At 38.7% G+C, this 71580-nt stretch overlaps 1 protein-coding gene across 1 annotated transcript; it reads right to left on the bottom strand.

Moving 5' to 3' along the window:
• Positions 1–15703: 15703 nt before the first annotated feature.
• Polr1F (RNA polymerase I subunit F) lies at positions 15704–49420 on the bottom strand. Its single transcript, XM_090379576.1, has 2 exons — positions 48350–49420; positions 15704–15856 (listed from the first exon to the last, which is right to left on the bottom strand). Exons 1-2 carry the CDS (start codon positions 49257–49259, stop codon positions 15849–15851), a joined length of 918 nt encoding a protein of 305 aa, XP_090235702.1. The 5' UTR covers positions 49260–49420; the 3' UTR covers positions 15704–15848.
• Positions 49421–71580: the final 22160 nt, after the last annotated feature.

Genomic DNA, 71580 nt, shown 5'->3' with positions numbered 1-71580 from the left:
AACTTTGTGTTTAGTCATCACAAGAGTGAAGTAAAGTCTGGCCCGAAATCATAAGTTATCTAGTAACTATTTTTAATTATTTTAAAATAAATTATAAGAAAATATTAACATTAAAGCATTATTTCAGGCAAAGATTATTTTTAACACTTGTAAATTTTCTTCTGAAAGTTAAATTGGATATTTTCCACAGTGAAATAAAAATTCTATGCAAAACGCAAATTCTGCATTGCAGCCCAGCGTGAAATTCTGCATACCACGGATAATTGTGGACCTAATGATCATATTCCCCAAACAGGATATTAAAAAAAAATGCAGTTTATGGCAATAAATTACAAAATGGACTTATGGGAGGGAAAATCTACTGCAATGGTTTCAAAAATGTAGGCCACAGCTATTGTATTCTCTTCTGTGGAAGAGAATACAATAGCTGTGGCCTACATTTTTGTAGAAGTGGCAGTTTATGTGGAAGAGAATACAGTAGATCAGCGATGACTAGAGATGTTTAAATTATATGATTTAATTTAACTTACAGTTAGATTAAATTTTTATACACAAGAGTTACCCCAGATTAACTACTGTAGATGCTCAGTTTCTCCCCTGTTGCATCTCTCAATTAGAGATGAGATTAAAAAGTACATCCATGAAATGTTAATTGTACACAGGATAATTGCCAAACTAAATATTTTCTTAAGAGATGAGAATCAGCACCATATTTGTCAATTGCAATAAATTCAGTTATAAATTTTTGTAAATAACAGCAAGTAACATTCTTTTCAAGGATTATATTTCATTTAGAATGGCAAGAACTGTAAAGTGTGCATGAATTAGCATTAGTAGTGGCACATGTTGCAAGAACAAGCGTATACAGCATCAGCCAAAAAAAAAATGGGAGGGGAAAATTGATAAACAGTGTATATTTTTATAGTTTGCTACCACTGATCATATACGGGGTGATTCACTACCAGTGCGACAAACTTGCAGGAGGTGTAGGGGGCACAAAGACGAATCGGAATCACATAGCATTGCAGGGTCCGAAATGCCTTCGTCTTGCGGTAGAAGACATTGAACGGGAGGTCGTGTGAACAGTGATCCCGCTGAAAGTCAGCATTTGTGAACCGGTTCCCGAGGCAGTAGGATGGACGAGTATTCAAACGTTGAACTGGCCGACATGCATCTCGCATATGGAGCTGCGGACTGTAACGGGCGCACCCTCTGCACTTGTACCAGGAACATTTCCCGCACAGGCGTGCTCCTCATAGGATTTTCGCACGTGTGCACAGGTTATGTGAGACTGGTTGTTTCACGAGAGGTACCATGAATCAAGAGAGAACGACAAGGACGCCAGGCAATGAGGAGAATGTCCTACGTTTTGAAGAAGGCAATCCGAGTACGAATACTCGAGCAATAGGCCAACGATTGGGTATTTCCCAATCCACTATATGGAGGATACTGTCAACAGACCAAATGAGTTCGTACTATCTGCAACGCATCCAATCATTGGAGCCTGCGGATTATCCACTCCGGAGGACTTTTGCTACTTGGTTTCCTCAACAGAAACGGTTCACAAATGCTGACTTCCAGCGGGATCGCTGTTCACGTGACCTGGCGTTCAACGTCCTCTACCACATGACGAAGGCATTTCGGACCCTGCAATGCTATGTGATTCCGATTTGTCTTTGTGCCCCCTACACCTCCTGCAAGTTTGTCGCACTGGTAGTGAATCACCCTGTAGTGTTCTCTGTACATAATTCTGTAAAATTCACTTGTGTTGTGTTTATATTCTAGAGGTTCATTCCCTGATCCAGAATGCAATTTAGCTATATTACATATGGTCCTTGAGGTTGTCATAGACATTCTCTCAGATATGCCAGACAAGCTGTTCTTGCTACCTGGGAGTCTAAAACGCTGATGGAACTGATATTCGGTTGACACTCAAGTCAAAGTGGACCCAATTTCGGCGTCCACTTTGACTTGATCTAGCAGCCATGATGTTGAGCTCTCTGAGCAGCTCTTGGACACGGATACCAAAAGGCCGATTGGCAGTCTGACGAGTGTTATATAGGTTTTCCCATCGTGGCATGAAAACGGATGTCCACGTAGGGTTGTCTGGCAGGGATTTTAATTTAAGCGTATATTTTAAAGACAATTGCTTTCGTCGAAATGACAGTGACGGTCTATGACAGCCAAATCCTCTGCTTGCACCTTCACGATGGTGGGACTGTTAGTAATCCTGGGTATAACCTTCATGCACAAGTACATGGTGGGTGACCACCCAGGTGGGAACCAACGTAAGCAGGGGTCGAGGTGTGGCGCCCACACCACATGGAGGAACGCCGCCCCTCTATGTTACCAGGCAGTACTAGGTGGTAGATGACTCTCATCAACCGGTGAAATACCACCACTTTGCTTATTGGAGGCTTGAAGTGGTGGAACCCATGTTTAGTCACTAGAGCTAAGTTCCGGCCAACCCTTCCCCATCTCTTCCATCATGCAGTATGATTGATGATTTTTGAGGTTATGATGACTGTCGTGGCGAGATCCAATATTCCTTACATTTCGAGGGTACAGCTCTAAAACGGTGTTCGCAGGCCGGCCGCTAGTTAGTACACCGGACTGAACCTATTGGTAACTCTCTAGGAAGCTTCCGGATCAGCTAGTGTATAATCTTGCTACCTCTACTCTGCCAGATAGTGACTGGAGGGAGTCCGAGTAGTGTGTATGTGGGGAGCATTGTCGAGGCCACGTTATGTCAAGGATCTGGGTATATTCTTACCACATGTACGTCATATCCAAAAATTTCATTACTTCATACAGCATGTCCCACCCACTTTTTCTTACTATTGAATACACCATGAATTGTCAAAATAATAGAGCAAGCTTATCTGCGAAAAGATCTAAACCTCCCAAGCACTTCCTAATTCATTTCACAAATATACGTGGTCTCAATTCTAATCTCAACGATGTCCATTTCCACTTGCAGTCTTCCAAACCCCATATACGTTTTCTGACTGAATCTCAGTTATCAGTTGATTCAACTACTGCTCATCTCAGATGTCCAAATTATTTGCTGTATGATTCCTTTCGCCTCAAAGGTGGTACTTGTGCATATGTCCGTTCTGATATTCCCTGTCAGAGACTTGGCAACTTGGAATCTCCTCTCTTTGATCTTCTCTGGCTTAAAATCTCTCTACCTCATTGTGTAAAATTCATCTGTTGTCTCTACCGTTCTCCCAACTCCACTAATCACTTGGAGCTCTTTGACTTCCTCTCTTTGCAACTTGACTTTCTCCAGTCCAACTTTCCTAACAGTGAGGTAATTTTCCTTGGTGATTTTAATGTTCACAACTCCAGCTGGCTTCCGTTTTCTAGTCACACCGACCCAGCAGGTCGAGATGCTGAGGCTTTTGCAATTACTAATGACCTAGCACATATTGTTCATTTACCTACAAGAATACCGGACAATCCTAATCATACAGCCAATACGCTTGATCTTTTTCTCACAAACAACCCTTCTAAGTACAAGGTTGAAGTGAGAGGTCCTTTAGGCACTTCAGATCACAACTTGGTGATTGCCTCTTCTCCAATGGAACCTTTATCTCATGGCTATTCCCAACCTCGTATTGTTTGGCATTACAAGAATGCAAAATGGGATGACCTGCGAGACTTCATTTCTTCTTTTCCTTGGTCTGATTACTGTTTCAAAACTTCTGATGTCAACGTTTGCTCAGATCGTGTCAGTGAAATTATTCTTGCAGGAATGGAATCCTTTATCCCACACTCCACTTTAAAATCTCGTCCTTTACTAAACCTTGGTTTTCCAATAAATATGCTAAGGCTGTCCAAGAGAAGAACGTTCCATATCGTAATTGGCTTGTTTCTAATTCTTCAGTTTCATTTTCTGCCTACACCAAAGCTCGCAACAATTGTAAAGCAGTTATTAATCAGTCCAAACTAGAGTTTGAACAGGCTAAGAGTAGAAAACTTGCTTCTTGCCCTAATGGTAGCCGAGCATTCTGGTCTCTTGCCAAAGCTATTGGCCGCAACTTTTGCCCATCTCTGCTCCCACCTCTGTCCAAACCAGATGGTTCTGTTGTCACTTCAGCCAAGGATAAAGCTGACCTGCTAGCATCCCATTTTTCTTTGAGCTCATGTATTAATGATCTTGGTAAAACACCTCCCACCATTCCTAACACGCTCCATTCAATGCCTCCTGTGGTCTTCCGTCAAAAGGATATCAGAAGGATTTTGATGAATCTTGATGCTAAGAAAGCTCCAGGTCCTGATGGTATTTCTCCACTTGTTCTCAAAACCTGTGCTCCTGAACTTACTCCTATTCTTTGCCGCCTTTTTTCCCTTTCTTATTCCACAGGTGTTTTTCCTTCTGCTTGGAAATTTGCTCATATCCAGCCAGTTCCTAAAAAGGGTGACAAATCCCTCCCATCCAATTATCGTCCCATTGCAATTACTTCTACTCTTTCTAAAGTAATGGAGAAATCAATTAACCGCCAACTCTTAAACTACTTAGAAACCTTCCGTCTGATCAACGATCGCCAGTATGGATTCCGTCAGTGTCGATCCACTGGTGATATTCTGGCTTATGTTACCCATTTATGGACTAATTCAATGGAAAGGTTCGGTGAAACACAAAGTAGTTGCTCTTGACATCTCAAAGGCTTTTGATCGTGTTTGGCATAAAGGTCTTCTAAACAAGCTTCCATCTTAAGGTTTGGCAACTGTTTTTAGTAATTGGTTATCCGGTTTTCTCTCTGATCGCTCACTGAGGGTGATGGTAGATGGCTCTCTGTCTTCGAACTTCTCCACTAATGCCGGTGTCCTCCAAGGTTCAGTTCTTTCCCCCACTCTTTTCCTCTTGTATATCAATGACCTTCTTCCATTGACTGGAAATCCTATCCATAGTTTTGCCGATGATAGCACATTGCATTCAACTTTCCATTTTGAGAAACCTTGTCCAGCTCAATCAGCTTCAAGTTCTCGAAAATCTGCTGCCAATTCCTTAAATGCCGATGTTCAGGTAATTCTCCAGTGGGGCAAAGACAACTTAGTTGATTTCAACCCTTCTAAAACTCAATCTTGTCTTATATCTCGCAAAAAGGATTCTTCTGCTCCTATGCTTATCTTTAGTGACACTCCGATTTCCAGGCAAAATGATATATCTCTTTGGGGATTACCCTGACTTCTAATCTCTCATGGCACAAGCACATTACAAATATTGTTTCCTCTGCATCTAAAAAACTTGGTTTTCTCTTTCGCTCTCGGTGTTACTTTTCTCCCAAACAGCTGCTCACTCTGTATAAATCGCAAATCCGCCCTGCCATGGAATATTGTTCTCACATCTGGGGTGGTGCCCCCAAACCTCTCTCAGGCTTCTTGATTCAATTCAGAAGAGGGCAGTTAGGTTAATTAATGATTCATCTCTAACAGAGTCTCTCCACTCGCTTTCTCATAGACGCACTGTTTCTGCTGCATGCCTCTTCTACAGATACTTCCATGGGCACTGTTCTTCTGAATTGGCTTCTATAATTCCCTCTCTCTCTTTCAAAACAGTCCGAACACGTGCCGCCACCAGTCAACATCCATTTACTGTCCAACTTCAAACCCACAGAACCAACTTTTCATCTTCCTCATTTATTCATTCAACTGCCGTTTTCTGGAACAACCTTCCTTCATACGTATTTCCTGAAAATTACAATCTACAGAAGTTCAAGTCCAATATCAACAAATATCTTCTTTCGTGTTCTCAACCTCCAACCCAAGCACGGTACTAAGTACTATAGGTTATAACACCTCTCATGTTTGGGGTTCTCATAAAAAAACACTACAGGCACACGTAGGAATAATTGGAGGTATTGTGAAAATATCGCAGTGTGAACCCAATAACATTGTTTTTTAATTCATTCCAAGACCTTGGAAGTTGAAATTTTTGCCACATAACTAAGCTGTTTATCTCTCTGAAAGGTCATTTTTATAATGGAACGCTACCCTTTTTGGATTGGATTGGTTTGGAATTTATTGGCGCATCAGCAACTGAGGCTATAATGCGCCAAATACCGGTCATATATAAAAAGTGATAATATTCAGTGACCTAAGTAGTTAGGCCACCATGTCGAGATATAAAAGGAGTAAAAGTACAAAACATATGAACAAAGGAATGCCAGATGAATTTTAAATTCGATTAAAAAGGTTTACTGATTTTAAAAAGTTAAAAACAGCAGACACATTGTCATTGTCGGATAAAATCTGACTGAGTGTATAAGGCTCAGCCAGAGGACTAAAAGCGGTGAAATAAAAATCACGTTCGTGTCTAAAACGTGGACACTCGGTTAAAATGTGGCGTATGCTTAAATAGGTGTCACAATTCTCACACATAGGACAGTCATCTGCCCTCAGCAAAAAAGCATGTGTAAGATGACTGTGTCCTATGCGGAGCCGAGCTAAAACAACTTCCTCTCTGCTATTCCTGCGCAGACAAGACTGCCAATGTCGGATTACAGGCTTTAACTGATAGAGCTTGTTTGTGACTTGCTCATGCCAGGATTGTTGCCATTGGGACAGTAATTTATCGTGTATTAACTGCCTGTAGTCTGTATAGGGGACTAACAGGCAATAACTGTTGTGGGGTTCGGGTGACCTGGCCGCAGCATCTGCCAGTTCATTTCCCGCTATCCCAATGTGGCTTGGAATCCAGCAGAAACGAATGTCAAATGAACACCCAAACAAGGAATGCAACGTCTGCTGAATCCGGGTCACAAATGGATGAGGATTATACCTCCTACCCGATAAAGCCTGCAGTGTACTTAGAGAATCACTGTACACCATACACTTTTGATACCTATGGGTTTTAATGTGGTCCAAGGCTAACTCTATAGCATACAACTCAGCTGTATATATGCTGCATTGTTGGGGAATCTTTCCAGATATAGAAAGACCTGGGAAGATAGCAGCAGATCCAACAGACAACTCCGACTTCGAGCCATCAGTGAAGACAGGCAGGAAGTCGGAGTATTCGGCCCGGTGGGCAGCATAGAGTTGGTGGTAGATAGAAGATGGAGTTATGGACTTACCCCAATTTTTAAGGGAGAAGTCACACGATGGTAGGCGAGCATGCCAGGGTGGAAGTGGTTGCCTTGGTGACTGGGCAACATTGTCTACCATGATGTTGAGCTCTCTGAGCAGCTCTTGGACACGGATACCAAAAGGCCGATTGGCAGTCTGACGAGTGTTATATAGGTTTTCCCATCGTGGCATGAAAACGGATGTCCACGTAGGGTTGTCTGGCAGGGATTTTAATTTAAGCGTATATTTTAAAGACAATTGCTTTCGTCGAAATGACAGTGACGGTTCAGTTCCTTCAACATATAAACTCTGGACAGGGGATGTTCTAAATGCTCCAGTAGCGATACGAATGGCTTGGTGGTGAACTGGGTCCAGCCACCTAAGTACACTGTTCCTAGCCGATGCGTACTCTTGGGACCCATAGTCTAGTTTAGATCGGACAAGTGCACGGTAGAGGCTGAGTAAAGTGGAGCGGTCTGCTCCCCATTTATTCGAGGAAATAGAGCGTAGAAGATTCAACCCTCTTGTGCACTTTGTCCGCAGTTGACGAATATAAGGTAAAAATGTCAACTTCTTGTCGAAAATGAGCCCCAAGAATTTTGTCTCGGGTGCTACTGGAATGATGTTTTGGCCGAGTTTTAGTTCTGGTTCAGGGTGAAGGTTCCGTTTGCGACAAAAGTGCACGCAGACTGTCTTCTGTGGCGAGAACCTAAACCCATTAGTCACTGCCCAAGAGTTGACGTGGTCTATGGCATGCTGCAATTGCCTTTCAATGACCCTCATATTGCATGATTGCAAAAAGATGCTAAAGTCATCTACAAAGAGGGCACTGTTTACGGTTGGAGGAAGTTGTTCAGTTATAGAGTTAACTTTGATTGCAAAAAGCGTAACGCTTAAAACTGATCCTTGTGGAACTCCCTCTTCTTGGCAGAATGGCCGGGAGAGGGTGGATCCTACACGAACTTGGAAAGACCGGTCTGTAAGAAAGTTTTTGATAAAGAGGGCAATGTGTCCTCTAAGACCAAAGTTATGTATGTCTTTTAGAATTCCATATCTCCAAGCCGTGTCGACGCTACCCTTTCATCGTTATCGTATGTTCCATTATAAGAATCAATTTTGAATGTATTTGTTGATATTTTTCTAAAGAACATTTCTGGAGGTCACAACCATAAAACAATTTGCACTTTCAGGTTTATTTGGTTTTTGTTAGTGCAATCTATTATAATTGGCTACCCATTTATAATAGATTGCACTATTAGTTTCACCCATAAGCTTTTATTTTCACAAAAGTTTCACCCATAAACTCCATCTTATTGCATTTGCGATAATCCCAATAACTGGAATTGTGTGGGGTTTTTTTTGTTATTATGGTGATGAAATGTGTTCCCCTTCACTGAAATCTTCAATCATATAAAAAACAAAATTTTCAGAATCTTTTCTTCATTCCTATTTACTTATTACAATGACGAAGGGAAAGCAACCAATGGAAAGTGCAAGTGGTGGCATTGTGAAGATAAATTATTAAGAAATACTATGCAGGACAAAGTTTGTCATCTATTGCACGGCAATTAGGTTTCACTGTTTCAACAGTGAATACTATTTTAAAAGACAGTGTGTATATAAAAGAACATGATAAAGGATCAATGCATTTAAGATCAACAGTGATCACAAAACTTTCAGGTGCTATATCGAAGATGAAAAAGTTTTATTAATAATATGGACGGAGAATCAAATTCAGAAACAACTGATCCTGAGTCTAACGACCATTCAAGCAAAAGCAACAAGTAAGTATTTATAAAGCTATTAAGGATAAGTATGGCAAACCCCAAGTCAAGTTGTGGCAAGCAACAGGTGATTTAATAGATTCAAGCATCGCGCTGGTTTCTACAACGTTAAAGTATGCAGTCAAGTCGCCAGTGCCGATTCTGCAGCAGCAGAAGCATTTTGTGATGTGTTGGAAAAACCCTTTCTAAATGTACACAGCCCTCAACTTCTGCAGCAACGAACTTATCAGCTGGAGACGTTAATTCTGGCAACGATACTCAAAAGGTAAAACTTGCTGACGTCAGCAAGTTTTATCTTTTGAGTAAGGGTAAAGGGAGGGAACATGCCTGTCCCCTCCCTTTTTTGAAATTTTTGTAATTGCACACTTTTGTAATTTTTCCTATACATGAGATCAAAAAATTGAATAAATAATTCTATTTACATGTTCGTCAAACATTTCTTTTTTGCTTCAGTCAAATTCAGCAAGCATAGTTCCGAGTGGTTAGGCCTGCAGCAAGCATTTAGGGAAATTCCAACTTCCATAGTTCCACGGAACAAAACCTTTATGTAAGCTGTGGAGTGCCTGTATTATCAAAAGCTTTCCTGAAATCCTGAAATCCAAAATTAATTTTTGCATCCAGTTTCTTTGTGACCACATTGTGGTATCATCAAATTGGTCAGACAAGACTTTCCCTTAACAAACCCATGCTGTGGCTCAGCTATTACTGCTGTCTTGTCTAGGTGATCCTGTATCACCTCTTTAACCAGTGACTCCATTATTTTCCCCAGAACAGAAGTTAAACTAATAGGTCTATAATTATTTGTTTCACCCTTTGTGAATTGGGGATACATTTTCACATCTCCAGTCCATGGAGACCTCCCCTGACTAAGGATGTTTTCATAATTATGGCTAAAGGTTTGCTTTCTGCTGCTTAACTCCCCCCAGGGGCTCACATCTGGTGAGTATGGGTTTGGCACACCCGGGGTCCTGAGCTGGATATCATCATTCTTCTCTTTCTTGGTGATTTCCTTCTCTCTCTCTCTGGGTCCTAGGGTAAATTAATTTTTTTTTGGCTGGTGCAGTATAAGCCTCAGGCTTCCTTGCACCATATGGCTATTATTAATAATAATAATAATAACTTCAACAATTTCTCCTTCACTTTGCTCTCAGTTATTACAAAATCACTTAGCTCCCTGTTGTTCAATAAACTTCTGGCATTCTCCCTCCTTGAATAACCCATGTGTGAATGTAGATGTAAAATACTCACTCAGTTTATCAGCAGGATTGTCAATAGTCAAACTATCTATGTTAAGTGGACCAATCTGATTCATCCCCTTCCTTCTAGAGTTTACATAAGAACTCTTTGCATCCTTTGCAAAGGTTTCTCCTAATCTGTCTTTGCCTGCCTAACATCCTTTGTGACTTGAAAGTTGTTGCATCCACAGCACACCGAGGAAGGCCTCCCCTCTGTGGCACCAGGCAATACCATCACTTTGTTTGCTGGAGGCTTGAAGTGAGGAAACCAAAATAGTGCTACAATTGGTGTGATCATCAGAATGAATCTTCACCATTTGTAATGTACTGATAAATTGCATGTGTTAACTGGTTGATTTGCTTGTTTTGCTAGAAGAAAAACCCAAGTTTCTTGATGGGAAATAAATTATACCCACACACTTAACTCAGCTACGTAGTATATTTAGTTTACCCATTAGTGAAAAAAAAAAGCCCATAAAAGTTCCTAATGTCATTGATGGGATTCGAAACCAAGCCTTTTCCAGTCAGTGCAGGGAGGAAGGTGATTATAACCACTGTGCTACCCATGGTCAGTCTCCACAGCAACCTCCATCTCTTCCATCATGCAATATGAGTGATTTCATTTGAAGTTATGGTCATTATCACAGCAAGATCCAGTTTTTGGAAGCTAGCAGCCAGGTAGTCCACTGGTTCTAACCTATTGGTAAATCTAGCAGCGAGATTACATACTACCAGATCAAGTAGTATATAATCTTGCTGCCTCTACTGCTCTGCCAACTAGTGATTGGACAGTCTGAGTATGTATGCAAGCATTCTCAAGGCCACATTGTGTCAAGCTGTAGTCATATTTCTTGCAGTATCCTTCATTAATTCATCCAACAGTTTTCCCCCTTGACTTTTACTTTATCTGCTGAATGCATCATGTGCAGTCAAACTAATTGAATAATAAAATAGAACAGTTATCTTTGAAAAGATTTAATCCTCCCCAAAACTTCCCCATTCATTTCATGAATATATGTAATCTGTTCCAATCTCAGTGATGTCCATTTACATCTACAATCTGCTCCAATCTCAGTGATGTCCATTTAAACCTACAATCTGCCAAGTTCTACTTACTTTTCATGATAGAATACTAATTGTCAGTTGCCCCAACCATTGCACATTTCAGTTGTCCTAATTATTCACTCTGATTCCTTTCACATCAAAGGTGATACATGAGCATATGTCCACTCTGATTTTCCTTGGCAATTTTAACTTAACTGAGTTCAGGTTTCTAGTTATACAGACCCAGATAGTCGAGATGCTGAGGTGTTTGCTTAGTAGTGTAGATACTTTTTCAGGCCCGGAGGCAATTGCCTTGCCTGTCTACATGGTAGCTATGCCACTTGGGTATTTAGGCAGGTTTGCTCATTTACTTGCCTAAATACCAGACAATGCAAACCACACATCCTTGATCTTTTTCTCACCGGTAAACCTTCAAGATACAAGGCCAGTTGTTAGTGGTCCTCTATCTCAGGTCACTTGGCAATGGAGCTTCTCTCTCTCATGGCTGTTCTCAGCCTTGTAATTTGGCATTACAGGACTGTCAAATGGAATGATGTCATATTTCTATTGAATTAGTTTTAAGCTTTCTGATCCCAATGTCTGCTCAGTGAAATTATTCTTGTAGGAATGAAATCCTTTATTCCACCTTAAGATCTTATTCTTTATCTAAACCTTTGTTTTCCAATGGACTAAGGCTTTTCAATATAAGAATGAAGCATATAGCAATTGGCTTATTTCCAGCATCATTTTCTGCTTAAAGCTCACAATTGTAAAACATGTACTAATCAATCCACTTGATTTTGAATAAGAAAACCAGGTATAGAAAACTTGCTTCTTGTTTAAATAGTAGAGCTTGTCTCTTGTCAAAGTTACTGGCCACAACTTCTACTCATCTATACTTCCACCTTTGTTACATGATTCCATTGCAACCTCAGCTAACTTATGAGCATCCTACTTTTCTGCATACTCTTGTATTGGTAAACCACCTCCTATCAATACACTCCCACCCAGTGCCTCCCCTGGTTTTCTCACAGGATGTTAAAATTCTTAAGTCCTGATACCGAGAAAGCTTCAGGTCCTGATGGCATTTCTCCACTTGTTTTCAGAAGTTTCCTCATATCCAGCCAATTCCTAAAAGAGGTGACAAATCCCTTCCATTCATTTATCAACCCAATTACACCTACTTCTACTCTTTCTGTCAACTGCCAACACTTGAAGTATATCGAAACTTCTCACCTAATTGCTGATTGCCAATATCAATTTCATTAATGCAGATTCACCAGTGATATTCTGGCTTATATTACTCATTTTACACAAATTCAATGGTAAAGTTTCGAAACTCAGTTGTTCTTGACATTTCGATCACATGTCCCATAAAGACCTTTAAACAAGCTTCCATCTTATGGATTACAGACTATTTTTGGCAATTCAATATTCTGTTTTCTTCCTCCCTCTCTGAATGCTAACTAGTCAGATGATTTCTACAGGTGATGACAGATAGCACTTTCTTCTAACTTCTCCAATAGTGCTGTTCCCCAAGATTGTTTCTCTCCCACTCTTTTTCTCTTGGTATATGTGACTGCAAACCCTATCCACAGTTTTGCTGATGATAGCACTCCACATTCTAGTTTCAGACACTTGGCTTGGACACAACCAGCCCCAACTTCTCAAGTATCCACCACAAGGCCCCTTAAATGCTGATCTGCAGGTAATTCTCCAAGGGGTGAAAAAAACAGTTAACTTCACTGCTTCTAAAACTCAATCCTGTCTTATTTCATGGGGGGAAAAAGTTTACTTCACCTGTGTCCATCTTTGATGACAATTTCTAGACAAGATTACATATTTGTTGGGGATTATCTTGACATATCATTTATGACAGCACGAGCACATCACAAATATTGCTTCCTCTGCACAAAAAAAAAAAATTTTTTTTCTCACTCGATGTTATATTTCTTCTTAACTACTACTCAATCTCTACAAATCTGCCATAGCATGCAATATTGTTTCCACATCTGAGGTAATGCTCCCAAAACCTCTTTCAAACTTCTGGACTCCAAGAGAACAGTCAGGTTAACAACCCCCTCTCTTTGATGTTTTATTATTATTATTATTATTAATAGCCATATGGTGCAAGGAAGCCTGAGGCTTATGCTGCACCAGGAAAAAAAAAAAAGTTCCCGAGTTACCCTGAGAGAGAGAGAGAGAGAGAGAGAGAGAGAGAGAGAGAGAGAGAGAGAGTCAAAAGTAGAAGGGAATCACCAAGAAAGAGAAGAATGATGATATCCAGCTGAGGACCCTGGGTGTGCCAAGCCCATACTCACCAGATGTGAGCCCCCGGGGTTATCTCTTCACTCTGTCTCATAGCCATTCAGTTTCTGGCGTGTGCCTTTTCTACTGATACCTCTATGGACACCGTTCTGAATTTGTACCCATAATGTCCCTGCTCTCTTCCAAACCAGCTGAAACATGTGCTGCAGCCAGTTCCAAACTCACAGAACCAACTTTACATCATCTTCCTCCAAATGTATTTCTCAAAAATTATAATCTACAGAAATTCAAGTCTTCTCAGCCTTTAACCCATGCACTGTAGTAAGTACTATAGATTATAATACTTTGGGGTTTCATAAAAAAACTTTGATATACTGGATCTGTTTAATCTAATTCTTGACTTCCGTTTATGCAGTATGATTAAAATCCTGCTGCTGCAAAAAAAAAAAAAAAAAACCCCTACTGTTCAAAAGGTCATAATTCAGACTAATAATACTAATTTTGTAACAAATGAATGTATTGTTCTCATATCTCAAAACAAGTCAACACAAGGTATTGCATCTGCACTTCAAATAAAAATTGCTGTTCCTGGAGAAGTATGTGGCTCAATATTTTAATTTTTGCTATTACCTGGATGGCCACTTGATACTTAGTAGCACCTCATCAGTAAGTAAATAAGCAATCACAGTCAATGAGATCTCATAACCCACTGGTAGAATATTTCCATAATATGAGAGAGGCTAAATGATGTCAAAGTTTAAAACAAGTAAATTTAAAGAAACATAAAATTGAAAATTTGACTTATGTAAAAATCTGTAGATTAATAGAATTAGTTTTATTGTACAGATTTTCTAAAGGTGCAGCAAAGGTGGTAATGTAACCAAATAGTGCCAGGCTTCTGCTACATCAGCAAAAGAAAAAAAAAAAAAAAAAGACCAGTTATATTGTTTCATCCAGCTTGTCTTTGAATTTCCCCAAATCAACTGCTTTAATTATCCATAACTGTTTTGGAGGCAACTTATTCCAATGATTAACAGCCTGCTGGCTAAAGGTAAACTTACATTCCATCTATAATTGCTCCTTTTTAGTTCAAATTTATTGACAATTCTAGCATCAATGCTGTGAAAATTTCACCTATACTCAATGTTGCTATCTCCTTTCTGAACCTAATAGATAGCAGACTACCTATTACGTACCTGATTTCCAAACATACTCAAAGTCTCTCCTCAGAGGGACGTTTTTTTTTTTTAGATGTGGCAATTATGAGCCAGCACTTGGCATAACGTATACATATTCCTGGTGCTGTCTCATAATAATGGAATTATTAACTTCTATCTCTAAAAACAAGTGTTAGATAAATCACTGATGGGATTTGTGGGCCATCTGAGTTCATTGTCAGATGCTAATTGTGTTCTGATTATGAACATTATTTTTGTGTGTGGCTGGTTCACAGCTGCCAAATCCCTTTCTTCTCCTACCGTTTTTGATTCAACTGACCAATGTTTAATTTATTTTGGGGTGGTTATTTTGATTGTGTATGTAGTTTTCTATTCATTTACATTCAAAAATGTAATCATATTTGTTACTCAACTCTTGAGCACCAGTGTGTATTCAGAAACATTTGCCATTTAGCAGTTATATTTCTTAAAAATCCAGATGCTCCCAATGAATGAAATTAAAATGATGTCTAAGGCCAAAATAACCCCTTCCCACTATAAAATTTGAAAACCATCCCTTTGCCCTCACAAATGTAATTTCTTTTGGTATCTCCCATAACCAAATGTTATAATTACTGCTGAATAGAAGCTCCTTAAAACATTTTTAATCTCGTAGGAATGTTCAGTAAAAATCGAGGTGTCTAGGGCTTTGAACGGATTGAGGAAGCACTATGCCGATGTGTCATTCTTCCTCTAGCTCAGACCACACACACACACACACACACACACACACACACACACACACACACACACACACACACACACACGGGCAAAAATTCAAATGAGCAAGGATGGTTGCAGAATAGATGTGCAGGAACTACAATCAACCACCTGCTGGCTGAAGGCCAGCAAGTGGCTGATTGTTGCAACAAATTTCCATTTGTTGTGGAAGTTGGCAGTTGAAATAAATAAGAACTAGACAAATTATTGGAAAGGTTGGACAGGGGATGTGGGAGGGTTTTATTTTCTTTCTTTTTTTCTTTAATAAAATGTAGGCAGGCAATAAGTTTTACATTCAATATATTTTGTGGGGTAGAATATACAACATTGAAAAATTTTCAAAATTTGTGTTCTCCCATAAATAACATTTACAAAATAGTTTGAAAGCACCATCTTATGATACATTTATTAAATCTAAAATCAGCTTTAATTATTTTAAAAGTTCAGTCAGTCACACACTGTGTACATATTCTATTCATCTTTCCATGTCAGTCAAATTCCTCCATTCAAATATCTGTAATAAATAAAAAAATAAAATAAAAAAAAATGAATTTAAAATTATCAACAAAGTTAAAATAATTCTTATAATTTTAAATTACATTAAATAAATTACATGAAGATTGAAACTCAAATCTTTTATCATCTGGATATGGTTTCAGGTTTTTATCTTGTACCATATTCACACAATAATATTTTAGTTCTGTAAAGCAGGTTTGTGTACACCCTGTATTTTAGAAAAGATGAAGCTTAATAGCAATCCACATGGTTCCCCTTTAAAGTAAAGATCTCCTTGATGCTGTATATAATGAATCCAACACTTGTAGAATCATTCCTCATGGGCAACAACAGTTCCTGTGTTGCATTCCTCAGTTACTACAAATCTGTGACATTTCAAGGAGGCTTTAAGCTTTGGGGGGGGGGAGCAAATCCAGTGAGTATAGCAGATGGGGAACCACAGTGATCAACTACACTACAAGAAATTCACTAATGGAAAGCACTGAGTATGCAGAGGTGCTGTCATGGTACAAGTTTCCCAAAGCCCACTTTTTGGGCCATTTTTTTTTTTTTTTTCCCCTTTCATATAGCACAAGCAATCAGCACAGAACTGTTCTGTAGTATTACTGTTTCACTGCTTTATTATGGGCAAAATTCATAATGAACAAGTTAAAAAATATGATAAGCACAATCTTCATATTTAATTGAAATTGTCCTGCTTTTCTTGGCCTTTGTTTCAAGGTCAAAACCATACACCAATGATTTGTTGCAAGTTAACAATGGAAGAAAAGTGTGGGTCAGTAAAAGGACAATGATTCTGATATTAACTTCTCTAGCAACTTTACAGATAGTTATATATTGATCACTCTTAATTAGATCACAAACACAAGCAACTGAATCACTCATTTTTGAAGTTGAAGGGCAGTCATAGTGAGGCTCAGCTTTAATGGACAAGTGGACTTTGATGGCAAATCTTTAAACTTTGTGAACTGTTGAAAGTCTTTGAATGACAGTGTCTTCTCCAAAAGCTGTTTTTAATATTTCATGAGTTTCTGCTGCACCTTTTCCTAATTTGAAACAAAATTTATTTGCTACTCGGTAAAATCACTTGTTTTAAAGTGCAACAAAAAACATAAGACATATTCAACATTACTGTCAACATTACTGTGTCCAAATGAGTCATCTGAATACATCGACAACACCCTGGATACCATGACAACATTCCTGCAAGGCAATGTGACAAGTTGCAACTTTGCTATAACACTGTAATTTCAAGATACAAGACACACCTCCTATATGTTTCTGTTATCCAAATCCCAGTGTGTGTGGGGAGAAGGGGGATTTACTAAGATATTCCAAATTAATTATTTTAGAAATACAGTCAAAGATCTTTATCACAACTCCCCAAGAGAACAATAAAAACTTTTGTTACATCAAAAGGACATTATATTGATAGTTTGTAAAATTGGCAAAAAAAACAAAGAAAAGTGTTAAAGTTTTAAAATTTTATGTAATTCTAATACAATATAATAAGATCTAATTCGGAATATGTACTTCAGTATTAATTGAGAAAATGAAGATTGTACAGAGTAGCAAGATTAATCTGTAATTATGTATGTACAATATCTATTTATGTGTATATGTACACAGTTATAAATAGATACTGTACACACATGTATCAAGGCCTAACCATAACCAAGGGATTTGGCTATAGAATTTAAAATGTCAAAATGCACTGTTTCAGTGAGAGTATGTTTTAAAAGAGAATTATAAAGGCACATGATAGTGTTTAATTCACTTTCACAGTTAGATTGTACCTGAAAAAAAAAAAAAAAAAAAAGACAGACAATTATAAATGTCCAACAGAACCTGCCCAACTAGTTCTTATTCTTTCCCACTACAAATTTCATTATGTCTGCAAAGAGTTCCTCCTCATTAATACATATCCTAAAATATGTGATGTCTGCATCCACTTCAAAACATGTTTCCCTCTAAGTTTAGGCAATGACACATCCTCAAAAATTTATTCACTATTATCACTGTTCTTCATGATTGATACAGGAATAAGCAGGTGAAACTTCACTCACTTAAAAATCACTGCATCATTCAAAGCAACAAATTCACTATGTCTGTTGCAGTTAGTAATCATGCTTTCATCAACTCCATCCCATCCTGAAACATAAATACAGCAGCAAAATTTTGTCTAATAGCATTCATCAACAGTTTTTCTTAAAGTATGATTTACATCTTGATCTAGTGGCTGAAGACTAGTGTCATATTAGGTGGCAAGTGCTCACACATAAGCCATTCACTAGACAATGAAGGGGTGGGGTATCCACAAATAGCAAAATCTTTCTAATCTCTCTGTGCTCACCTTGTGATCTGTTTCTTGTCCATCCTCCATAAATTTTTGATGAAATCCAAGCCTTTTGGTTTACTTGAGAGAGAGAGAGAGAGAGAGAGAGAGAGAGAGAGAGAGAGAGAGAGAGAGAGAGAGAGAGAGAGAGAGAGAGAGAGAGAGAGAGAGAAAAAGAGTCGGAAGTAGAAGGGAATCACCAAGAAAAAGAAGAATGGTGATATCCAGCTCTGGACCCTGGGTGTGCCAAGCCCATACTCACCACATGTGGGCCCCTGTTATCATTAACCATTCCAAGAGTACCTTTTCAAGGTCTGGATACCTTGCCTTTTGTGCTCTTATCCTAACCAGCACAGCAGATTTTCTAAGTTTTCAATCTGTTTTCGATACTTCAGAATAGCGAACAACATACTGTTTGGAATGCCAAGCTGTTTAGCGATGTCAGACTTAGAATGCACATCATTGTTTACAGCTTGTAAAATCTTAAGTTTGTCTGTGATTGTCAAAGCCACTTTTTTTGTAGGAACCATATCAATAAATGTATAGTCTACACATACTGTATAAAGAAATGAACTTCTAGTCAAAGTTAATTTTATTACACCAATGGGCAGGAGAAACTGCCAACAAGTGATTTCTCAAGATCAGCCTGCAAGCTTGTTATTAGACTTTGCAATTCAAATATTGTAATAAAAATAGTAAGAGTGGTGGAAACTTTTGGGTCATTATAGAGAATTCATTCATCTTTCAAGGTCATTATATTGATTGTAAAATAGCATTAGTTCATCAGAAATCAAGTGAAACCTACCACAGAGGTCATTATAACATGCTGGGATGTTAAAAAAAGGTTTCTATAAAGATCTTCAACTGTGTTAAGTAATATTAAAGAATAACTAAAAGGCCAAACAGATATCACATTATTAATTTTAAATGAGGAAACTGCAGTTGGAAAAAACAAAACAATGGGTATACATCAGTTAAAATTAAGTACAACTTATATAGACCTCCATTCACTCAGCAATCAAATATATTTCAAGATGATTTTGAAATGGAATGAAATGTGATGCTAAACAAGTGAGCTACTTGTTCAGCACTCTGACATACAATTTTGCATCTCCTTTAAGTTTACCATTTGGGTTACTTATATGCAATAAAATATGCTACAAAAGTTGACAACACTTGAAGGCTGCACAATTTTGATTATGAAAATGGCCAAAATTGATGTGGAGGTTGATAAACAAATTTGTTGCAAAATAGGCCAAAATTCTGATCAAATTCAAAAAATTTTTAATAAAATTAATACTAGAAAATGCAAATAAAAATATAAATACTAATACCATTTAAAATTAAAATAAAAGGATTATTACATTATAAAATAAACATGGGTTGATAAAATCTTTCTACATCTTAATAATCCAGCATTGCTCAGTACAGTAACCTAAACACATATTTACAACCTCCCAATTAAGTGCAAGTCTACAATAATGTTTTATGAAATAAGCTTGTTATATAATTTATCTAGCATTATTTTGTTTAATTTTTATTATCCTCTACAATGTAAACTATATATAATTAATTAACAATTTCAGTTTCAACAGCATCTCTCTCTCTCTCTCTCTCACATATTATAATTTTAAATTAGGTGGATATAAAACAGTGAGACACCAGTTCATCCTTGCAAGGAACCAGTGGTAGAGATAGGGCATATTGAGGGCCAAATAGGGTATATCTAATGTAACATTTTATATTGCTATATTTTTGTATTATAAGCGGGAGTGTCAAAATCAGAAGTGATTAGGGGCCCATACAGGCAGTTCTCGAGGAGCTAGAAAGCTATACAAGTGGTTCTTGGGTGACTCACAGGATGCAAACAGTGCATCAGTGGCATTATTCGGCAAAATATATTAAATATTTTATCCTTGAACAAAAAAATATGCAATCTCATAACCATCAACATTTATGAGGGTTAACTAATAAACTTATGAATTTGATTCAAATTTTATATTAGTGCATCTCCTTTAAGTGTTACCATTTGGGTTACTTATATACAATAAAATATGCTACAAAAGTTGACAACACTTGAAGGCTGCACAATAAATGCTTGAAGGCTAGCAAAGAAACCAAGGATAAAAACAAATAAGTAGTTCCATTTGATCAATGATACTTATTGGGATAGGACTAATGTCATCATGCCATTTATTTACAAAACGCATGTGGCACTTTTTGAATCCCGTGGGTGTACTTCATACATAACTAATTTATTTCATAATTCTGATAATATACTGACCCTATGCTAAGTTTGCTGCTAATATCTATCATCTTCTGGGATTGTACTCTTATAACATTTTCAATAATTTTTTTATATTTTAGAATTCCAATTGGAGTTCTGGTAGTGTGGAGCCGATAGTGTTGAAACTTAAGCTATCCCTCTTACCATATCTTAATACATTCCCTGCTTCACTAATGAACTCTTTAAAGAGCTTGTTATGTACTAAACATTTTACAGACACATATATTGAATAATGACCGATCTCAGCAATGATAGCTCTGCTTCTCTACATTCGTGGCATTGCTATCATTGAATGTGAGATGCTTAACAAAAAATCAATGCGGCAGAGAGAGAGAGAGGGGGGGGGGGGGAGTGAAACAGCAGATTTTAAACAGATTTTAAGGTAAGATAAGAATAAGTTTTCCCTATAACAGTGCACCAAATTCAGATAATACACTGAATTTGTGTATCACTAAAATTTCTACAATATCTTGGACATTGACAACTAGAAGCATAACTAAAGTTTTGCTAACCATAGTCAAATGTCAGAAATTCACCTCTGTTTTCATAAAAATAATTAAATTATAAATTCAGTTATTGGAAGTGTTTAGCTCTGTTTGGTGCCTAATGAAGAAGCAGTGCCTATTGCTGGAGCCACATTTCCTAAACAGTTGTGCCTCAGATCACAACTTACCTTATCTTATCTTATCCTGTTATAGGAAATGTGGTTCCAGCAATAGGCACTGCTTCTTCATTAGGCACCAAACAGAGCTCAAGACTTACAATAACTGAATTTATAATATAATTATTTATGAAAACAGAGGTGAATTTCTGACATTTGACTATGTTAATTATACTTCTGTTGTGTCAGTGTCCAAGATATTGTTCTGAATTTTGTGCACTGTTATAGGGAGAACTTATTCTATTGAAGAAAACAATTTGTATTAGTATTATGCATCTGGTGCAAGAAGACCTAAGGCTGCACTTTATTTTAGTGCAACCTAAAACAAAGGCTGAGCTTTATTTTAGGTTGCACCAACCTAAATTAAAAAAAATAAAAATAATAATATATAACAAAATACATAACAAAAAAGTGAACTACCCACTTTATTTCTCATAGAAGTAAATTTATCTATTCTTTGAATCTTCCCATTCTCTCAGCCTCAACGATCCCTGAAAGTAACTTATTTTAGTAATTTTTCTTCTCTCAAAGTCATATACACTCTCAGTTTAGTCCCTTCTAAGGTGCCCAGTTACCAAGCTTAGTAGCCCATCGTATGGCTTTTGCCAATCTCAACAGGTTGCCCACCTTTGGACCCTTTCAAGAAATTGAATGTCATTTTTAGGTGTGGTCTCCATATTCGAGTACAGTATTCCATGAGCTATCTTACAATTTACAATTGCCTAATATAGTGGCATTATGATCCCCTATCTCTACAGACAAATATTTAATAAACCATCAGCAGGACACCACAGGCTTCACTTGACACCATTCTATGCTGTTTGGAAAATTTCATGTCCATTTCATATTTTGGCAAATTCCCAAATCCCTCTTCTGTTTTTAATTCAACCATACCAAAAGTACGGGCCTTGCATTTTGCTGCATTAAAACTTAGTTGACTTTTCTAACCATCCCTATCTAAGTCATCCTAAAGAAGCACTAGTTGGCACTGTTCAGTTTGATTTGGTTTTTTTTATGGCGCATTGGCAGCTAAGGCCATAATGCGCCAAGTCAAATTTTAAAATGCTATTAAACATTTTGGTAGCCAAGGCTGCCACGTCAAACAATTATTGTGTTAAAAAGGTATAAAAGTAAAAGCATAAAACTTAGATCTTTGTATAAAAATTAATAAATTGAAAAGTTAAAAACGTCAGACATATTCTGTCTGTCACCTATAATCTGACTGAGTGTAAATGGCTCGGTCAAATTATTAAAAGCAGTAAAATACAAGCGTCGTGCTTCTATAAAAACAGGACATTCTATTAAAATATGACGGACGGTTAAAATAACATTACACATCTCGCACACAGGTGGGTCATCCGCCCTCAGCAAGTAGGAATGGTTTAGATGACTATGACCTATGCGGAGCCGAGCAAGAACTTCCTCTGTTCGGACCTGAGTAGACTGGACTGCCATTGCATAATTACAGGCTTGATGTGATGTAATTTATTTGTGGCCTCTCCATGCCAAGAATCTTGCCATTGGGAAAGCAGTTTAGAACGTATTATTTGCCTGTAGTCTGTATAGGGGACTGACAGGCAATGATTATCCAGGGAAATGGCTGATTTGGCAGCGGCATCAGCCGATTCATTTCCCCGGATCCCAATGTGGCTTGGGATCCAGCAAAAGCGAATATCGAATTCTAATTTCTTGAGAGAAAAAAAGAATCTGCCGGATCCTGGACAGGATCGGATGAGGGTTAAAACCCACCGATACCAGAGCCTGTAACACGCTCGATGAATCACAATAAATCATATACCTCTGGTAGTCGCGATTTTTAATGTGATCTAGGGCTGTTTGTATTGCATGCAACTCTGCAGTATAAATGCTAGTTTCTTGTGGGATCTTATAGGATAATGTTTTGTGAGGGAACACAACAGCAGATCCCACATGACATTCTAACTTTGAGCCATCTGTATAGATTGGCAGAAAGTCAGAATACTGCTGTCTATGTGATGCAAAGAGTTGCTGGTAGACAGATGGTGGCGTAGTAGCCTTCTCCCAGATCTTAAGGGAGAAGTCGCAAGTTGGAAAATGAGCATGCCAGGGTGGAAAGAATTGCCTTGGTGACTGGGCAACGTTGTCTACCGTCAAGTTCAGCTCATTCAGCAGCCCTTGAATGCGAATACCAAAAGGTTTGTTGGCAGTCCGATGGGTGTTGTAGAGGTTTTCCCAGCATGGCTCAAAAAACGGATGGCCACGTGGAATGATCGGGCAGGGATTTTAATTTGAAGGCATACTGTAAAGACAACTGCTTATGTCGAAGAGACAGAGATGGTTCATTTGCTTCAACGTAAAGGCTTTGGACAGGAGATGTGCGAAATGCTCCAGTGGCTGTCCGGATGGCTTGATGGTGGATTGGATCTAACCACCGAAGTGCACTATCTCTAGCAGAACCATAGACCTGAGACCCATAGTCGAGTTTGGAACGGACAAGAGCCCGGTAGAGACGAAGAAGGGTAGCACGATCTGCACCCCATGAGGTTGACGAAAGGGCACGAAGGATGTTAAACCCTTTGACACATCTTGTCCTCAGCTGACGAATATGTTGTAAGAATGTCAGCTTTTTGTCGAAAATAAGTCCAAGGAATTTGAATTCTGCTACAACTGGGATGTTATTTTGCCCAAGCCTTAATTCTGGGTCAGGATGAAGATTACGTTTGCGACAGAAGTGTACACAAACAGTCTTCTGTAATGAAAATCTGAACCCATTAGGCAAAGACCAAGCTGTAAGATGGTCAATGGTTTTCTGCAGTTGCCTTTCAATGACCCTCATATTGCATGAATGACAAAATATAGCAAAGTCATCAACATAGAGGACATTGTTTACAGTGGGTGGAAGTTGTTCTGCGATAGTTTATTTTGATTGCGAAAAGCGTGACACTTAGAATGGATCCTTGTGGGACTCCCTCTTCCTGAGAGAAAACTCGAGAGAGGGTGGATCCTAAACGGATTTGAAACTGGCGATTCGAAAGAAAGTTTTTAATAAAAAGAGGAAGGTTACCTCTAAGACCAAAGTTATAGAGGTCTTTTAAAATCCCAAATCGCCAGGCTGTGTCGTACGCTTTTTCAATATCAAAGAAAACTGCTACCAAATGCTCGGATTTAATAAAAGCATCACTAATGGACGTTTCCAATCGGATTAAATGATCCAGAGTGGATCGACTTCTTCGGAAGCCGCACTGTGTCCTGGAAAGCAGACCATTTGTTTCTAAATACCATACGAGGCGTGCATTAACCATTCTTTCCAGGACTTTGCACAAACAGCTTGTCAGAGCAATAGGACGATAGTTACTTGGATTGCTAGGGTCTTTTCCTGGTTTTGGGAAAGCAAGGACGATAGCCCTTTGCCAGGAATCCGGAAATTGTTTGTGTATAAAAATTCTGTTAAACAGAATTAAAAGGTGATCCTTAGATTGTGGTGAGAGGTGTTTTAGCATTTCGTAGTGGATGTCATCAGGCCCCACAGCACTTGCATGCGTGAGAGCGAGTGCTGCATTTAACTCTTCCTGTAAAAAGGGCTTGTTATACGATTCAAGCCCTTTTGAAGAGAAGTTCGGTGGGTTTTTCTCAATTTTCTTTTTCAGGGCCAAAAACTCTGCAGGAAAAGATGTTGTTGCAAATGTTTCCCCTAGACTATTTGCAACTGCAGTTCGATCTGCAATTGGACATCTGTTCTGCTCGAGGATCACTGAAGGGCATGGTGGATATTTTCCCTCATTTTCCAGATCTTATCCCAGACTACTTTTGAGCTAGCAGCCTGAGTTATGGAAGATGTAAAACGAATCCAAGATTTCCTTTGGCTCTGACGTCGTACATAACGTGCTTTTGCACGTGCACGTTTGAATGATATTAAATTTTCAGTGGTGGGATATCGGCGGAATATCCCCCACGCTTTGTTTTGTGCTTTTTTTGCTGCCATGCATTCTGAATTCCACCAAGGTTTGGGAAATAGTGGGAAGAACCGGCTGGATGATTTTGGGATTGCAATTGCAGCTGCTTGGACAATCGTTTTTGTGACATGCATGACTACTTCATTGATTGGCTCCTGACTGACTGTAGCAATGTCAAAGTTTGCCAGATATTGAAATGCATTCCAGTCAGCCTGATCAATCTTCCACCGCGGTAAACTAAATGGCAGACAGGGTCTACCACTAGTTAGGGTTGTTATCACGGGGAAGTGATCGCTTCCATATGGATTTTCTTCTACCTCCCAAGTAAGTGAAGGAAGGAGAGAAGAGGGAGCAGATAGAAAGATCAATGGCAGAGAATGTATGGGTAGGCATGTGGAAGAAGGTGTTTGTTCCCACATTTAAGAGGGAGAGGTCATTGTCAGTGAGCATATGCTCTATGACTTGTCCCCTTCCACTGGTGTTAGTACTACCCCACAGAGTGTTATGTCCATTGAAATCCCCAAGAATTAAACATGGGGAAGGCAATTGCTTGATAACATCATTAAGGTCTGTCTGGGGGATGTCTATCCCAGGTGGCAAATAGACAGAGCAGACAGTTAATAAGAACCCCACTGAAAGGCGAATTGCTACAGCCTCAATGCTAGTTTTAAGCTGCAAAGGCTGAAATGGGATTGGTTGCCGATGAGGATTGCAACTCCTCCGTGAGCAGGACCATCCACAATTCTATCCTTACGAATGATGGTAACGTTATGCATAGTGGGGTCGTCATTTGCCTTTAAATAAGTCTCCTGTATGCAAAAGCAAGCTGGTTTGTGCTTTTGCAGGAGTTCCTTGATGTCATCAGTATTTTGCCGGAATCCACGACAGTTCCACTGTAGGAATTTAGCCATTATTTTGGCTTGGTGGGTCCATCAGGCGGCTTCCGAGGTGCTGAGGGCTTACCTTTTTCAGTTCTGGCCTTCTCCTTCCTGGGGAAGTATGGACGCTGTCCAGTGTCCATTTCCTCCTCAGCAAAGAGCTCCAAAACTGAGTCTTCTTGTACCTCCTTCTGCTCGACATCCATGTTTTCTTGGGTACTAGGTGGTATTTCACCTTTCTTACTCTTTTCTTTTGCATTTGCTTTTGTTATTTGTGGAGCATTAGGAGGTACCGATATAGGAGTGGCAGCTGATTGGTCCTTCTGTGCAGGTTTTTGGGAGCTTAAAAGATAACGTGCAATGGGAGTAAATGATTCTTTTGGAGGGACGGACATGTCCGTCTTAGTCCCAATCGAACATCTCCCTGCTACCTTCTGGGCGTAGGTAGTTTTTTGATGTTAAGAGGTTTCACTGCTTTTCTTGCCTCCTGGTACGATATGTTTAGCTCTGCCTTCAGCCGTTGAATTTCTTTTTCTTCTTTCCACCTCTGGCATGCTCATGAGTAGGCCGGGTGTTCGCCTTCACAGTTAATGCAGGTGGATTTCGTGGCTGAACATGCTGTTGTTTCGTGGTCCTTTGCACCACATCGAGCGCATGCAAGGACTCCACGGCAGGCCATTTGAGAATGTCCATATTTCTGGCATTTAAAACACCATAAAGGGTTTGGAACATATGAACGAACTGGACAGTTGATGTAGCCAGCATTAATCTCATCAGGAGGTTTGGGAGAGTTAAAAGTCAGGATAACACTCCTGGTTTTAACAATTTTTCCATCCCTTCGCGCAGTGATTCTCTTGACGGCAGTAACTCCCTGTGGTTTTAATTCGAAGCAGATTTCCTCCTCGGTGACGTCGAGAAGGTCCCACTCCGAAATGACACCTCTCGATGAATTTAGTGTTCTGTGTGGTATCACTGTTATGGGTATTCCTCCGATTGATGTTACTCGGAGTAGATGTTCAGACTGCCTGTCATTTTTTGTTTCAATCAAGAGGTCCCCAGAATGGAGCCTCTTAACTGACTTGGGTGTACCTGCTAACCCATCCAACCCTTTTTGTATAAAAAAGGGTGACATTTTACCAATCGGTGTTTCGTTGGTGGAATGCATTATTAAGAACCTTGGGACAGGCCCTGATGGTAGTTCGGTTCGCTGCCTCTCTGTAGCAATAATGCTATCTGCCTCTCCGTCAATATTTTCAGATAGAGACCGGGTTGGGGCCCCTGAAGGAATATGTTTATCAGGATTCATGAAGTTTTGAAGTGGTTCAGTGCCCGGGCTCCCCACCCACCACGGAGCCCAAAGAGATGCCCACTACCCGGCATGCAATAAATGCGCTCGGGGGTGGAACGCCAGGGCTACCCAGACACTACACCCGCACCGCCGCCAGCCTGAATCCTGTCCCTCGGACCATGAGGGTAGGGGCGTGGCATTGACACGGTTGACCCTCGCAGGCGAGCCTACTAGCCGATTGATCCTAGCCGGGCCTTCCAGGACCTCCCGTCTTGTCGAAGCAGGGGCCAAAGTGGTGTATTGAAGCTGGGCCCCTCAACCACCAGGATCCCCCTTTCCGAATTTCCACGGGTCGCAGCGCACGGCAAACACGCCGGATTCCATTGATGTAAGCCTGGAAGCTGGGCTGTGGGCATTGGATCCCAGTGATGCTAGTCTGGAAGTCCAGTAGTATCACTGGGAGGTCCCCTCACCACGTACAGGTGCCCACGTCGAGGGGCACTGTTCAGTAACTATTCTACTGATCTTAATATCATCTGTATTCTTTTTCTAATGCCATTTAAGAAAATCAATAAAAGAATAATGGTTCAAGTACCAATCCTTGGGAAAACTTGTGTTAGCTCAATCTGAAGCATAACTGTTAACAATCCACTATTTCCTACCCTGCAGTCCATCTAAGGATTTTTTTTTCTATGATTCCAACATGTTCTAGCTTATACAGTAATCTGTCATGAAGGAAGGTTATTCAAATTCAAACAGATGTGTAAAAGAAATTCAGAATAGATATGCATAAGTTTGCCTATAGCCAACAGGTGGTTGATTGCTGGAACAAGTTGCCATCCACTGTTGTGGAAGTTTGGATAAATCCAAAGAATTGGAGGGGATGGATCGGTGAAATGGATTTTTTTTTTTTTTTTTTTTTGGCTGAAGCCTTATAAGCTTGCTTTCTTGCATCATTATCCACTATCAATACTAATACTAAAAAATGTTGAAATTTTCCACATCCAGCTCATGAGTGACTATCAAAATAGCCAACCAGATTGCTTAAATATGATTTTCCCTTTACAATATCATGCTTTGTTTCCATTTGAATTCCATTTCTATCTAAATCACATCCTGTACTGCACTCAAAGGAGCCCTGAACCTGCCTGAGAGAAGAGAACTCTAAGAAGAAGAAGCAACTTCAGTTTAATTGCAAATGTAGTAATAATAGTTTATTACTCTCCTCCCATTATAAACTTTTTTTTTAAATCTCTTTTTCTCTATATATATACACATGTACTTCACAAGCAACACCACATTCACAAGTTTCACATAACAATACAAGTAAAACATGAAAGGACTGTCTAAAGCTGACAATACTACATTAAAAGGTGCCTCCGTAGCCGGGTGGGAAGGAGCAGCAGTGCGTAGCACACGCTTCTTGATTAGACCAGGGTTCGAGCCTGTCACCACCAAATACAGAGGATGTGGAAAGGTCAGGGAATGACCACCACATATCCCGGAGCAATATGGCCCTAGTTGCTAATGCTCCTAAAAAAAAACCAAATAACAATAATAACTACATTTAATTTATGAATTTTTTTTCTATACAAATTGCATGGAAAAAAGAAATAATTTCTGGAATTCTTTGTCCAATTTTAATGAAATTTGGGATGGCTGGACAAATCTTTCTATAAAAACAAAATATAAAATTTTGCAAAAATCCATCCACTAAGAATCAAGCTGTTACATGGAGATGAACAGACATGGTGAAGACAATTGATGATTAAGGATATATGCAAACTTGTCTACAAATATAATGAAGATATATTTTATGGACAGGGGCACTCCAAAGGCAACTGAACTCTATGACCATAATGATAATATTAATACAGAGAAGGAACATGTGAAAGAGGAATATTAATTATAATGAAATACAGTGTTACAATATGGAGCACTGTATATACAGTAATATGTATAATGATTAATTAAGATACAAAACAAACTGTATTTTGTATACTTTCCATCCTAATAACTTTTTTCAGGGGTCAACCATAGAGATTGAAAGGAAACACTACAACACACAGGCCCTGGTTTGATGTAATAATCAGTATGCACTTAGTAATGTTAGATATATAAAGTATAATAAAATTTTAATAAGTATGCAACGGTAATTACGATACACAAATTTTATGTTACATAAATTATAAAATAAAGAATTTCTTGTAACATTATACTTTGTATGCATGATTATTGTTGACTCAACTGAGAGCCAAAACAAAAAAGAATTTAACTTACTGTGTCCCGGAAGGATATAACCATGTGTAAACAGAAATACATTCCATGAATAAAGTGAAAATGGAGTCAACCATAATAAGCTCTAGTGAAATTTTGAAAGTAGAAAAACATAGCAACAATTATACAGGGGAAACCTCTGCATTGAATACAACTAGTATATGTGATAATATGCAAATAGCCAATGTGTAAGGTGGAATGAATTACAATCATCCATAATGAAACTCAACAATATAGTAATGGTAAATCTTCAATAAGACTATCTCTGCTAGAATACACCTGTGGTTAGACTTTGCAACTGCCCAACTGTGCTTCATTTTCATTGCATTCGCTCTCTCTCTCTTTGCATAGATCTTTAATGACATTATAAAGAATAAGACCAACATTAGCTTGAAATTAAGTTTAATGAAATTATTTGAAGGGAGAAAAAAAAGAAAAAAAAAGACAAATTATATAAAAAACCTATGTCATATAAACTACACAGAAAAAAATAAAATATAGACCATTCATACCTACAAAAAAAAAAAGAAGTCCTTTTATAAATAAATATGAACATACTTCAGTGTGCCTGATTCAGTAGTGCAAGTGGGGAGAAGATATTTGCATCCCAAAGAAATTCATATAGTTTAACATTAATCATTTCAATTTATTACAAACACCTACTATTTTATTGTTTTATTCCCTTTTTTGTTTTTGTAAGTTAAAAGTTAAATAATAAAAAATAAATACAGCAGAGATACACACTGATTTATTTATAAACAAAACAAGAACTCTGTATCCCTCAATATGAATTTCTATTTGTACCTCTAGTCCCAAATGTGAATAAAACTGGATTAAAAATATACAAGTAATAACTGATGTCTACAAAATGATGGGAAAAATATATATATATAAAGGTTAACTTGAGATGAACATAAGTAGACGAGCAGGAACAAAAATGGAATGAAAATATACTTGTTAACTCTAGATATGAATAAAATGATATATAGAAAAAAAAAGGGTTTAAAATATACAAGTACTGACATCTATAAACCAGGGATTCTCAATGGGTGGATATCGCCTCCCCAAGGGGAAAAAAATTGGTTTTTGGGGAGGCAAAAAAATCATTACAATGGTTTGTTGCCACTCCAAAGTTCATCCCTACCCGACAACATCTTATTCCTTAATATTTAATTTCTCTCATTAGGTTTTCTTTTCTTATGAGACAACTGATCTTTAATATAGGTATACACTGAGTGATCACACTGAATTATGGCCACAGCTATGAAAACTGAATGTGACCCACTGACCATGTGAGGTGTGGGAGTGCAGAGTTAGTCAACCTATGTAGCATAGATAAGGTGTCAGTGGTTCAATAGGTAGTAAAATTCCGAGGGTGATGTGTAAAAGGAAGGATTTATCGGACTTTGATGAAGGACAGATTGTGGGTGCTCACGAGCTGGTGCCTCAATTTCCCAAAGGGCTGAACTGTTGGGGTGTTCGAGAGTCACCATAGTTAAAAGTGTACCAGGACTGCTCAAAATGGTCAAACAACGACCCAACGGCAAAACTGCAAAGGTCAGCGGTGAGCGCTGGGTCCAACGACTCGTACAGGCAAAGGTGCAGCACTGTTGAAGAGTTGACTACCCAACAGAATGTGGGCCAACCCAGAGCAATATCTGGCATGACCATGCATCACACACTCGCATGTGTGGGCTATACCAGCAGACGACCCCTACGGCATCCCCTCCTAACCAAGGTTCATTGGCATAAAAGACTCGCCTGGTGCCAAGAGCATGCAAGTTGGTCGTCAGAAGATTGGATGAAGGTGTGCTGGTCGGAAGAGTAACGTTATTTACTCCACACCGTGGATGGTCGTTTACGGATTTGGCATCAACAACATGAGGCTCTTTATACATCATGAATGGTATCAAAAGTGCAGGCCGGTGGAGGCCGTTGTATGGTGTGGGGCATGTTTCATGGGCAGGAACTTAGACCCCTGGTGCATGTGGAACAATGTATCAGTGCTCTCTGCTATTGTCAACTGCTTGCTGACTGTGTACACCCCGCTATGTTACACTTTTTCCCGAATGGCGATGGTGTCTTCCAAGATGACAATGCACCGAGCATCGGGCACTTGTTGTGCAGGGATGGTTTGAGGAACACAGTTCTGACTTCCAGCATATTGACTGGCCTCCGAACTCTTCCGATATCAATCCCATAGAGCAATTGGGGCACACTATGGAAAGGCATATCAGGCGTCTGGATATACCAATCACCTCCATACCTGCACTGCTGACCGCATTACACACAGCTTGGTTGGCTGTACCTCCCAAACGCTTCCGACATCTTGTTGAATCAATACCACGTCGGATAGCTGCTGTACTGAGGGCAAAGGAGGACCTACGAAGTATTAGGCAGGAGGTCATAATTCAGTGATCACTCAGTGTATTATGTTAAGAGTGAGTAAGGAAATTTTGATAAAAGGAAAATAATGGACATGATTTAATTCAACCACCTTTCCTTTAGGCATTAAATGCCTAAGTCAATAGTTTTCAACCTTTTTTTAATAACGGCACCCCTAAGTCTATTTTATTTTGTGGCACCCCTACTCAATTTTCTGCCTGTTAGATCCGATTCCTCTCTATATATATGTTATATGATAGTTATTACAATAATATAATTATAAAAATTACATTTCATAATACAAATTATATATACATTATATATAATAATCTTATTCTTTATATAGAGGTACTAAGTAAGCATCAATTATAGATCACCACAAAATTAAAGATACTGTACACCTTTTTATAATGAAATAAACATAAATTTAAAAAAAAATAATAATAATTTTAAGTAACTTAAACCCAAATTACGTGGCACCCCTGGAATGTTGTTGCGGCACCCCGGTTGAAAACCACTGGCCTAAGTGCTTTCACAGGTAATGTCTCCGCAATCCCTGGCATTTGTGCCTTTTGGACAACTGCAACCTTGGTGGCTGCGTGGTAGGTATGGTTTATTTATGTATTCTTTTGTTTCATTGTTCAATATATGAGACATGGATGGGATGAAGAAATGTTTCAGTCTATTGTTTCTACTTTCTAAATGACAATTCGTGTTGATTTATTGGTTCCTCGTAGAAGTTGTTTATTTTTGATCCACAGTGCTTTTGGGGTGACCTGGGCTATGAGAGTTAAATAAAAATAGTTTATATTTAATTATTTAATTCTTTGTAGTTATTCAACCCATCATCAATCATGTCAAGTGCTGAAAAGAAAAAGTGTCAATAGTATCTGGATAAATATCTAGCTTATGGTTTTATTGCAAGCCCATTCGACTCAAGACAGCCAATGTCTTATGTGTAATAGTTCTTTTTCAAATGACTCTATGAAACAATCAAGACTTTTAGATAGCATAAAAAGAAAACATCCTGATAAAGTTGGATGGAATGATGGAATGATTGCGTCTTACAAAAATCGCAGAAAATATTGAAAAAATTGGTAGTGCTCATAGAGTTGTTGAGACTGTTATAAAACCCACATTAGAGACTGTAATTTCAACAGTGATGCATCAAAATCCTTCCAGTATTTCAAAAGCATTGCCAATAAGCAATGATTCAATTTGAAGACAAATTAATGAGATGTTAGTTAACATTGAGGAGCAGCTAATTGACAAACTAAAATCGAGAAAATTCTCTATTCAGATTGACGAATCCACAGTTATTGACAATAAAACCCTTCTGATGGTATAGTTCGTTATTTCAATAATGATTGCAAATTGCAAGAAGAGATGTTGTAAAATCTTTAGAAACTAACTGTACTGGAGCATCCATTTTTGCTGCTGTAAAGACATGGTTTGATGAAAAACAAGTACCACTGGAAAATTTGGTATCCTGTGCCACTGATGGTGGTGCTAAAACCATGGTTGGAAGACAAAAAAGTTTTATAGCCCACCTAAAGAAAGTATGTACTGAAGTTCTTGCAATACACCGCATCGTGCGCCATTGAAAAAAATATTAGTCCAGTTCTTTATCAATCTCTCAGCATAGTTCAGTGGTTCCCAAATTGTGCGCTGCGGGATATTTTAAGTTTTCAAGGGAAACAGTGATACTCAACTTTTGTCGGACACTGCATGAACTACTAGCTCGAGGTAGTTCACAGTTTCAACATTACTTATTAAGTTGTTTGGACCTAACTACATAATGAATGAAACTCTCTTTTTGGCTTAGGAGCACCATGAAAAAATTACTGTGACACTAAGGCCGTCGTGAACTGAGGAAGTTTGGGAACCTCTGGTATAATTATTAAAACCATCAATAAAATAAAGTCACATAGCAAATATGATCGCCTTTACAGAAAATTTTGTTGATAATGAAGAATGTGAGACTTCTTTTACATACACAAGTCAGATGGCTTTCTAAAGGAAACTGTCTAACAAGATTTGTAAACCTTTTTGATACGAGTTTACGATAAATACGAGAAATTAGTTTTTTAGAAAGGGAAGGAGAGACAGATTTGGCAAAGGAGATCAGCAAACACAAAAACAACACATACTATATGGCCTGGATTTTTTGAAATCTTAATAAAGTATCACTTCAACTTCAGGCAAAATTAATTACAGTGATAGACTGCAAACGCATATTAAAAGGTTTCACTGAAAAACAGGAAATATTTGAAAGCAATTTGATGAGAAAATTTCATGGTATACAAGAGTTAGCTGAAATCAATCTCTCACCAAGAATGATCTTAAGAATTATTTAGATCATTTGTGTTCTTTAAAAGGTGAAATGAAAAATAGATTTTCAAATTTATTTTCTTTTGAAGTGAAGCCATGGATATTAGATCCAACTGGATGCAATGCCAGGTCTGCTAGTGAAGAAATTCAAGTACTGATAGAATTAATCTAATGAAGAATGCAAATATAAATTCAAAAAAGGTGGAATGGCTGAGTTGTGGAGATCAAAAAAAAACTAAACTTCTTTATCCAACAATGTGTTCTGAAATGGCCAAAGTACTTCTTCGTTTTCCAATGTCTTATATAGCTGAAAGTGGTTTTAGTTAAGCAAATAAAATGTTAACAAAGGAAAACAACAGAATTGTTATCTGTTTAAGAGGAGACATTAGAATTAAGGAGACATCATACTGAACATTGAACTTTAGGTTAGGAAGCATCAGGCTCAGGGATCCCATTAAATAAAAAGAGTAAGTATAAAGTATTTTCTTGTATAAAATTTCATGGGTGGCAATTAGGAAAAAAAAGTTTAAAAAAGCTCTTTAGGCGACAATTATTAAAAAAAGGTTGAGAAACACTGCTATAAACAAATACCATTGAAAATTAATATATGACAACATAAAAATAATACAAATAATCATGAACTTGGTTGGTTAGTTAGTTAGTTATTTGGTTTTTAGGAGCATTAGCAACTAAGGCCATATTGCTCTGGGATATGCGGTGATCATTCCCTGACCTTTCCGCATCCGGTGGTGATGGGCTCCAACACCAGTCTAATCACGAAGCGTGTGTTACACACTGCTGCTCCTTCCCACCTGGCTATGGAGGGGCCATGAACTTGGTAGACAGGGTTTTAAACCATATGATAACAGAATATTAAGGTGTATACATTAGCATGAGCATTAGTAGAGGCATTTGATGCAAGAAAGCAAGCTTATGCAGCATCAGCCAAAAAAAAAAAAAAAAAAACACACAACTTCCACTTCACCCCTCTGTTCGTTCAAAATACCTGTCCAGCTGAGCCTTAAACTTATTTAGGCTATCAACTTCCACGACATGGGATGGAAGTCTGTTCCACCAACCAACCACTCGCTGGCTAAAGGCAAATGGAGTCACTGGTTAAAGCAGCATTGCAAGATCATCTAGACCAGTGTTACTCAACATTTTTTTAATTATCGCACCCTAAAAAGCTTTTTTAGGCATTTTTTTCCCTAATCACCCCCCCCTATGAAATTTTAAACAAGAAAATACTGTATACTTACTCTTTTTATTCAATTGGATCCCTGAGCCTGATGTTTCTTAGCTATAAGTTCAGTGTTCAGTATGATGTTAATAAGTTTAATTCTAACATCTCCTCTTAAACAGATATCAATTCTGTTTCTTTCCTTGGTTAATATTTTTTTACTGAACTAAAATCACTTTCAGCCATATAAGACGGTAGAAAACAAAGTACTTTTGCCATTTCAGACCACACTGTTGGATAAAGAAGTTTAGTTGATTTTTGATCTCTACAACTCAGCCATTCCACCTTTTTCGAATTTATATTTGCATTCTTCATTATGATGATGCCAGGATATGATGCCAGGTCTGGCACAGCAGACCTGGCATCATATCCAGTTGGCTTCACTTCAAAAGAAATTAAATCTGAAAATCTATTTTTCATTTCACCTTTTAAAGAACACAAATGATCTGAATAATTCTTAAGTTCATTCTCAGTAAGAGATTCATTGATTTCATCTAACTCTTGCATACCATGAAAAAGTTGCTTTCAAAATTTCCAGTTTTTCAGTGAAGGCTTTTAATATGCGTTTACAGTCTATCAACATAATTAATTTCCCTTGAAGTTGAAGTGATACTTCATTAAGTTTTCAAAAAATCCAAGCCATATATATAAGGCGCCTCCGTAGCCAGGTGGGAAGGAGCAGCAGTGCGTAGCACACGCTTCTTGATTAGACCAGGGTTCGAGCCCGTCACCACCAAATACGGAGGATGCGGAAAGGTCAGGGAATGACCACCGCATATCCCGGAGTAATATGGCCTTAGTTGCTAATGCTCCTAAAAACCAAATAACCGAGCCATATAGCATATGTTGTTTTTGTGTTTGCTGATGTCCTTTACTAAATCTGTGCCTCTTTTCGTTTCTAAAAATCTAATTATCATATCAAAACGGTATACAAATCTTGTTAGACAGTTTCCTTTAGAAAGCCATCTGACTTTTGTATGTAAAAGGAGTCTCACATACTTCTTGAATATCAACACACAATTTTCTGTAAAGGCAATCATATTTGCTATGTGACTTTATTTTATTGATGGTTTTAATAACTAAATCAGAGGTTCCCAAACTTTCTCGGTTCACCGCGGCCTTAGTGTCTCAGTAATTTTTTCACGGTGCCCCCAAGTCAAAAAGAAAGAATTCCGTTTATTAAGTAGTTAGGCCCAAACAACTTAATAAGAAATGTTGAAACTGCGAAGTATGTCGAGTTAGTAGTTCGAATGGTGTCTGACAAAAGTCGATTATCACTGTTTCCCTTGAAAACTTAAAATATCCCGCAGCACATAGTTTGGGAACCACTGAACTATACTGAGAGACTGATAAAGAACTGGACTAATATTTTTTTCAACCAGATGATGTCAGTGCACAATGCGGTGTATTGCAAGAACTTCGGTACATATGTCCTTTAGGTGGGCTATAAAACCTTTATGTCTTCCAACCATGAAGGTAGCACCATCAGTGGCACAGGATACCAAATTTTCCAATGGTACTTGTTTTTCATCAAACCCTGTCTTTACAGCAGCAAAAATGGATGCTCCAGTACAGTCAGTTTCTAAAGATTTTACAAACATCTCTTCTTGCAATTTACAATGATCATTGAAATAATAAACTATGCCATCAGAAAGGTTTTATTGTCAATAACTGTGGATAGAAAATTTTCTATCCACAATCTGAATAGAAAATTTTCTCGTTTTTAAATTGTCAATTAGCTGCTCTTCAATGTTAACATCTCATCAATTCGTGCTTGAATTGAATCGTTGCTCAAGGGCAATGCTTTTAAAATACTGGAAGGATTTTGATGCATCACTGTTGAAATTACAGTCTCTAATGTGGGTCGTATAACAGTCTCAACAACTATGAGCACTGCCAGTTTTTTTCAATATTTTCTGCAATTTTTGAAAGACGCAATCATTCCATCATTCCATCCAACTTTATCAGGATGTTTTCTTTTTAAGCTATCTAAAAGTCTTTAGCATTAGTAGAGGCATACAATGCAAGAAAGAAAGAAAGCTTATGCAGCATCAGAATAAAAAAAAAAAATGCTCCCATTTCACCCTTCCATTCGTTCCAAATGCCTATCCAGCTCAGCCTTAAATTTATTTATTCTATTAGCTTCCACAATGAAAGCCTGTTCCACCAATCAACTACTCGCTTGCTAAAGGTAAATTTCCACACATCTATTCTACCACTATCTTTCCTCAATTTTAAACTGTGCCCCCTCAGGTTCCTAATCTGAGCAAGAGGAAGAATCCCATCAGCATTCAGCTTGCTCAACCTATTCACCTCAGCCTTATATGTCTCAATCAGATCACCTCACAGGTGCCTACTCTCCAGGCGCTGCAATTTGCAGAACTTAAGTGTTTCTTGGTAAGAGCACCTCTTTGTTCCCCTCACCAATCTTGTTGCCCTTCTTTGTACTCTATATCCTTCCTAAAATGAGGCCTCCAGACGTGTACACAGTATTCTAGGTGTGACCTGACCATTGCCTTGTATAATGGGATAATCACCTACCGGTCCCTGCTAGCAATATTCCTATATATCATTGACAAGACTACATAACCTACTATGGTAGCCCACCTGCACTGCTCAGTGAACTTCATATTTGACTGCACAAATACCCCCAGGTTTTTTTCACTTTCCACTCCCATGAGTGTAGTACCACACAGTTGGTACATTTCTCTTTGGTTATCCCTACCCATATGCAGTATTTTGCATAACTTATCTAGATCCAGCTGGAGTAGCATACTGTCTTAACAACCCTGCCAACCTTTGTATCATCTGCAAGCTTCGACATTAAACCTGATATACCTTCATCAATATCTTTGATAAATATACAAAACAACAATGGGCCCAACACCAAACCCTGGGGAACTCCACTAACAACATTTGTCCAGGAAGAGCAGTGTCCATTGATTACCACTCTCTGTTGTCTCCCACTCAACCATCCCTTTATCCATTGTAGCAACTTACCCTTACCTTCCAATTTGTACAGCAGTCTTCCATGTGCAACAGTATCAAAAGCTGTCCTGAAATCCAAGTATATGATATCAAAATTATTTTTGGCATTCAGTTCCTTTGTGACCAGATCATAGTATCCAACCAAACTGGTCAGACAAGACCTCCCTTTAACAAACCCATGCTGTCTTAACTATTGCTGTAGTCTTGTCTAGATGATTCTGCAATGCTTCTTTAACCAGTGATTTCATTATTTTCCCTGGAACACAAGTTAAACTAATAGGTCTTTAGTTACTTGTGTCACCTTTTGAACTCCCCCCCCCCTTTGTGAATTGGTGATACATTTGCACACCTCCAGTCCATGGGGACCTCCCCTGAGTCCAAGAAAGCTCTCATAATTATGGCTACGGATTTGCTTACTTCCTTTGCTGCCTCCTTTAATATAACTTAAGTTATATTAACCTTTAATATAACTCCTTTAATATAATTTAAGTCTTGATTGTTTCATAGCCTCATTTGAAAAAGAACTATTACACATAAGACACATGGGCTGTCTTGAGTTAATGGGCTTGCAATAAAACCATAAGCTAGATATTCATCCAGATACTATTGACACTTTTTATTTTCAGCACTTGACATGTTGATGATGGGTTGAATAACTACAAAGAATTAAATAATAAAATATAAACTATTTTTATTTAACTCTCATAGCCCAGGCTCTCAAAACACTGTGGATCAAAAATAAACTTCCACAAGGAAACAATAAATCAACACGAATTGTCACTAAGAAAGTAGAAACAATAGACTGAAACATTTCCTCATCCCATCCATGCCTCATATATTGACCAACAAAACAAAAGAATAAATAAATAAACCACACCTAACATGCCACTGCCAAGGTCACAGTTGTCAGAAAGGCACAAACAGCAGGGATTGCAGAGACATTACCTCTGAAAGCACTTGGGCATTTAATGCCCAAAGCACAGGTGATTGAATTAAATCATGTCCACTATCTTCTTTTTAAAAAATTTCTCACTCCCTCCTAACATAATTTACCTATATTAAAAATCAGTTGTCTCAGGAGAAAAGAAAACCGAATGAGAGAAATTAAATATTAAAGAATATTTAGGTAGGGATGAACTTTGGAAGGGCAACAAACCATTGTTATGATCTTTAACACATGATTTTTGCATTCCCCCCAAAAAACAATTTTTGCCCCCTTGGGGGGGGGGCCGATATCACACCCTTTGAGAATTCCTGACCTATACAAGACATCAGTAATAATTCAGGCACAGAATGGGTTTGTTAAGGGGAAGTCTTGTCTGACTATTTGATTGAATACTATGACGTGGTCACAAATGAACTGGATGCAAAAAATAATTTTAAAAACATATACTTGGATTTTATGAAAGCTTTTGTTACTGTTGCACATGGAAGATTACTGTACAAATTGGAGCAGTATGGCATTAAGAGGAAGTTGCTACAATGGATAAAAGGATGATTGAGTGGGAGAAGAAGTGTGGTAATCAATGGATACTGCTCTACGTGGACTAATGTTATTAGTAGTGTCCCTCAGGGTTCGGTATTGGCCCATTTTTCTTTTATATATTTATCAATGATATTGATTAAGTTATATCAAGCTTAATGTCAAAGTTTGCAGATGATACAAAGGTTGGCAGAGTTGTTAATAACAGTAATGACAGTATGTGACTGCAACAGGATCTGGAAAATTTGCGCTGATGAGCTGAGAAGTGGCAACTAAAGTTTAACATTGACAAATGCAAAGTACTGCATATGGGTGGCTGTAAACCCAGAGAAACGTACCAACTGGGTGGTGTTACACTCTGGGCAGTGGAGAATGAAAGAGACCTGGGGTAATTGTGCAGTCAGATATGAAGTTTTCTGAACAGTGCAGACAGGCTGCCAGAGCAGGTCATGGGGTATTGTCAATGATATACAGGAAATTTGCTAGTAGGAAAAAGGAGGTGATTATCCATTCATATAAGGCAATGGTTAGGCCATGCCTTGAGTACTGCATACAAGTCTGGAGGCCTCATTTTAGGAAGGACGTAGAGTTGCTAGAATGAGTACATAGAAGAGCTACAAACTCATGAGGGGAACAAACATGTGCTCTTAAGAAGAAAGGCTAAAGTTCTGCAAATTCCTGCTTCTGGAGACCTTACACACCTCAGTGAAATTGCCTGGGAGGCAATTTCACTGAGGTGTATAAGACCTTGAATGGAGACTCAATGCTGATGGGGGTTCTTCCTCAGATTACAAATCTGATGGGGGGGCATAGATACAAACTGAGGAAAGATAGTTGTAGAACAGATAGGCAAAAATTTGCCTTTAGCCAGTGGGTAGTTGATTGTTGGAACAAACTTCCATCTGTTGTTGTTGTGCACATTGATAGCTTAAATAAATTCAAGGCAGAACTAGACAAACATCTGGAACGAATGGATCAGTGAAATGGGAAGGGTTTTTTTTTTTTTTTTGGCTGATGCTGTATAAGCTTGGAGGTTAGTAGGCATTTCATACCAACCAAGAAATATTGTTCAAGGTTTAGACCTCAATGGATGTCAGATGAACTAATGAAATATGTGACAAAGAAGAAAAATGCATGGGATACATATAAATTAACAGGTGACAGAAGCCTACGGAAGATATAAGCTGTCTGTAATCAAGTCACAAAGGAGGTTAGGCAGGCAAAGGCAGATTACAAGAAATCTTTGGCAAAGGATGTAAAGTAAAACAGCAAAGGGTTCTCTACTTATGTAAACTTTAGAAGGAAGGGAATGAATCAGATTGGTCCACTTGATATCAATGGTTCAACTCTTGATGATCCTGCTCAGGTAGCAAACAAACAATGAGTATTTTGCATCTACATTTACCTCATGTGTAAATGAGGAGTTATTCAGGGAGAGCAATACCAGAGGTGTATTAAATTATGGTAGTGAGGTAAATGATTTTTTAATAATTGAGAGCAAAATGAAGGAGAAATTGTTGCAGATAAACATAAAAAAGGCACCTGGGATGGATGGGATCTATCCAGTTATATTAAAGGAGGCGGCAAAGGAAGTAAGTAAACCCTTAGCCATAATTAAAAGAACATCCTTGGACTTGGGGGAAGTCCGCTTGGCTGGAGATGTGCAAAAGTATCTCCAATTCACAAAGGGGATCAAAGGGTGAAACAAGTAATTACAGACCTGTTAGTTTGACCTCTGTTCCAGGAAAAATAATGATGCCACTGGTTAAAGAAGTATTGCAGGATCATCTAGACAAGACAGCAGTAATAATTTCAGACAACATGGGTTTGTCAAGGAGAAGTCTTGTTCGACCAATTTGACTGGATACTATCATGTGGTCACAAAGGAACTGGATGCAAAAAATAATTTTGATATCATACTTGGATTTCGGGAAAGCTTTTGATACTTTTGCACATGGAAAACTACTGTACAAATTGGAGCAGTATGGTATTAAGGGGAAAATGCTGCTATGGATAAAGTAATGGTTGAGTGGGAGAAGATAGAGAGTGGTAATCAATGGACACTGCTCTTCGTGGACTAATGTTATTAGTGGAGTTCCCCAAGGTTCAGTGTTGGGCCCATTGTTGTTTTCTGTATTTATTATACCAGACTGAATGTCTGTTTGCAGACGATACAAAGGTTAGCATGGTTGTTAATGACACTAATGATAGTACCCTACTGCAAGATCTAGAAACATTGAGCAAATGGGCTGAGAGGTGGTAACTGAAGTTTACCATTGAGAAATGTAAGGTACTGCATATGGGTAGCAGTAACCCCAGAGTAACATATTAAATGAGTGGTACTACACTCAAGGTGGTAGAAAATGAAAAGGACCTGGGGTAATTGTGAAGTCAGATATGAAGTTTTCTGTGCAGTGCAGACAGTGTGTAACAGTACCTTATGGTGTCTTATCAATAATATCTACAAATTTTTCTAGCAGAGATTAGGACGTGATTATCCCCTTGTATAAGGCAATGGTCAGGCCACACCTTGAGTACTGCATACAGATCTGGAGGCCTCAATTTAGGAAGGATGTAGAGCTGCTGGAACAAGTACAAAGAATGGCAACAAGATAATTGAATGGAACAAAGGGTTGCTCTTAGGAAGAAAGATTTGCAAATTACAGTGTCTGGTGACGAGGCACCTGTGAGGTGATCTGATTGAGGTGTACAAGGCCTTGAATGGTTTGAGCAAGCTCAATGCTGATGGGATTCTGCCTCTTGCCCAGATTAATCACCCGAGGGGACAAATTCAAATTGAGGAAAGACACTTGTAGAATAGATGTGTGGAAGTTTGCTTTTAGTCAGCATGTGGTTGATTGCTGGAACAAACTTCCATCTGTTGTCGCAGAAGTTGACAGCTTAAATAAATTCAAGGCAGAACTAGACAAACACTTGGAGGGAATGGATGAGTGAAATGGGGAAGTTTTTTTTTTTTTTTTTTTTGGCTGATGCTCTATAAGCTTGCTTTCTTGCATAATATGCCTCTACTAATGCTAATATCAAGATATCCAAATAAACAATACCATAAACAGTGATCAGAGATACAAGTTTGCCTATGACAACCTAATGTATACTATTTATATTAAGAATGAGTAAATATCGTAGTATTTAATAAAGGGGCTTAGAGGGGAACAGGTATCCTGTGTGTTATCAGACACTCAGCCTAAAACACTGATGGATCCAATATCTCTCTATTACAGAAGATTTAGGAGAAGTCCGGTTGGCCTGCCTCCCTAAAATCCACTCATGCACACCTTCTCGATGGTAAGCCCTGTTACGTCACTTAGGTGGCAACGAACGTATAGAGTGGTTCTCTTCAAGACGCCTGGTCAGCGTGAAGAGGAAAAGACCAAACCCTCCAGCAATGAGAGCACAACAATACAAATGGCCCTCAGTCCCCAGCAGCTTTCACTCTCCCTCTTACGGCAGCGAGAGGATCAGAGTGGAAGCAGAGGGTGCCAAGAATCTCTGGGTACAACCAGGCTGCCATGCACGGAAATTGAACTTGGCCTGTTATAACGTACGATCACTCATCGGTGAAGACAGGATATTAGAGCTGGAAAAGGATATTTTTGTTATTTTTTGGTTTTTAGGAGCATTAGCAACTAAGGCCATATTGCTCCGGGATATGCGGTGGTCATTCCCTGACCTTTCCGCATCCTTCGTATTTGGTGGTGACGGGCTCGAACCCGGGTCTAATCAAGAAGCGTGTGCTACGCACTGCTGCTCCTTCCCACCTGGCTACGGAGGCGCCGCTGGAAAAGGAATTAGAAAATGTGAATTGGAATATCATCGGTTTGGTTGAAACAAGAAGAAGAAATGAATCACTTATAAGTTTACCAAGTGGAAATCTGCTGTACACCAATGGAAACAGTGAAAGGAGTGAAGGTGGAGTTGGGTTTCTGGTCCATAAAGATTTTAAAAACAACATTTTGGAATTCAAAAGTACATCACCAAGGGTGTCAAGACTAATACTCAAGATTTCTAAGAGGTACAAGCTAAAGATTATAATGATTTATGCACCAACATCGAGCCATGATGATGAAGAGGTTGAAGAAATGTACACTGAAATTGAGAGTCTTCTAGATGAGCAGAAAACCCACTACACTATTATTATGGGGGACTTCAATGCTAAGGTTGGAAAAAGGCAAAACAGCGCAGAAAGAGGAACTATAGGAAATTTTGGAATTGGTGAAAGAAATAAAAGAGGTGAAAGACTTGTGGAATTTGCAGAATCTCAAGGAATGTCAGTAATGAACACTTTTTTCAAGAAAAGGGTGAACAGAAAGTGGACATGGAAGAGTCCAAATGGATTAACAACTAATGAAATCGACTTCATCCTCACTAACAGAAGAAATATTGTGAATAATGTTACCGTCCTGAATAAGGTAAATGTTGGAAGTGATCACAGAATGGTAAGATGTACACTTGATATAGATGTAGGAAAGGAAAGGGAAAAACTGACTCGAGTAAATAATACAAAGGTCTTTGAAATAACAGAGGAGGAGAAAAAGCAGTATGTACTGGAACTTAAGAATAAGTTTGAGCTTCTGCAGACTGCTCAGGACCAAGATATCGACGAGGAATATTACAACTTTCTGAAGGTGATAAAGCCCAAGAAACCTATAGGGAAACAGAAATCCAAAGAAGAAAAAATTAGTCAAGAAACACTTGTCATGATGAACCAAAGACGACAAATGAAGAGCAAAAAAAACACTGACAGGGAGAAAATTGAGTATACTGAGTTATGCAAAGCCATTAGAAAGAGACTCAGAGAGGACATAAGATTTAACACAAGAAAAGTAGAACAAGCATTAAGGGAAAACAAAGGATTTAAATCAGCAGCCATGAGCAGTAATACAGAAAGACAAATGATACTGAAACTGAAGAATAGCGATGGTGTACTTATAAACAGCAGAGAAGGCATAATTCAAATAGCAGAAGACTACTATAGAGAATTATACAAGGAGCGAGGGAATGATACCAGCAGTGGGGAAGATGGATTGCAAAGTAGCAACACATACGACATACCCGATATTCTTCCTGATGAGGTAGAACATGCGTTGAAGAAAATGAAGAATCGGAAAGCCCCGGGGGAAGATGAAGTTACTGTAGAGTTGTTAAAATTGGGAGGAAGAGACATAACACAAAAACTGGCAAGACTCTTCACAAAGTGCATTAGAAAAGGTGTGATGCCTAAGCAGTGGAATAATGCAATCATAGTTTTGCTGCATAAGAAAGGAGATAAATCAGAAATTGGAAATTATAGACCAATTAGCTTGTTATCCCACATCTACAAGTTGTTCACAAGGGTCATTACTAACAGATTAGAAAGAATACTTGATGAAAATCAACCGAAAGAGCAAGCTGGCTTTAGGACAGGATTCTCAACTATGGATCACCTTCACGTAATATCACAGCTAATGGAGAAAGCAAATGAATATAAAACACCATTATGCCTGGCATTTGTGGATTATGAAAAGGCATTTGACTCCATACAGCATAAGGCAATGTTTCGGGCACTGGAAAGACAAGGCATAGATACTCCATATATTATGATTTTGAAGAAAATATATGAGAGTGCTACATCCTTTATTAGACTAGACAAAGACAGTAGGAAATTTAAAATCGAGAAAGGAGTTCGACAAGGAGACACAATATCTCCGAAGCTGTTTACTGCTGCCCTTGAGGAAGCTTTCAGAAGATTAGACTGGTCGCAGAAAGGAGTCAATGTGAACGGAGAGTACCTAAACCATTTATGATTTGCAGATGACATTGTGGTCATAAGCCACGATCCCAAAGAATTAGAGGAAAATCTTAATCAGTTATGCACAGTTAGTAAGGATTTTGGACTAAAGATGAATATGGCTAAAACAAAAGTAATGATGAACAAGTATGCCACAGAAAGGGAAATAATGATTGAAGGAGCAGTAATTGAAAAGGTGGAGTCAAATACTTATCTGGGACAAGTTATTAGCTGTAATAATGATAAATGGCTGGAAGTCAAGAGAAGAATAAATTTTGGATGGATAGCATTCAGGAAATATAGTCACATACTGAAGAGCAAAATCCCAGTTTGTCTGAAATGTAAAATAATGAATCAATGTATACTCCCCACCATGACTTATGGAAGTGAAACTTGGGCACTCACCAAAAGAATGGAAGAGAAGCTAAGAACTACACAGCGAAGAATGGAACGAATTATATTGGGAATCAGACTGTTAGATAAGAAGAGAAACACATGGATTAGGCAGCAAACTCAAGTAAAGGACATTCTTATCAAAACTAAAGAACTAAAATGGTCTTGGGCAGGACACATAGCTCGAAGACATGATGACAGATGGACTAAGAAAATAACAGAATGGTACCCAAGAGGAGCTAGAAGAAAACCTGGAAGACAAAGGCAGAGATGGATAGATGAAATTCATGAGTTTTTGAGTAGTAAATGAGTGGCCAGTGCTCAAAACAGAAGGAACTGGAAAGTTGCTGGAGAGGCCTTCATCCTGCAGTGGATTGAAAATGGCTGATGATGAATAAACAGTGATTAATATATTTGCATGTATAGTTTAATATTTCATGTGGTCCCTAGGCTCTATCGCAAAAGTGGCATGTATCTGAAAAAAAGGTCAAGAAACACCGAAGTAGACAACCTAGAAACAATGTTCTTCTTTTATTACACAGATCTGTTTCTATGGACAGCATGCTAATTTTAATATCTTTTAATATCCAAGTTTAGATAGCCCTGTGATCACAAGTGTTATTTCAAGAATAAGTTCATGGAATACAGATTACTGAAATCTTATATGAAAAATGCATAAATCATCCACAAGACAAAAAAGAGAAAAGAAATAGGTTCTCTGACGAATACAGATATCAATGATTTGTTGCAGAATCAAATGCTGCTCTTATGCAAGTGCTTCCAGCTAAATACAAGATACACTGCAACTCATTTTGAATGAGTTGCAATATATCTTCTTAGGGTGTTCCAGATATACTGTACTTAATGGGATTTGTGTCAGGGGGAATGGGCAAGCCAATCCATACAAACTAATATCCTTGCCTTCCAACATATTGTTGAACAGTTGTGTTATGTCGTTATTTTGGTTTTTAGGAGCATTAGCAACTAAGGCCATATTGCTCCGGGATATGCGGTGGTCATTCCCTTGACCTTTCCGCATCCTCCGTATTTGGTGGTGACGGGCTCGAACCCCGGTCTAATCAAGAAGCGTGTGCTACGCACTGCTGCTCCTTCCCACCTGGCTACGGAGGCGCCTCTGAACAGTTGTGCCCTACGGGGTCAAGCATTGTCATCTATAAGAATGAACTCTTTGCTTACAACACACCAGCACAGGGAAGGCTCAGGTTTCACTGGATCTTATTGCTTCACCTCTGTGCAGTTAGGGTCCCATTTCTAGTGATGTGATGTCTGTACAACAATAAATTTTAATTCTACCTCACACTAGCAATCCATCTCCAGCAAACTGTTTCTGTACATACACAGAGTTGTTTTTGGTTCCTCTTTCAGCTCCCAATAGGACCCAACAAAAATACAAATGCAGACTGTATCTAAAATCATCTATAAGTGGTATACAGTGCCACTCTATCGATCCAATTATAATGCCAAATGCCCATATATCTGGCCCATGATGTTAGACACCCACCATAGGCATTCTTAGATTAGGTTCAAGTCTGTGCTGATCATTTAGTTTGACAACCCTGTTGCTGTAAAATCTGAATATCAGTAATATCATTTAATTCATTATAGGTTTGGTTAAAACCAGAGCCCAATTGGGGAGGGTGCAGATGGAGCTACAACACTTGTCCCAAGCTTTTGTTATATTTTTTGTAATATAAACTTTTTTTTTTATATTCCAAAAAAATAAATAAATAATAAGTACATGGAAAATGTCCACAAAGAGCATAATCTCAAGTCTGTACACAGCATTTGGCAAACTAAATTTAGTACTATATGCATCAATCTCATATTGTGGAGACTGTTTACCATGAACTGCTTTGCCTTGCCTTGGTATTCCATTACACATTTTAAATAAAAACTATTGCCTCAATGAAGAAATATAATGCTAGTTATTTATTTAAAATGTATACCCCACATCTGAATAAAATTTAAAAGTCAAGAATAAAATATTTAAGCAGAAAATAAAACAATACCCAGTGAAACTTGCTTGTATGTATTAAGGGTATTCTGTTTACCTACTGCCTGATAAATCTAAAAATAAAAATTATACCAAATAATCTAGGGCTATAAAACTGTGCCCAACCCTGAGTGCCGTCTGTTAAATGGGCTCCACTCAAACCTCACAATGCACTCTATTAGTTCAGAAAAATTAGTTTTATTCAGCTCACCTTTATCCTTTTTCTTCTTTTTTTTCTTTGCAAGTGGCATAGGATTACAACTACCATAACTTGAACTGGTTTGCGCCTTAAAATGCTCCCTGTCACTGTCAGCTAACAATGTACTCTGTACATTAGTATAATTTTCTCCCAAATCAGTATAGTAATTTTCTTCAACCACATTTTCATGCCGTTTCTTTCTTCGTTTTTTTCGTTCTGTTCGCCGTGTATCTGAATTACTGTTTTCTTCGGAGGATGGTGATCTTCCATATTCACTTCTCCGGGATTGGCACTTACCCTGTGCTGTAGGAAACGGAGACTCTTCACAATCTGGATCAATATACTCACCTTCAAGTAGCGATTCATTTCCATCTAAATCAGTTTCTATAAATTTCTGCATCAAATTAACACAATTACTGGTGATTTTACCACGAATACGAATTACACGTTTATGAATATCAACATTCGTAATTTCAAATAAAACTTTCTTCCCGATGGCTATACAATGTTGTAATTTTTCGAATTCTGATGCATGGCTAATATATATAGAAACATTAATGCAATTATGAACAACACATCCAATATGATTTGCGCTTATACGATTAACGATACCTTTTACAACAGTGCCTTTTGTCGGCTGGAAAACAAGAAAATCTGCTTCGATATCATAATGAACAACTGGCTGATCAGATATAATAGTACCATGAGGGTGGACGAATGAAATATTTTCATAGGCCACAACAACTCCTTCTAACGACTGCATATATTGACTTTTCCAGCTTTCAAAAGTTTCTTTGATTCCTTTTACTTCGGATCCCAAATAAGAAGGCGGCAGGGATATGTGAACTTTATGTCGTATACATTTTAGATTTTCAAACTCACCACCCTCTTGAGACAGCATTTCTGAGCATATGAGACACATTTATTTTATTTTTTTGTTCGCAAAAACTAACAGTAATTCAAAACCTACCTGTTCATTAAAAACATATTTCATAACATTTTAAGGATAGGGAAATGGTTTTGGATTCATTACACAAAATAACCGAAAGCTAAATGCAATCACACAGCTATTACAAGGCGCTCACTAACAAACAATTCTTTCGCAGATCAGTAAAATAGCCCTCTACCTGTACCTGCATTGATGCTATAATGGTACTACAGCGCCACTGTAGTTAAAATAAACACAAAACTTAAGGATAATCGCATTATTATAAACAGAAAAAAACATTGAAGGAATTTCTTTATGAATGGGTAATACATCATTTCTACTACCAAGATAGTTTTAATGCATCGTTTTAATTATATCTCATATTGTGAATACCTCCACAACAGGTTGCCTGGTATTGTACTACGTCGAATAAGTAACGCTTCACCTATGGAGAAGACTAATGCAGTACAGTATTACTTATTCTCGGTGGATACCAACACCCATACGGCACCGTTTCAAAGCTTATTGGCTTCTCATCGGTGGGTGGGCAGGTACCATGTTGTTGATATAGTGACAACCCAGTTATGAACTATAACTCCACAATATGAGATATGCCTGATGGTATGCGTGATTTAATCTAAAAGATATTTCTTGGCTAAATGCCTAAGTGTATGAAGGAGTTTATTTATGTAAGGGTAATGCACACACATCATTTCTACTACCAAGGTAGTTTTAATGCATCATTTTAATTATAATTAAGACGCATTTTAATGCATCGTTTTAATTATAATTAAAGCGATGCATTAAAACTACCTTGGTAGAATAAATAATGTGCATGTATTACCTATGCATAAATAAACTCATTCATACTCTTAGGCATTTAGCCAAGAAATATCTTTTAGAAAAAATATTATTTTTATAACCCCAAACACGAAAGGTATGAAAACCTACACAAATTCACTCTTTTGATCACCCGCGAGCAGGGCCGGATTTTAATGTGTAGGCTCTAGGCACTTTTATTCTGAAAAGTGGGATAAGAGGAGTAAAATATTTCTTATAATAATTTATACTGTATTAACACACTGACTGCGAATTACATCTTTTGATGTAATTCGCAGTCAGTGCTCATACTGCTCATACTTGAATTACATCTTTTGATGTAATTCAAGTATGAGCAGTTGATCAGCGCATGTTCGTATGAACGTGTATAAACGTCTATGATTGTTGTCTCATGCTTATCTTGTTAAAACTGACTTCTTTCGTAGAGAGTTAAACGTGCATGCATTCTCCTGTTTAAAAAGAGTTGTACTCACAAATATGTGAGAGTTTACATGTGAGCTATATGTAAAGAGAGCTGGAATAAATAGCGTATTAAGTTTGTGGTGTGACATTTTCAGAAAATAGTGTGAATTTTAAAAGAAGTCTGGTGAGCTGTATTCAGTTTTTCATATTCTGATCCTAGAATAATTTACTGTGTTAACTATGTTTGACGTGATTTAAAATGTCTGACGAATATATGCGAAAACACGAATCTGGTTATGAAAAAAGAAAAACTTTGGGTAAAATGAAGATTCAACTCTTGATATAAGTCACACAGATCAGTTATCGGTCATTATTTGTTATGTATCAAAAGATGGAGAAGTACATGAGCGTTTCTTGATGTTTGTTCTCATTGAAAAGCATGATGCAAAATATCTTTTTGACCATGTTTATCAAGAACATATATTCCATGTTCTTGATAAACATGGAATATATGATGCAAATTGCAGATCTCAGTCATATAACAACACTGCTAAAATGAGTGGGAGGTATTCTGGAGTTCAAGCCAGATTCAAGGAAGTCAACAAACTAGCAGTACTTCCATGTGCTTCACACAGTCTTAATTTAATAGGGACTACATCTGCAGAAAGCTGTTTGGCTGCCGTTAATTATTTGGCATTTTACAATCGCTCTACACATTCTTTGCAGCCTCACCACAAAGATGGTCTAAATTGAGTACGATGGAGAATACAATCTCGATCAAAAATCTATCAGACACAAGATGGTGGTCACGTTACAATGCTGCGAGATCATTGAAAAACAATTGCATTAAATTCGTGCAGCACTTGTTGATATCTCAGAATGCGACGAACCAACACCGACAGTGATTCATGAAGCAAAAGCTTTGATAAATAAACTGAACAGGTTAAAAATTGTATTAATGCTTGTCATTTGGGAAGATCAAAAAAACATAGATAGATAGAGCAAATAAAGCAATTCAAGAACCCGGAGTTATGCGTAATTGTGAAATTATATGATGCTCTTCTGGATTATTCAATCGATATTCGAGACGATTGAATTTTATGATTTTGAAAAAAAATGGCAAAAGAATTCGTTCCAAATTCTGATTACAGACAATATGAAGACCGAAAGTGGAAAAGGAAGAAACCGTTTGATAACACACCAGTGGATTTGGATTTGGTATGTCTACAATACGACGTACTAGTCACAGAAATGACAAAACGACATGCTGCATACAGTACATTGCGTGATACCTTCAGTTTTATTATAGATAAATCAATGTCAAAAGAAGAAATTCGATCCAAAAACAAAGCATTAGTCAACACCTACTCGTCCGACTTAAAAGTAGACTTAGTTGAAGAATTCCTATTGTTTTCGCCATAGACAAGGACAAAACGTCTGTGGTAGAATTAATAAAAGTACAAATGAAAGATAAACTGATTACTACACTGGTGTGCAAAATTTAAGGACCAGTCAGTTTTCACCGGTAGCTTCTCATAGGAGTGGCCTGGATATGGGAAAAGCATACCAAAGGAACCTCGTGAGGTACAGAAATGATGAAGGAAACAACACCGACACAACAACGGAAACAAAACGGTACAGAGGGACTTTATTAAAAAAATGCCAACATAGCACTGGCTGCCATGATTCAGATTCATCACTGCCAAAGATTCTGCCATTCTGCCAAAGGGAAGAGGTGGTTCTCAGTAGGAGATATGGCCACCCCTAATGTCGATGCGGGCTTTGCACCGCCTGTCCATATTTAGAACAATTTTGTTGATAAATTCTTGCAGTAACGTCGTCCATTTCTCTGTCAGCGCCATCTTCAGCTAGTGAACATTTTTTGGTGGGTGTGGCGTGCCACTAGGCGTCTCCCCAGAGCGTCCCATATGTGTTCGATGGGATTTAGATCGCTGGAACGGGCAGGCCAATCCATACGAACAATGTCTTCACACTTTCCAAAAGCATATCAACAGCTGCAGTGCAAGGTGTGGCGTTATCATCCATAAACACGAACTCGGGGCCAATGGCACCTCGAAACAGATGCACATGGGGAAGGATTACCTCAGTACAGTAGCGTGCACCGGTTACAGTACCGCCTTCCAGTATCTGTAGTTGTGTACGTCCATCCAAGATAACGCCTAACCAGATGAGAACACCTCGACCGCCATATGAATCCCTTCCAGTGATGGCCAACCTCTCGCCAGATTAGCTGACGTCCAGAATCGCTGCTGAGACTGAATCTACTCTGATCAGTAAAGAGTACCTTAAGTAAAGATTTTGTGGTTGTAACCTTTAGAAATAGTGTTGTTCCTTAAGTTTTGCACACCAGTATAGTTTCCCAAACATACACATAGCTTTAAGAATTTATCTATCCATAATTGCATCGAATACTAAAGGGGAGCGCTCATTTTCTAAACTTAAGCAGATCAAGAACTGTGTACGCTCAACTATGGGCCAAGATCGCTTATCGTCGTTGGCACTTCTATGTTTCGAGAACGATATTACTCGTCATATGAACTTCGAGGATGTTATTAAAGATTTTACTACAACGAGAAACCAATGCAAGAAACTTTGTAATCTAGATATTGACGATATTGTAGATTTTATTCCCTCTTCACTTCAAGTATAATGTTGAAGTTTTATAGTTGCATTATTTTTAAATCTGAAAAACGTTTCCTCCTTATTTTTTTCCTTTCTTTGTAGGCCCTAAAACTGTCGTAGGCCATAGGCACAGCTTGCCATTGCCTATAGTGCCTAATGGGAAATCCGGCCCTGCCCGCGAGTAACATGGCTAAGAGTTTGTGTCGATACAACCCTGATCCTATTTTCAATGCTTACTTTCAGCTGATGCTGCTGCTTTCAGTTTGGGGTACTACACTCAGGGTAGCGGAGAATGAAAAAGACCTGGGGTAATTGTGCAGTCAGACATGAAATTCTCTGAGCAGTGCAGAAATGCTGCCATGACAGCGCATGGGATTGTTAATGATATAGAGAATCTTTGCTAACAGAGATAATTGTTGTTGTTGTTTGGTTTTTAGGAGCATTAGCAACTAAGGCCATATTCCTCCGGGAATATGCGGTGGTCATTCCCTTGACCTTTCCGCATCCTCCGTTTTTGGTGGTGACGGGCTCAAACCCCGGTCTAATCAAGAAGCGTGTGCTACGCACTGCTGCTCCTTCCCACCTGGCTGCGGAGGCGCCTGCTAACAGAGATAAGAAGGTGATTATCCTTTTGTATAAAGCAATGGTTAGGCCGCATCTTGCGTACTGTATACTGGTCTGGAAGCGTCACTTCAGGAAGGATTTAGATCTGCTGAAACGGGTGCAGATTAGGGAAAGCAGACTGGTGAAGGAAACAAAAGCGTGCTCTTACCTGGAAAGACTTCAGTTCTGCAAATTGCAGCGTGTCGAGGCACATGCAGGGAAATCTGATTGGGATGTTTAAAGCCTTGAATGGATTGAGTAAGTTAAATGTTAATCGTATTCTTCCATTTGGTGAGACTACACACATGAGGAAGTATAAATTCACTTGAGGAAGGACGGTTGGATGATAGATGTGCGAAAGTGTTCCTTCAGGCAGTGGGTGGTTATTGATGGAACAGGCTTCCATCTGTTGTTGTGGAAGTGGATGGGCTGAATAAATTCAGAGACCTAGACAAATCCTTGGAGGGTACGGATGAATGAACTGTGTTTCTGTTTTTTGTCTGACGCTATATAAGCTTGCTTTCTCGCATCATTTGCCATTACCTACATGCCGTTAAATGGTCGTTCCAAAGAACAGATTCATATTGGATAAATGAAGAAGAAACAAAAAAAAAAAAAAATGAAAATAACAAATTATGATATTAGGGTCCCATGTAAATGATTACATCTACCCATATATTTATTTTGTCTGTAAATTGCTTGGGCTCTCTGGTCGATTTGCCTGTTTTCTGGACGAAAAAAAACCCCAGTTTACGGGGGAGGGGAACCTTGCTATCTACGCCTGAGGCCGACTAATTCAGCCACGGAGTGAAAAAAACCCACTAAAGTTCCTTGCGTCATCGACGGGATTCGAACCCGGGACTTTTCCACGCGATGTGGGGAGGACTGTGACGATACCACTGTGCTACCCGCGGAGACGATAAATGAAGGAGAGGAAAAGCTAGTTTGACGGTAAATAGATGTTGACCAGTTGAGACAAGTGTTCGGACTGCTTTGGAAGAGCGCCTTGAAAATACAGATGTCAATTTGGAAGCTCATGGAAATACCTATAGAAAAGGAATATAGTAGAGACTAAACATCTGTGTGACAGAGACTGTAGAGTTTATAAGAGATCGGTCATTTATTAGTCAAAATCTGAGAATGGTCATTAATTAATGTGAACCTCAGAAGGTTAATAAATTTACCCAATGCTCTCTTTTAGGTAGGGTATAGGAGCTTGAGAGGTGTTTTGGGACACCACCCCAAGAGTGGAATAATATTTAATGGTAGAGTGCATTTAAGACTTGTAGAGTCAATAGCTACTTATAGGAAAAGGGAGCGAAAAGGAAACGCAATTTTTTTATGAAGAGGGCGCAATACTGTGATGCAAGTTTATGCCAAAAGCGATTAGAAGTCTGGACGGGTCCCACTGAATATATGTGATCCTGTCCGTTTCAAATAAACTCGAGAGTAACATAATATTTATTCTGATGGCATTCAATACAGTAAAGAAGCAGTATGCACATTAATTTCTTCCTTAAAGCTTTCATCTTGTCTAAAGTGCAGACTATTTTGGACAACTAATTACTACAATTATTAACATAAAAAAAGTCAATGGTTTTTGTACGGTTACTGTTCAAATAATTTTAACCACAACATTTCAAGGGGACAATGGGGGGGGAGTTGTTTTTACTTCAGAAGACAAGTAATGGCGTCTCATCTTACTAGAAAAAAAAAAGAAACCATGCGGCGAAGCAGTTCACTGGAAGAAGAAGAATGTAATGAATGTTTATCACAGATTAGTAGAACTGTATCTTTAGAAGCAATTTTAAGCAGTCAGAGAATTGAACTCCGAATTTACCGGCGTCTCAAATGATTAGTGTACAAAATTAGTAATACTACCCTCTTATTTTAATGATAATGGCCTGTCTACTTTTCTGATATGAAAAGTAGAAGGGCCATTATCATTGAAATAAGAGGGTAGTATTAATAATGCGCAAAAGGGATGTATTGGAACTCATTATGTTAGCAATGTAGTAACTCATTAAGTGCATTAATTTAAATCAATCTAGGCCTTTACTCATGATTGGAATGGGAACATTTTGCACGACACCCACACTGCGCATAGAATTCAACTTTTCTATATCCTGTGCTACTGCAACAGGATCTAGAAAAGTTGGACAGATGGGCTGAGAAGGCAACTGAAATTTAACATTGGCAAATGCAAAGTACTGCATATGGGTAGAAGGGTTATAGAAAATGAAAGAGACCTGGGGGTAATTGCGCAGTCAGATTTCAAGTTTTCTGAGGAGTGCAGACAGGCTGCCAGTGCAGGTCATGGGGTATTGTCAATGATATACAGGAACTTTACTAGTAGGGAAAAGGAGATGATTGCCCCTTTGTATAAGGCGGTCAGGCCTTGAGTACTGTGTACAAGTCTGGAGGCCTCATTTCAGGAAAAATGTATATTGATATTTATTACTTAAAACGGTCCCAGCCAACCAATAGCAACCCCGCTGTCAGTTACACATAATTTAGCAGTACTCTTATATACACCCTCTCCTGTTTGCCCAAGTACAGGGAGGGAAAAAACCTGCCATGACCAAAAAAGATTGATATGAACAAATTGAAAAATAATCAAATTACGTAAAAAATAAAATATACATATAATTAAATTTCAGACAAAGTCCAAACTTCATTGGAAAGATCTGCATCTGTTCACAGTCTGTTGGAAAGCCAGCAGTGCTAGGTGCTGCCAAGAAGAGAAATACCAGCGCCAGGAGCTGCCGAGAAGACAAATACCAGCGCCAGGAGCTGCCGAGAGCAGAAATTCCAGCACAAGGAGCTGCCGAGAACAGAAATGTCAGCACAAGGAGCTGGAGTTGCAGTGGATATAGTAGACTCAAGCCTCCACGATTTCACAGAACTTTAGGTAATTGAGCACAAGCAGCTGGAGTTGCAGTGGATATAGCAGACTCAAGCCTCCACGATTTCACAAAATTCTAGGTAATTTGGCATACACCATACCGCATTACAAATCCAAGCTACTGCAACAGGATCTAGAAAAGTTGGGCTTCCAGATGCAGAAGAGTCTTTCGCCTAAGAAATATTGCAGTTGCAAAGGCTTGGAAAGCCAAGAAGTTATCCTGTTTATCAACTAGAATTGTCTCGCAGCCTTCTGCCATAAGATTGAGATTACTAACCTGAGATACCAATTCAATTCGTAGATCGCCGTACTCCTCACAGTTGTACATAATATGTTCCCATGATTCTCTTTCACCACAATGGCAACTAGATCTTTCATTAATTCCTAAATCATGCAACTTTGCATTAATCGAACCATGACCAGTTAATAAGAACATAGCTTGTAAATTTGGGGCAAACCATTTGAATTTTATCGAGGCTGCATTTCTTAAATCTGGGAAAATATTTTGTGTAATTTGCCTTTTATCACAAACACTCCAACGCTCGGGCCAGACTTTTACCAAAGCATCCCAGATTCTTGTCCTTTCCTTCCTAGGATCTGCCAAAATGTCCACCTGTGTATTCAAAAAAGAACAGGGAATGCCACGGGGGATGAAGTAAGCCAATGCACAATACAATAAATGCAGATCAATAGGCAATTTTCCAGTCACAATCTGCAAAGCTGGGGTCGACACAGTTCTGCATGCCATGCACATCATAAGGAGCATTACTCTTTGAATGGAACTGAGCTTTCTAGTAAATACTTTTACACGTTCAAACCAAATTGGTGCACCATACGTTGCCATAGGGATAAATACACATTCATATAGCAAGTTCAGCGCCTTACCTTTTATTCCCCAGCCAACTCTAGTGATTCGAGTAATCATCCCAATAAATTTCCTCACCTTTAATGATAGATAAGTAACATGAGAGTTGAAAGTCCAAGATCCGTCAAACATAATGCCTAGATATTTTAATTGCCTTGCCGATTTTAGGCTCGACCCATTCATTCTAACAACCGGGGGTCTTCTACTCGAAACTTGATCCTTAAAGACCATTGTCCTTGTTTTGGTTCCTGATACAGTCAGTTTATGTGACCTTCACCAGTTATTAATTTCAAACAAAACCTGCTGTGACCTGGTTTCTAGAAGATCCCTGGTATCAGTCGATGAGCCTGTTTAATGACCTCTCCTTCAATGAGGTCCATCCCTGGGCATTTATTGTTCCTTATGCGTTGTACTGCATCACAGAGTTTAATCAGGCTAAAGGGATCCTCGTCATGTACCCCAGAGTAAGCATGATTAAGCCTTTTCATTAACATCTGTTCCTCATCGTCTTGCTCAGAGATGGTATCTCCAATCAGATGATCCAAAATCGCAGACATACTTTCTCTCCAACTCGTACTTTCCTGGTCAACACCTCCAATAGGGTATGCTGTATCTCCATTATATATTTTAGTCTTGCAAGTACATAGCTTATATACAATTCTCCATGGGTTCTCATTGTCCACTGTTCTAACCAACGTTCTCCAGGCAGTTAATTTTGATTTAGACATTATACGTACCTATGCAGTCCATATCCTCTGATACTCTACTTTAAGTACATTAACTTCCTCCCCCCGATTCTTACGCTCCGTCTCAGGAACAGTTACGACGATTTGCTATCGAACGTGCAAAGTGGAATAGGTTTGATGAATATATTCATGTCTGACTTGGGAATCTGGGTATTTGGGCATTCAGTCAGATGTCTGGAGAGAATGCAGTGGAGTTACTTCAGCGCTCTCTCTTTGAGGCTTCCAGCACATCTATGAAGCAAAAGAACTGTAATAGGATTCCAGTTAAATGGTGGTCTGGTGAGTTAAGCCAACTTCGGAAGCAGGTTCATAAAGCGCGGAAAAGGTACCAAAGAAGGAAAAATGTAGTTGCTTCAGCGAGTACAGAGAAAGGAAACAAGAATGGTAAGGGGAACGAAGGAGTCCTCTTACCAAGAAAGGCAGGTGTATAAGCCCTTGTGTGGGTTGAGTAGTATCGATTCTGGTGGGATTCTTCCGCTTACTCAGATTACGCACCTGAGGAGGCATAAATTCAGATTGAGAAAAGACAGTTGTAGAATAGATGTGCGGTAATTTGCCTTCAGCCAAGGTGTAATCGATTGCTGAAAAAAACTTCCATCTGTCGTTGTGGAAGCTTATAGCTAAACTGGATAAAATTTTAGATGGAATGGATGTGTGAAATTATTATTATTATTTTTTTTTGTCTGATGCTACATAAGCTCATACTCTTGCTTTCTTGAATCACATGCCTCTGCTACTACTACTACTACTACTACTACAGTTCAAGTGGTGCAGGAATATCTTGAAACTGAAAATATCCAACGACTGACGTGACCAGCACAATCAGTAGATTTAAATCCGATCGAACACGTGTGAGACGCCCTTGGGTGTCGCATTGCACGCCGCAGCCAACTCCTTGATCACTTGGTGAACTACGGTCTGTGCTGGGGGAAAAATGGGATTTGTTGCCGTAGAATCTTATGGACAACGTTATATCGAGTATGATTTACCAGTGTCAGGCCGTTTAGCCGTTCCATTCGAGGGGATCATACGCCGTAATGACGTCATGTGACCATGTTGCCGATCATCTGTGATGTGACCTTTTTGGTAATTGTTATAATCCCGTATTATAGTGTCCCTTATAACTATCCGAAGTTTGTTGCTGTCTCTTCATTTCATTGTTATATACTCCATGTCTATACCAAATTTTGTCCCGCTTCATCGCAAGCTGCAACAGTTACACCACGTATATGTTCTGTGTTGTCGAGCAATGTGGTAGAAAAAGTTTCCGGCTCCCTGCTCTACACATTTGTGCTTGAACATACCAGTTAATATCACTGACCCATAAAAATTTAACTTTGATCTCATAGCTCCAGCTGTGATAGATTATCACAGAAGGAATGATTTACCATCAAATTTCAAAAAAATAATTAATTAAAAAGTATTATTCCATCAAATTTCAAAAAAATAATTAATTAAAAAGTATTATTCCTTCAAATTTCAAAAAAATAATTAATTAAAAAGTATTATCTAGTATTTTCACAGCATCTTTTATTGTTTTTATCGCGTTCGGTGTGGACCGGAGTGTACCGGAAGAGATTATCCTGTTCGTCATGCGCATCGGTAATGTTATGTACATACATACCTGATTATTAAAATTAGATTTTATTAATTGGTGTTCCGTTTCCAAAATTTTCCCTTTCTTCTCCTGTTGGTTTCTGAAAATGTTGTGCTATAGAGATTGTGAGATCCCTGTTTTTAATAATGAGAGTTATTATTTGTGCTTATCGTTACCGTTACACTTGTGTGATTTCGAACATACCTAAATCATTATATTTTTAATTATTCGCATTCTTAAATTGCTGATACTATAGCAGTCATACAGGTGAGCAGTCTGGATTTTAGACTGCTTTAGCAGGCGTGACTTCATTACGTCTGGTTAATTAATGACGTAATTCTACTTTACTTGTTACTACCAGAACTCTCATTGGTTACTCTAAATAGCGTTTTATTTATTTATTTATACCCACTGAACCTGCTAAAATGTAGTCGGAGGCGTGAACTGGGGTAATTGGATTTTAAATGTAGGTAAGAACTGCTTTTATACCGTATCTGTTATAGGAAATAAATTTCTTTAATATTTATGATATTTGCCTGGACAACGAGAGTGTTTTAAACTATTTCTAAGATCAGAATATTATGTGAAAGGAATTTAGACGACATTTCCAGACATATCTGTAGATGATTAGATGAAATCAGACGTATAGTTCTGATAAAGATGGTACTCATGTATACGCTTGGAGGTGGGGGGGATGGATTTACAAATGACTTAATAAATAACAAAATGAACACATTGAAATTTCACAATCATATAAAGTCTATGAAAACAATGTCACAATTAAATATAATTAATAATATTTCATTAATACAATCAAACAATGTTTTAATAAAAAAAAAAAGTAATTCTTCATGCTATCCCCAGGGGCTCACATCTGGTGAGTATTAGAATATTATTATTATTAGCCACATAGTGCAAGGAAGCCCGAGACATGCTGCACCAGCCAAAAAAAAAATTTCCGAGTTACCCTGAGAGAGAGAGAGAGAGTCAGAAATAGAAGGGAATCACTAAGAAAGAGAAGAATGATGATATCCAGCTCAGGACCGTGGGTGTGTCGAGCCCATACTCACCAGATATGAGCCCCTGGGGTAAATATGGCTAATAATAATAATAATAATAATAATAATTCGGCAAAGAACATTACATGAAGTATGCAAGCTGCTTGTATTATTAATATTTGTCAGTCACTACTCCCGGGCAGAGGCTGGGGCAGACGACATCAAATAGCGTAACTACAGCATTCGGCATCAGCGAATACGACAGCTGACTATTGCACTTGAAACATTATTTTCATACTGCTATGAAAAAAGTAAGTGCTAAATTTAAAATATATTTATGAAATTTTATGCTTTAGAACGATTATTACCCTTAACGTTTTGAGTTTGGTTTGGTTTGATTTTATAATTTAAAAAATCTGTGTTATTTTTTAAACTATAAAGACAAATTACTGTATATATATTTTTAACTACAAAAAAGTAACTAGAGTATAAAGAAACATTGTTTTTATACTATAAAAAAACGTTTTACGCATTGTGTCTTTTGAGTACTATTTTTACTTCATTAACATAGGAGAAAGAAATTCAGTGCGATCGGAAAAAAAGTTACTGGGTTTAATATGTAATCAACTAACAAATAATTAACAGGCGCTTCCGAGATTTAAGTATTTCTTCGTAAGCTGCGTACATACAGTACATAAATATAAAATATGAAACTTTACAAATGGAATGGTAGAGTGTGGTCATGTTGAGTAAAAAGAGAGAGCGTGCACGAGGATACGCGAATGCTAAAGCATCACAGTGTAGGCGTTCCAGCGTTCGTCATGCTGCAACACTACAGACTCCATGATTGGGTGTAGCCGCACGCCGCTATGCGTTTAAAAACGCTCTGACAACCAGATATGTTCAGTGACTCAAGCCACAGTCGTTGATAGTAGTGGCGGGATTGGTCAACCACCTCGGTATCACGTCTGGGATTGAGGTCGTGTTGCATCGACCAATAATGCTCTGTAACTGCAGAGTGTGCAGAGTCAGCTAATGAAATGGCTCTTTCATGTTCAGAGAAGCGGTCCTGGAGCCTTCTGACGTTTCACCCCCCCCCACATAGCAGCTGCCACAATCGTGGCATGTGATGCGGTATATCGCACTGCTGCGTAAAAGAGGGGGCATGGGTCTCTTCACCCTCGAGATAAGAGATCGCAATCCTCTACCAGCAAGATGCAGGCACTTTATCTTGTATCCACATAAGATCATAGAAATGCGATCAGAAGCGCCCGGGTAATATGGGATGTAAGCAGTAGATATTGTCTTGTCACTATGGGGTGGGGGCGTGTGGGATAGCCACAGTTGTTGAGGTCAGCTCTTACCTTAGAAACTTCATTACGGCTAGTGTCCATGGAACTGGAATGACTCCAGACTTGAGAGAGTAGTGCGGGCGCAGTACTGAACAGGTGGCAGGAGGCAAATCACATCACATCATACCTAACGGCTTCCGTTATAAGGCACCCTTCAACCATGTCCATATGGAGTGCACCTGTTTTAAATTTGGCCTTCGAACTTTGGGAGTAGGGATTGGTTACTTACAACCTGTAGTAGGTAAATTGGCCAGAACACATGTGCTTTCGCTTTTCAGTATACCGAAGTTTCCAGATGCGAATCTTCGTGTTTCACCAGGACATCCAGGAAAGAAAGGGTATTGCTCTACTCTAATTCTATTATAAATTGGATGAAGGGATACAGAAAGTTGTGATGTTGTAGTATTGTGTCTCCGAACCTCGGGGGGGGGGGATAATAGTGAAGACGTCGTGAACGTAACGACACCTGAGGGTGACGCGGACCGGCAAGTTCAGGAATATGGGTTCCTCCAACTCCTCCATCCTATTATTAGTAACGGCGGAACTGACGAGGCACCCATAGCCGTACCGTGTATTTGTCTGTATGTATAAGGGCCATGTTTGTCGTGGCCCTTATACATGTAATGTTACAGTGGAACTGCAGAAAACCTTCATCTCGATAGCTTGAAACAAACAGCACATCGATGCAAGTCACCTCACATCATACCTAAAGGCTTCCGTTATAAGGCACCCTTCAACTATGTCCATATAGAGTGCACCTGTTTTAACTTTGGCTTTCGAATTTTGGGAGTATGGATTGGCTACTTACACCTACAGCTGCAGAGAGCCACCGTCAACAAGTCCAGACCTATCCAGGAACTCAGAGGTTTGGTTTCTCCATTAACCTTTTCGAACCTGATCCACTATTTGTTCCCAGGCTATCCGTGAATCTGATATTCATCGCTTGCGCCAGCAGCATAAGTTTGTTGGCCTGCTCCGATAGGTTCACACTTCCAATGCCCACAAGTATCCCTCATCGGACAATTCTCACTTTGTCTTAAACCTCAGCAGCAAGTACTTATCTGACCATCAGACAAAACTCCTCACCTTCGGTATGAAGCTTGCGATTCTACCGCGTAAACCTCCTATCACACAACTTGCTATAGGGGTAAAGTGTATAGTGTGTTAGTTGTCAGCTTGGACCAGGGGTTCCCCCATCTCCGCGTTGCTTTCATTGTCGTGTGAAACAGTACACTGTTGAGGCCAGAGATTTAACAGTGTGTGGGCAATGTATATGTGTAGCGCTGTGTACAGTTGTTCATCTGGCCTTTTAGCCGTCGGGCCCCTGCTGGGGCCCACCGTTGCCCACACTAGGCGCCGTGGAGGCAGACCAGGTGCACCAGTACAACTTTTATTTTACTGTGGCTGGCCCTGCCACCTAGTTTCCTGAGATTTCAGTGGTTAAGACCTAAAAAAAAAGGGTGACATTTAAGTCTAGAAAAAGCCAGGAGATGTTGATGTGGCTGAGGTTTCAATTTGTATTCCTCCTCTGAATACAGTAGGTGAAACTCTTACCTTTGGGGAGGTATCTAATACTCGTGATTAGGATGCACCTGCGATCCTCGTATTGCGGACAGTCGTACATGAGGTGTTCCCATGTTTTGATTTCCACGTGTATAGTATGGGCCCTCTACGGGGGCGAAGTCCATTAACTTTGCGTTGAAGGGGCCGTGTCTAGTTAGCAAGTACGTTGTTTGCAATCCCGAAAAGAACCAAGTAGGCGAATTTGGATAAATATTTTCAAGTTGCGGCAAGAACTTGTGGGTGATGGTTCCTTTGGTTGTTTCTGCCCATTTGCCCTACCACACCTGCAGCAGGTGAGACTGAAGCCAAATATTTCTGCCTCAGGTGCTATGGGGATAAATTGTAAGGTGTAAGGTATGTTGGTGTCTAATGGCTCCTGAGATTTCTCCGCGAGTGAGCATTGTATCGGGCCAGAGATTTTGAGTTGTGTGGGCTATGTGCTATGTAGTGTGTGTGTTGTACCATTTGTTCATCCGGTCAATTAGCCGTCGGGCTCCTAGTGGGTTTGTTTGTTTGTTGTTTTGTTTGTTATTTGGTTTTTCGGAGCATTAGCAACTAAGGCCATATTGCTCCGGGGATATGCGGTGGTCATTCTCTGACCTTTCCGCATCCTCCGTATTTAGTGGTCACGGGCTCGAACCCCAGTCTAATCAAGAAGCGTGTGCTACGCACTGCTACTCCTGCCCACCTAGCTATGGAGGCGCCTCCCCCTAGTGGGACCCGACGTTACCACATCTTGCCTCGGGAAGGCTGACCGGGTGTACCATTGTTTCTAAAGTACTCTGGCAGATCCTACTACTTACGGAGATGAACTTTCGTTCAGGTGCCGTCCTACATAAGATACTATACATACAGATCCTACTACTTACTTTCCTGGGATTTTAGTCGCTAGGATCTAAATAAATGGAGGAAAACTATGAAATTAGAGTAGAAGACAGGGAGGATACTTAGTCGCTGTTTAGAGGGGCAATAAGGGGACAATCGCTGAAAGATCATAAGTTTTCTAATAGGTCTTGCATAAATTTTGATGTTTTTTGAATTTTGACATGTGCGACGGACGCTGTGTAAGAAGAAAGTATGGGGGGAGGCAGAAGTCTGGGGGGTTGGCAGTAGGGAGTCTACAGGGAAGATGACCCCGGTTTGGCAGTGGGGCATGCCCATGCCCCACAAAAAAAGGAGTGGGGGAGGGGAGGAGAAGCGCTTATCCCCCCGGGGAGTCATTAAGTGGGTCAGGTCAGGAGTATAGTCGACAATCAGGTATGGTCGCTTGAAATGACGTACACAGGACATCTTCAGAGCGGTCTTTGTTCTGGAGTCTGAGACAGTCATCCAGGACTGTGTTGGTGCCCCATTCATGTGTGTATCCGTTGGTCAGGTTCCATGATGGGATTAGATAAGGACTGGCATGGGAACATATTCCCGACTTGGTAGTTGTCGTAGGTTTATCTTAAGAGTTTTCCATAATTGGTAAGGTCTGGTTACTTTTGACTAGTGTTCCAGTCTCTGGACTTATGGTGAAGGAAGGGTTCTTCTTCTTCCAAAAAAAGCTCCTGGGCAAAAGAGGAGAAAGCGTTTATGTTTCTTGAGATGGGAGCAGAGGTATCCTTGACAATCCCCCGCAATGCGTTAACTGTCTGAAAACGAAATTGTCCTCTGCACATGCTGCAAATGATCGGGTGTGTCCTGATTATTTGCGTGCCGTCGACATTTTGAAACGTCGAACTGAAATGTAATGAAAGTAGTGCGAGATGCTTTCCTAAAGACGAATGTGTGGCTTCTCCCGGTGGTGACCGGGGGTCGTCGGTTATAGTTGACGCTGATGTTTGTGGTTCACAGGGATCGGACTCATGTGATTTTGTAAATAAGAATGGTGGAGCTGTTTTGAATTGTTATGTTTAACAAAGTATATAGATCAATTTTATTATTATTTGTTTGGCGGATTGCCAAACGTGGTTTCCTGGATAGGGCAACCTACCTCCTCGTGGTGGGGACGGAGACGCCGTGACCACTGCGAGGCTAAAGGTTATACTATCTAGTTTTAGATCTGTTTAGTCAAATTAGACTATTGTAATTGTTGTATAAAAATTGACCAAAAAAAGTCTGTAACAGTTATAACAATTATGATGTAAGTGGCAGATGAGCTACGGCTCAGGGAGCCCTTAGGTGTAGTTTGATTAAATGATTAAATGGAGTACCTTGTGATGCAGGAAATCACCTGCGGGAGATAAGACATTCCGGTTAATAACTCGGGAACCAAGCATTTCTGGAACTATGTTGATATTTTTATAAAATATCAACATAGATATTTATTTTTAATTATTACTTTAATTATTACTTTTAATTACATAGATAAATATTTTAATAAAATATTTATTAAATATTTTATAATAAAAATACATAAAATATTTTTATTGTCTACATATGAGGAACTCATTCCTGAAGTTTTGCCGTGTATTTTTGAGACACCGTGTATAGTATATTCATTTTAATACAGCATAAGCCCTATTAAAAACTTTTGAGAAATCGTTTTTAATGTGTGCAGTTTCGGTGTCTCTAGATCTCACATCCGTTAATGAGCAAATGAAGTCGGCTCTGCACTGAACACTGACAATCTTTCTTGCTCTAATAAAAAGAAACGTAACTCAGGCGCTCGTTACCGTCTTGAAGAAACGCCTGCTGTGTATTGCGAAACTTGTGGATACTTCAATATGCTTGGTTAGACTGTTTAACAAGGGTCTTTTCAATACTTTAAAACGAGCTCCAAAGTTCGTTATTAAATTCAGTAGTTGAATATAGAGAATATAGAGTTGAACTTTATATATTCACTAAATATGATAGAAATCGCTCAGTATCCAATACATCTTAAAATTGTGCCCAAATTTTTCGTGGTATTGTCAAATAATTATTTCGGAATCGAAATAATTATTTGACTTAATTTGATTTGAATTTATATTGAATTGAATTGAATTGATTTGAATTTTATTTGATTTGAATTTTATTTGATTTGAATTAATAATTATTTAAGAAATTAAACGCAGATTACACTCTGCCCATTATTTCACCAATTTCCATCAAATTAGTAGTTATTAAAATCTTTAATAATCTTTAAGTTATTAACTACTAAAATTAACAACTATCAGCAATTACTAATAACAACATTTTTTTTTTTTTGTATTTCTGTCTCCTTTACTCAATAACGATCTCCAAAGGATGATGCAGTATTTTCTTTTGTTCCAATTTGCTCACTAAGGGACACGGCTTTATTCAATTAATTATTGAGGAAACTAAAGCTTTCAGGCATTGCAGAATCATCTCTGAATTGGATGAATTCTTTGAACAGGTTAGTTGAGATTAAAAACTCGAGTTTCTAGGAAATTTAAGGGGGACAAAGGTACAAAGGCTTGCACCTTTTGATATCTATTGACAGAACACTTTGTATGTATGGTATTAGTATTAGAATGGCTAAATTATACTAGAAAGCAGACTTTTACTGCATCTGCCTGAAAATCAAAACAAAAAAAAGTTAAAAAAAAGTAAAAAAAAAACTCACTCAATTATATCTTCCTGTTGCCAAAAAAGTGGCGATCTAATTCCTCTTTGAGCTTTAACTGGGTTAGATAGGAGAATGCATTGTAATTGACTTTTTTGTAATAGTAATAACCATATAGTGCAAGGAAGCCACAGTGCTTTTGATGCACTAGCCAAAAAAAAAAATAGAAGTAAATAAGAAGTTACATATTTTCTTTCCTTCTCACATTCAAATAAATTCAAAGGTCAACTGGATACCAGTTGACCTTTGAATTTATTCAAACTGTCAGCCTCAATTACCTGTCAAGGCCAGCTGTTCGAGCAATCGACGACTCGCTGGCTAAAAGAAAACTTCCGCCTTACTAACTCCTCTCAGAGCTTTATAACTTTCAATCAGGTCACTTCTGAGGTGCTCTGATTAAGGTTTTTGATTAGGGGTTAGTTGCGAAGCTCTGTAGCCCACATATTCGGAGTCTTTCCTCATATGGTCGCCCTTTTGCCGATCTCACCATGCGAGTTGCTCGTCTTGGACTCTTTTCGAGAAGCTCAATTTTTTTTTAGTTGAGTTCTTCATACTCAATTTTAGTTGAGTTCTCCACAGTATTCCAAATGTGGTCTTACAATTACTTTATGCGGTGGGACTGTAACCACCATATCTCAGTATAATGTTCGATAAATCATCAATAGGACACCATTGACTTTCCTGGCTGCCTGTTTACACTGTTCAGAAAACTTCATATCTGTCTGTAACTCCCAGATCCCTTTAATTATTGGGGATCAGTATTGGAGATCATTTCTGTTTTTCTACTGATTTTAATTCAACCCTGCCAAGTGTATAATTTATTTTGTGATTGGCCAAGGGATCTTGCATTTTGCTGCATTAAAACATAGTTGCCACTTTTATGACCATTCTTGCGAGTCTGTTCAAACCATTCTGAAGCAGCGTAGCTTGGTACTGATCATTAACTATTTTCCTAATCTTTACATTATCTGCAAATTTCGACATAAAACCTTCTGTGCGATCGTCGATGTTGTTTATGAAAATCAGAAACAACATGGGGAACCCTACTTTTTGACTTTACACCAATCTGAAGAATAACCATTAATCACAACCCTCTACCCTCTGCCCTGCAGTCACCCACCAATCCATCTTAGAATTTTTCCAGTATCCCCAACGTGTTCCATCTTATACAATAACTTCTCATGAGGATTAGAAGATAGGAAAGAGAGAGAGAGAGAGAGGTAATAAAAGGACATTAATGAGTCGGATCTGTGAAGCAAGCAGAGTCCCTCGGGATCAGTATTGGGAACCATTTCTGTTTCTAATCTTCCTTAATGACATACCACGCCATTTAAAATGACTTAGAAATGACACAAATGATTTGAAAAATGGCAAATGAAATTTAATGCTTCTAAATGTAAGGTTTTGCATCTAGGGAACATATATCCAGGAGTTAGAGGGTCGGGGAGTGGAGCTAAAAATAGTGAAGGACGCAAAATACGTAGAGTTACAGTTCATTCGGACATGAAAATTTTCCATGCGATGTAAACAAGTGGCTAAGAAGGCACGGGGGTTCTGATTATGATATATAAGGCCTTCGTAATTAAGGAAAGACTGTTGTTGTTCCTTTATACAGGGTGATTCACGTAAAACCTGCACGCATCATACTGGTGTGATATTTATTTTTGAATAACTCTCGCGCGAAGTTGTTCAAAGAATGAGTTTTAGCCAAATCATTTCAGTTTGTGTTTCTCAACATACAGTGGACATTTGGCGCTCGTAAGTGATAGATGTGTGAGAGTATCGTCAAGAATTCCATATTCTGTGCAAGAAAGGATTTGTCTAGTGGAAGCCTATGTATGTACCGACTCTTTTAAGGAAACACAGGAATTGTTTTCTGAGAAATTTCCTATTGCTACCACCCCAACTAAGAGTACTATTCAGTGCTTACTTGCACAATGGCGGAAAACACATCGAGAAATCGTCTACCCTCTGTTAGGACTCGAGAGGCGGTGTTGAACATTCAAAAGAGAATTTTAGCTAGCCCCGGAAAATCTATCAGGAGATTTTCGCAACAAACTAGAGTGAAACCAACTTCTTTTTTTCGCGTACTTCATTACCTGAAACTGAAACCCTATCGCGTGACGTAGGTCCAAGAATTACTGCCACCTGGTGCAGCAAAACGTCTGAATTATTGGGAGTGGCTCCTTAACAAGATTGCAGACGGTGAACTCGACCCACTGCTTTATTTCATTAGTGATGAGACATGGTTCCATCTTTCTGGTCATGTGAATTCTCATAACGCTCGATACTGGTATTCCAAAAATCCTAACAACTTACATCAGAAACCGCTTCACGACCAGAAAACACGTCTCGTGAATCACTGGCCGTGTTCATGACAGTTTCACAGAGGAACGCACAGTTGGCGAAGGATTGTGGCCGGCGCGTTCTCCAGATTTGTCTTCGTGTGATTTTTACCTGTGGGGATATTTGAAAGGAAGAATTTATGAGCATAACCCCCCCCCCCCCACACACACACACACAATAAATGAGCTGAAGGACAGCATTCGAAGAAATATCGAGGCTGTCGACGTCACTGTTTTGCAACGGTCACCTTGAATGTGATTACACGTACACAAAAGTGTATAGATGCACAAGGACATCATTTCCAGCATCTCTTATAAATGTGTGTACATTCGAAGAGAATAAAGTGTTTCTTTTTGTGTTTATGTCATTTTACTCCTGTTCAGATTTCTCTAATTATTTTGCCAGTGATTGGGGCCGGTTTTACGTGAAGCACCCCGCATAAGACGATGGTTATTTTGCTTTTAGAATAACCAACCCGACCTGGTGTTCAGGTCGGGATGCCACCCTTGAAGAAAGAGAGAACTTCGAGCAAGGGTTCAATGAAGGCCATCCTGATTGGTGAGTGAGTGAGTGCTAATCAATGTCCATATGAAGATCGGCTTATAAGGTGCGAACTGCAGAGCTCGACAACTGCGGGGGTGAAGGCCGAATAAAGACATATAAAGCCACGAAGAAAAGAATCAGCAAAATGAACCAAGAAACATCAGCGAAAGCAGAATACCGGACCAGCATCCGGTCCGGTATTCTGGTTGATGACACGTTGATGCCATGATTCATTCTAAAGCTAGGGTTTCTGCTCGCAAAACAGTTTACACCCACAAATAGCTGTTATATCTCAACAGTGCCTACATGTTTGCGGAAGTGCTTTCTTGGCTTGCGCTCTCAGAAATGTGTTACCCGTCAAACACATACGGCAATGATGTGACGTTCACTGATCTCCACCTCTCAGCCCCTTCAACTGTTGCCCAACTCACAGACAAGTGAATGAAGCACGGCTCAATGTTCACCAAATGACATTCGCCACCTTCTCAATCCCTTACCGCAACATCTGGTCTTTTATATCGCTGTTCATAGATGCAATATTTCATATTGATGTGCCCCACATTTTCATAAGTAAGTTCTGCTGAAGCGATACACAAATTTAATCGTTTCTTGTCTACATTGATATCTGTCACTGGACATGCAGTCCTTTTAGGTGGTTAGGACAATTTCAATTATGAGCATTGTAGTTTTTTCAAAAGCTTCATGATAACTGACCATGATAACGGTCATGATAACTGTTTAATTCTACAGATTTATAATTTCGAATTTTTATAAATTACGTAGTTTAAGACATCATGCATCATTGCTATCTTAATAAAATAATGGGTTCTGCCACTTAGGGTCCTTCGAGCTCCTTTAGTAATGTTCCGATACCTTCCGGGTGAGCCTCTGAGGAAAGGCGGTCCTATGGTACATAATACAAGTACCATAGCTTTGAAAACTACATTCTCTAAAAGCTTAGTATACAATAATATCGCATTCCCCTCAAAAAAGAATGGTAATTTTATTTTTTCTCTACAGTTCTCTGACCTGGAGAAATGACAGAAAAACCCGGCACCTTAATATACCATAAATAAACCTTTCAAGTCTTTATATTTTCATCCCTATTCGATAATTAAAGTGGTTCAGTTCTCTGTGCTTAATTTTATTCCAAGTCCTCGCGCGATCCTTTCCTTCTGATGACGCACATATGAAAACTTTATCGGAAATATGAAATAGAATACATGCAGTGTATTCTATTTCAAATTTTCACAAAAAGTGGCATTTCTTATGATGTATAAGACCCTACGCGCTATCGAAGAATCGACCCCGACTTATTTTTTAACTTCCAAGCTTAAACTTATATGTGGATCGTATAAAAAT

The sequence above is a fragment of the Mastigoproctus giganteus genome, chromosome 8 (assembly GCF_048544385.1).
Source record: "Mastigoproctus giganteus isolate SK-2022 chromosome 8, ASM4854438v1, whole genome shotgun sequence".
Lineage (NCBI taxonomy): Eukaryota > Metazoa > Arthropoda > Arachnida > Uropygi > Thelyphonidae > Mastigoproctus > Mastigoproctus giganteus.
Note: the sequence above shows the minus strand (reverse complement) of the source record. Positions and strands in the feature narration are given on the sequence as shown.

Coding starts and splice junctions, on each gene's coding strand:
- Polr1F (XM_090379576.1), bottom strand. CDS start 49,259: ATGTGTCTCATATGCTCAGAAATGCTGTCTCAAGAGGGTGGTGAGTTT.